The sequence below is a fragment of the Panicum virgatum genome, chromosome 4K (assembly GCF_016808335.1).
Source record: "Panicum virgatum strain AP13 chromosome 4K, P.virgatum_v5, whole genome shotgun sequence".
Lineage (NCBI taxonomy): Eukaryota > Viridiplantae > Streptophyta > Magnoliopsida > Poales > Poaceae > Panicum > Panicum virgatum.
The window spans coordinates 41,177,245-41,247,218 of record NC_053139.1 but is presented as its reverse complement, the minus strand read 5'-3'; the positions used below and the strand labels follow the sequence as shown (position 1 = coordinate 41,247,218).

The 69,974-nt window shown below is 48.9% G+C and overlaps 4 protein-coding genes, 2 long non-coding RNA genes and 1 pseudogene across 6 annotated transcripts; 6 read left to right on the top strand and 1 right to left on the bottom strand.

Moving 5' to 3' along the window:
- The first annotated feature begins 7,045 nt into the window (after positions 1–7,045).
- Positions 7,046–10,725, top strand: LOC120704090. The gene is made up of 2 exons (XR_005687400.1): positions 7,046–9,910; positions 10,021–10,725. It is a non-coding gene; the product is annotated as an uncharacterized LOC120704090 (long non-coding RNA).
- Positions 10,726–13,785: 3,060 nt separating this feature from the next.
- On the top strand, positions 13,786–16,475 carry LOC120704089. The gene is made up of 2 exons (XR_005687399.1): positions 13,786–15,380; positions 15,491–16,475. It is a non-coding gene; the product is annotated as an uncharacterized LOC120704089 (long non-coding RNA).
- Positions 16,476–24,625: 8,150 nt separating this feature from the next.
- Positions 24,626–32,391, top strand: LOC120704088 (lysosomal Pro-X carboxypeptidase-like). Its single transcript, XM_039988343.1, has 10 exons — positions 24,626–26,284; positions 27,812–27,992; positions 29,121–29,254; positions 29,719–29,831; positions 30,718–30,841; positions 31,040–31,201; positions 31,285–31,437; positions 31,547–31,626; positions 31,760–31,809; positions 31,897–32,391. The coding sequence occupies exons 1-10, from the start codon at positions 25,784–25,786 to the stop codon at positions 32,019–32,021; spliced, it is 1,623 nt and encodes a 540-aa protein (XP_039844277.1). The 5' UTR covers positions 24,626–25,783; the 3' UTR covers positions 32,022–32,391.
- Positions 32,392–37,926: 5,535 nt separating this feature from the next.
- Positions 37,927–42,612, top strand: LOC120704087 (lysosomal Pro-X carboxypeptidase-like). The gene is made up of 10 exons (XM_039988342.1): positions 37,927–38,506; positions 38,970–39,150; positions 39,429–39,562; positions 40,526–40,638; positions 41,105–41,228; positions 41,447–41,602; positions 41,676–41,828; positions 41,938–42,017; positions 42,100–42,149; positions 42,240–42,612. Exons 1-10 carry the CDS (start codon positions 38,006–38,008, stop codon positions 42,374–42,376), a joined length of 1,629 nt encoding a protein of 542 aa, XP_039844276.1. The 5' UTR covers positions 37,927–38,005; the 3' UTR covers positions 42,377–42,612.
- A 5,124-nt stretch (positions 42,613–47,736) lies between these two features.
- Positions 47,737–54,811, top strand: LOC120702244 (annotated as a pseudogene).
- A 6,007-nt stretch (positions 54,812–60,818) lies between these two features.
- LOC120704086 (50S ribosomal protein L35, chloroplastic-like) lies at positions 60,819–62,970 on the bottom strand. The gene is made up of 3 exons (XM_039988340.1): positions 62,659–62,970; positions 62,350–62,466; positions 60,819–61,153 (listed from the first exon to the last, which is right to left on the bottom strand). Exons 1-3 carry the CDS (start codon positions 62,893–62,895, stop codon positions 61,076–61,078), a joined length of 432 nt encoding a protein of 143 aa, XP_039844274.1. The 5' UTR covers positions 62,896–62,970; the 3' UTR covers positions 60,819–61,075.
- A 629-nt stretch (positions 62,971–63,599) lies between these two features.
- LOC120702243 (homogentisate geranylgeranyltransferase-like) lies at positions 63,600–69,283 on the top strand. Its single transcript, XM_039985965.1, has 12 exons — positions 63,600–63,705; positions 67,330–67,445; positions 67,576–67,659; positions 67,763–67,837; positions 67,918–68,001; positions 68,099–68,188; positions 68,279–68,380; positions 68,461–68,556; positions 68,696–68,767; positions 68,847–68,942; positions 69,028–69,132; positions 69,245–69,283. The coding sequence occupies exons 1-12, from the start codon at positions 63,600–63,602 to the stop codon at positions 69,281–69,283; spliced, it is 1,065 nt and encodes a 354-aa protein (XP_039841899.1).
- The last annotated feature ends 691 nt before the right edge of the window (positions 69,284–69,974 follow it).

Genomic DNA, 69,974 nt, shown 5'->3' with positions numbered 1-69,974 from the left:
AGTCCGCGACTGGCCGCGGCCACGATCTGCACGCGCCTTCCGCAGCTTCCTCGGCCTGGCGGGCTACTACCACAAGTTCGTCTGCGACTACGGCTCCATCGCGGCGCCGCTCACCGCCCTGCTCCGCAAGGAGGGTTTCCTCTAGACAGAGGACGCCACGGCGGCTTTCGAGGCCCTCAAGACCGCCATCACGTCGGCACTGGTGCTGCGCCTCTCGACTTCACGCAGGAGTTCACCGTCGTGTGCGACGCGTCCACCTACGGGTTCAGCGCTGTGCTCCTGCAGGACAAGCAGCCCGTGGCCTTCTTCAGCCACCCGGTTGCGCCTCGCCACCGAGCCCTCGCCGCCTATGAGCGGGATCTGATTGGGCTTTTCCAGGCGATTCGGCACTGGAGGCCGTACCTCTGGGGCCGCCGGTTTCTGGTGCGTACTGACCACTAAAGCTTGAAATTTCTCTTGGATCAGCGCTTGGCCACCATCCCGCAGCACCACTGGGTCGGCAAAATGCAGGGGTTCGACTTCGCCGTGGAGTATAAGTCGGGCGCCACGAACGTCGGCGCCGATGCCTTATCCCGCCGCGACACGGAGGAAGGCGTGCTGCTCGCCATCTCGGGCCCCCGATTTGACTTCATCGACCGACTGCGGCGAGCACAGGACTCAGACCCGGCCCTGGTTGCCATCAGGGATGAGGTCACCGCCGGGCAACGCGTGGCGCCCTGGTCCACCGTCGACGGCATGATCGCCTACAACTCCCGCTTCTACATCGCGCCGTCATCGCCGCTGTTGGCCGAGCTCGTGGCCGCTGTCCATGAGGACGGCCATGAAGGAGTGCAGCGCACATTGCACCGCTTTCGTTGGGATTTCCATGCGCCCAACCTGCGACGCACCGTCCAGGACTACATCCACGCCTGTGCGACGTGCCAGCGCTACAAGTCCGAGCATCTTCATCCAGCCGGACTCCTGTTGCCGCTGCCAGTTCCGTCGACTGTCTGGGATGATCTCGGCCTGGATTTCGTGGAGGCATTGCCGCGCGTTGGGGGCAAATCTGTCATCCTGACGGTGGTCGATTGTTTCAGTAAGTAATGCCACTTCATCCCGCTCGCTCATCCATACTCGATGGAGTCGGGAGTCGCTCGCGCAGGCGTTCTTCACTGACATTGTTTGACTCCACGGCGTGCCCCAGTCGCTGATCTCTAACTGCGATCCCATCTTCACCTCGGCGTTCTGGCGCGAACTGATGCGGCTCATGGGCTCCAAGCTACATATGACCACGGCATTCCACCCCCAGTCCGATGGGGCAGACCGAGGCGGCCAATCGGGTCATCGTGATGTACCTCCGCTGCCTCACCGGCGATCGTCCCCGACAATGGTTTGCGGTGGCTTCCGTGAGCGGAATTCGTCTACAACACCGCCTACCAGTCCTCGCTCAAGGACACTCCGTTCAGGATCGTGTATGGGCGCGACCCCCCGTCCATCCGATCCTACGAACCAGGCGAAACCAGAGTGGCGGCTGTCGCGCAGAACATGGCGGAACAGATGAACTCCTGGCGGACGTACGCTACCGCTTGGAGCAGGCGCAGGCGGTCCAGAAGCGGCACTACGACAAGAACCACCGCGCGGTCTCCTACGACGTCGGCGATTGGGCGTGGCTTCGCCTCCTCCATCGTACCCCGACGTCCCTGCCGATGGTCATGAAGGGGAAGCTCAAGCCCCGCTACTACGGGCCCTACCGCGTCGCCGAGATCATCAACGACTGTCGCCGTTCGGCTGGCCCTGCCTCAGCGCACACGACTACATGACGTGTTCCACGTCGGCCTCCTCAAGATGTTCGTGGGTACACCTCCGGAGGATTCGCCGCCACTGCCGGATGTCCACCATGGCGCGGCGGTTCCTGAGCCAGAACGCGCGGTGCGCGCACGCCTCGCGCGGGGCGTTCGACAAATCCTCGTTTAGTGGAAGGGGGCACCAGCGTCGGTGGCTACGTGGGAAGACATCGACAGCTTCACCGAGCGTTACCCGGCTTTCCAGCTCGAGGACGAGCTGCTCGTCGAGGGGGGGGGGGGGGAGATGTCATGTGGGGCCGGCACTACGCCCGCCGGGAACGCCGCGGCTGTCGCGCCGTGATCTGCTGGCGGCGCCATCAGTTCCTAAATTCTAGCGTGTGATCTCCAGGTTGTTGGAGAAGATACTATAACTAGTGGATGTAATCCGGGATTGAGATTAAGCAAATACTATCAGTTCCCTAACCTCCCTCTCTCTCCTCAATCTCCCTTCACCATTGGTTCGTCGGGAAACAACTCCGGCGACTCTATCCGCCCGGGCTACGAACTCCGTAGCCGTGGACTCCCTGTCTTGGGCCCTAACGCCCTTGACAGTAGCTGTGAGATTTTCTAGACATGTCCATATTGATGTACATGCCTTCAGAACTGATTCTGCAGCTTGACTTTTCACATTATTCTTTTCATTCTCAATGTAGTAGGTGAAGAATTCAATCAGCTGCATTTGCATAATATTTTTTCAGACAGGTGTTTGTCATCACCTCTTAAGTTAACATTCCAATGTTACGCTAGGCGCTAGGCGGTTTCTAGGCGGTGACCCACCGCCTATTGCCTAGGCGAGCTTAGGCGTTTCCCGCTAGGCGGTTTCATATACATACATATACCTTTATCATATACATCATATACCTCTAAAAGAAAAGAAAAACAGAGAACTACTAAACCCTGAGTTGGAAAATAGGCCCATCAAAGCAGCCCAACAGCCACCTTATCTCCTCCCCTCTCCTTCCGTTCTCCTTCCCGACGCCCCCTGCCTATCCTCTGTTCCCAACGCCGCCCCTGCCTCCCCCTCGCCTCTGCTTCCACCCTTCCTCCTCTTCCTCCGCGCTTGCCCCTGCCTCCTCCTCCGCCGCCGCCACCGCCCGTCCCCTGCTTTCTCCTCCCTCGCCAGCACCGCGCGGAAGGGAGCGGTTGGCGGGAGCAGCAGCCCTGCGCGGAGGGAGACCGGCGGCCCAAAGAATCCAGGGAGGGAGGAGGTAGTGAGCAGAGGAGAGAGGAGCAGGGGAGGGCAGATCAGCGACTGCGAGGGGCGGAGGGGAGCGGCCCCAGACATGAGCAGTAGCCCCGCGCGGGGGAGACCGGCAGCCCTGTGCGGAGGGAGACCGGCGGAGGTGCTCCGCCCGCCTACCCCCTAGGCGAGGCGGTACCCCGCCGCCTAGCGCATAAGCGCGCCTGGGCAAGCGCGGAATAGCGCCTTGTGGAACACTGTAACATTCACAGTTAAATTAGTTCCAAGGTCATCGTCACTTGAGCCGTTAGATGGTGATTGCTGCAATTTAGCTTTCATTGCCCTGTACTTCTCTCCACGAGTTTAGATTGTTTCAAACGGGTGTCTCATCTTTTTCAAATAACATATATGTGTAAGTTAAAGCATTGAATACTGCACGCTTTTGCGAAGCTACTTCAACTCTGGACCTCACACTTTCCATACTTAAACTCTGGGCCTTTAGCATTATGGTCAGTATCAAACTCAATCATTGTTGCTAAGGCATCATATTTGATTATTAGTATCTTACATGTATGTATTGCTTGGTACATTTTCATCAATCTTACATGTGGCTCCAATATCTTTTGTTTCTTTACTAGTTATTATTAGTTTATTACAATTCCCAGTTCTATTCTCATTTAATTTATCATATTGTCATCTTGTTCCCTTTTTTGTTCAAAATATAAAAGTTGGCTTAGATGTCTTCTAATGTTTACTAGTTACAATGCCTAGGAACATTCTCATTCATTTTGCTGCTCTACTTGTGATGGCTTGACATGTTTTTTTCCTTTTGCAGACCAGCGCAAGGCAATGACTAAGGCCATGGATGCAACTCAACCAGGGTGGCACTATTTCTCATTATTTGCTAGCCATTTAATTGTGCCAATATGTGGTGGATCCTCATAAACTGTAATATGCGGTGCCTCGTTATGGAACTGTATTATGTCAGGCTATTGCATCGGCTGTTGACCTGATCATTGTACCAGTGGAAGACTTTTAACTGATATCACAGTACTATGTTTATTTGTCAGGCTGTTGCATCGACTTGTTGACTTGTACCAACGCAAGACTATAACTAGTTTTTACCTAGGTGCTACTGAAATGAACTGCAGTGTCATGCCTAGTGTGCCTGTTACTTTCCTTCTGCAAATTTTTATGTATGCTGATCAGCATAAGGTAAACAAACGGTTTTATATTATAGTTTTCATTTTACTGTACAAACTCTGATAGGTACAAATCAAGGAATTTCAATAATCAGATGCTGCCTTACCCTTTTCAGGTTAGAATATTTGGTTCTGACCTCTTCTCCTTTATCGGTCTTTCAGATTTAACGAGTTGCTGATAATGGTAGATGCTTGCCAAGCTGCTATTCTGTTTTCACATGTTTGTTTCACTGGTACAAATACTTCTTGCAATATACATTTGGGCCATGGCAACTTATTTCGCATTACTATAAGTTTTATACTATATCTCCGTAGTCATATCTGGCATATTTTATATATGCAGCTTCATTCACCTGGTGTTTTGGCGATTGGTAGCAGCATGAAGTTGATAACTCCTATCATCAGCATCTTGACTGAGAGAGAGAGAGAGAGAGAGAGAGAGAGAGAGAGAGAGAGAGAGAGAGAGAGAGAGACCACTACCGAAGGGCAGAGGGACAGCGAGCGGCAGGCGACGACGAACTGAAAGTGACAGCGACGGCGCTCGATCGGCGAACTGAAAGTGCGGTCCAAAGAACAGACGGCGGTGAGCTGCAAGTGGGGCCGAACAACAGAGCGCCGCAAAAGAAAGTGGAACTGCAAGTGGACCCCGAGCTAACATCCTGCCTGGGTAGTGAGGCAAAAACTGGGGGGACGGTCAACAACGCCAATCGAGCCAGGCACTCCGAGCACGAATGTTAAAGTGAGATGTGCGGTCCTAGATAAGATGTGCGCGCCCTTACGGGCGTGGTGTTGACCCAGAGCTAACATCCTGCCTGGGTAGTGAGGCAAAAACTGGTGGGACGGTCAACAACGCCAATCGAGCCAGGCACTCCGAGCACGAATGTTAAAGCAAGATGTGCGGTCCTAGATAAGATGTGCGCGCCCTTACTTACGGGCGTGGTGTTGATTTTTCGGGTGCGTCGTTCTATTGTTCTTTGTTTGTTTCTTCCATTTGATGTGAGCTGATCTACTTGTCTTTGCTGTCATTTTGTGGTGACAAGGATGCATAGTTGCACCCCAAAAAAAAAGGAAGTGTGAGGAAAAGAGAAGTCAAGAATAAAGAAAATAGTATACTGTATCAAGGGTGGTGAGCATCTGCCCCTTGTATGCACGCCTTTGAGCAGTGAATTGAAGTTATCAACACTAACCTCTGCTAGCAGACTCTTGATCAACTCAAGATGTCGTTTTAATTTGAAGAAACATTGGTGTAGCTTGAATGATCAAGATTCAAGCAGTCCGCGACTGGCCGCGGCCACGATCTGCACGCGCCTTCCGCAGCTTCCTCGGCCTGGCGGGCTACTACCACAAGTTCGTCTGCGACTACGGCTCCATCGCGGCGCCGCTCACCGCCCTGCTCCGCAAGGAGGGTTTCCTCTAGACAGAGGACGCCACGGCGGCTTTCGAGGCCCTCAAGACCGCCATCACGTCGGCACTGGTGCTGCGCCTCTCGACTTCACGCAGGAGTTCACCGTCGTGTGCGACGCGTCCACCTACGGGTTCAGCGCTGTGCTCCTGCAGGACAAGCAGCCCGTGGCCTTCTTCAGCCACCCGGTTGCGCCTCGCCACCGAGCCCTCGCCGCCTATGAGCGGGATCTGATTGGGCTTTTCCAGGCGATTCGGCACTGGAGGCCGTACCTCTGGGGCCGCCGGTTTCTGGTGCGTACTGACCACTAAAGCTTGAAATTTCTCTTGGATCAGCGCTTGGCCACCATCCCGCAGCACCACTGGGTTGGCAAAATGCAGGGGTTCGACTTCGCCGTGGAGTATAAGTCGGGCGCCACGAACGTCGGCGCCGATGCCTTATCCCTGCCGCGACACGGAGGAAGGCGTGCTGCTCGCCATCTCGGGCCCCCGATATGACTTCATCGACCGACTGCGGCGAGCACAGGACTCAGACCCGGCCCTGGTTGCCATCAGGGATGAGGTCACCGCCGGGCAACGCATGGCGCCCTGGTCCACCGTCGACGGCATGATCGCCTACAACTCCCGCTTCTACATCGCGCCGTCATCGCCGTTGTTGGCCGAGCTCGTGGCCGCTGTCCATGAGGACGGCCATGAAGGAGTGCAGCGCACATTGCACCGCTTTCGTTGGGATTTCCATGCGCCCAACCTACGACGCACCGTCCAGGACTACATCCACGCCTGTGCGACGTGCCAGCGCTACAAGTCCGAGCATCTTCATCCAGCCGGACTCCTGTTGCCGCTGCCAGTTCCGTCGACTGTCTGGGATGATCTCGGCCTGGATTTCGTGGAGGCATTGCCGCGCGTTGGGGGCAAATCTGTCATCCTGACGGTGGTCGATTGTTTCAGTAAGTAATGCCACTTCATCCCGCTCGCTCATCCATACTCGATGGAGTCGGGAGTCGCTCACGCAGGCGTTCTTCACTGACATTGTTTGACTCCACGGCGTGCCCCAGTCGCTGATCTCTAACTGCGATCCCATCTTCACCTCGGCGTTCTGGCGCGAACTGATGCGGCTCATGGGCTCCAAGCTACATATGACCACGGCATTCCACCCCCAGTCCGATGGGGCAGACCGAGGCGGCCAATCGGGTCATCGTGATGTACCTCCGCTGCCTCACCGGCGATCGTCCCCGACAATGGTTTGCGGTGGCTTCCGTGAGCGGAATTCGTCTACAACACCGCCTACCAGTCCTCGCTCAAGGACACTCCGTTCAGGATCGTGTATGGGCGCGACCCCCCGTCCATCCGATCCTACGAACCAGGCGAAACCAGAGTGGCGGCTGTCACGCAGAACTTGGCGGAACAGATGAACTCCTGGCGGACGTACGCTACCGCTTGGAGCAGGCGTAGGCGGTCCAGAAGCGGCACTACGACAAGAACCACCGCGCGGTCTCCTACGACGTCGGCGATTGGGCGTGGCTTCGCCTCCTCCATCGTACCCCGACGTCCCTGCCGATGGTCATGAAGGGGAAGCTCAAGCCCCGCTACTACGGGCCCTACCGCGTCGCCGAGATCATCAACGACGTCGCCGTTCGGCTGGCCCTGCCTCAGCGCACACGACTACATGACGTGTTCCACGTCGGCCTCCTCAAGATGTTCGTGGGTACACCTCCGGAGGATTCGCCGCCACTGCCGGATGTCCACCATGGCGCGGCGGTTCCTGAGCCAGAACGCGCGGTGCGCGCACGCCTCGCGCGGGGCGTTCGACAAATCCTCGTTTAGTGGAAGGGGGCACCAGCGTCAGTGGCTACGTGGGAAGACATCGACAGCTTCACCGAGCGTTACCCGGCTTTCCAGCTCGAGGACGAGCTGCTCGTCGAGGGGGGGGGGAGATGTCATGTGGGGCCGGCACTACGCCCGCCGGGAACGCCGCGGCTGGCGCGCCGTGATCTGCTGGCGGCGCCATCAGTTCCTAAATTCTAGCGTGTGATCTCCAGGTTGTTGGAGAAGATACTATAACTAGTGGATGTAATCCGGGATTGAGATTAAGCAAATACTATCAGTTCCCTAACCTCCCTCTCTCTCCTCAATCTCCCTTCACCATTGGTTCGTCGGGAAACAACTCCGGCGACTCTATCCGCCCGGGCTACGAACTCCGTAGCCGTGGACTCCCTGTCTTGGGCCCTAACGCCCTTGACAGTAGCTGTGAGATTTTCTAGACATGTCCATATTGATGTACATGCCTTCAGAACTGATTCTGCAGCTTGACTTTTCACATTATTCTTTTCATTCTCAATGTAGTAGGTGAAGAATTCAATCAGCTGCATTTGCATAATATTTTTTCAGACAGGTGTTTGTCATCACCTCTTAAGTTAACATTCCAATGTTACGCTAGGCGCTAGGCGGTTTCTAGGCGGTGACCCACCGCCTATTGCCTAGGCGAGCTTAGGCGTTTCCCGCTAGGCGGTTTCATATACATACATATACCTTTATCATATACATCATATACCTCTAAAAGAAAAGAAAAACAGAGAACTACTAAACCCTGAGTTGGAAAATAGGCCCATCAAAGCAGCCCAACAGCCACCTTATCTCCTCCCCTCTCCTTCCGTTCTCCTTCCCGACGCCCCCTGCCTATCCTCTGTTCCCAACGCCGCCCCTGCCTCCCCCTCGCCTCTGCTTCCACCCTTCCTCCTCTTCCTCCGCGCTTGCCCCTGCCTCCTCCTCCGCCGCCGCCACCGCCCGTCCCCTGCTTTCTCCTCCCTCGCCAGCACCGCGCGGAAGGGAGCAGTTGGCGGGAGCAGCAGCCCTGCGCGGAGGGAGACCGGCGGCCCAAAGAATCCAGGGAGGGAGGAGGTAGTGAGCAGAGGAGAGAGGAGCAGGGGAGGGCAGATCAGCGACTGCGAGGGGCGGAGGGGAGCGGCCCCGACATGAGCAGTAGCCCCGCGCGGGGGAGACCGGCAGCCCTGTGCGGAGGGAGACCGGCGGAGGTGCTCCGCCCGCCTACCCCCTAGGCGAGGCGGTACCCCGCCGCCTAGCGCATAAGCGCGCCTGGGCAAGCGCGGAATAGCGCCTTGTGGAACACTGTAACATTCACAGTTAAATTAGTTCCAAGGTCATCGTCACTTGAGCCGTTAGATGGTGATTGCTGCAATTTAGCTTTCATTGCCCTGTACTTCTCTCCACGAGTTTAGATTGTTTCAAACGGGTGTCTCATCTTTTTCAAATAACATATATGTGTAAGTTAAAGCATTGAATACTGCACGCTTTTGCGAAGCTACTTCAACTCTGGACCTCACACTTTCCATACTTAAACTCTGGGCCTTTAGCATTATGGTCAGTATCAAACTCAATCATTGTTGCTAAGGCATCATATTTGATTATTAGTATCTTACATGTATGTATTGCTTGGTACATTTTCATCAATCTTACATGTGGCTCCAATATCTTTTGTTTCTTTACTAGTTATTATTAGTTTATTACAATTCCCAGTTCTATTCTCATTTAATTTATCATATTGTCATCTTGTTCCCTTTTTTGTTCAAAATATAAAAGTTGGCTTAGATGTCTTCTAATGTTTACTAGTTACAATGCCTAGGAACATTCTCATTCATTTTGCTGCTCTACTTGTGATGGCTTGACATGTTTTTTTCCTTTTGCAGACCAGCGCAAGGCAATGACTAAGGCCATGGATGCAACTCAACCAGGGTGGCACTATTTCTCATTATTTGCTAGCCATTTAATTGTGCCAATATGTGGTGGATCCTCATAAACTGTAATATGCGGTGCCTCGTTATGGAACTGTATTATGTCAGGCTATTGCATCGGCTGTTGACCTGATCATTGTACCAGTGGAAGACTTTTAACTGATATCACAGTACTATGTTTATTTGTCAGGCTGTTGCATCGACTTGTTGACTTGTACCAACGCAAGACTATAACTAGTTTTTACCTAGGTGCTACTGAAATGAACTGCAGTGTCATGCCTAGTGTGCCTGTTACTTTCCTTCTGCAAATTTTTATGTATGCTGATCAGCATAAGGTAAACAAACGGTTTTATATTATAGTTTTCATTTTACTGTACAAACTCTGATAGGTACAAATCAAGGAATTTCAATAATCAGATGCTGCCTTACCCTTTTCAGGTTAGAATATTTGGTTCTGACCTCTTCTCCTTTATCGGTCTTTCAGATTTAACGAGTTGCTGATAATGGTAGATGCTTGCCAAGCTGCTATTCTGTTTTCACATGTTTGTTTCACTGGTACAAATACTTCTTGCAATATACATTTGGGCCATGGCAACTTATTTCGCATTACTATAAGTTTTATACTATATCTCCGTAGTCATATCTGGCATATTTTATATATGCAGCTTCATTCACCTGGTGTTTTGGCGATTGGTAGCAGCATGAAGTTGATAACTCCTATCATCAGCATCTTGACTGAGAGAGAGAGAGAGAGAGAGAGAGAGAGAGAGAGAGAGAGAGAGAGAGAGACCACTACCGAAGGGCAGAGGGACAGCGAGCGGCAGGCGACGACGAACTGAAAGTGACAGCGACGGCGCTCGATCGGCGAACTGAAAGTGCGGTCCAAAGAACAGACGGCGGTGAGCTGCAAGTGGGGCCGAACAACAGAGCGCCGCAAAAGAAAGTGGAACTGCAAGTGGACCCCGAGCTAACATCCTGCCTGGGTAGTGAGGCAAAAACTGGGGGGACGGTCAACAACGCCAATCGAGCCAGGCACTCCGAGCACGAATGTTAAAGTGAGATGTGCGGTCCTAGATAAGATGTGCGCGCCCTTACGGGCGTGGTGTTGACCCAGAGCTAACATCCTGCCTGGGTAGTGAGGCAAAAACTGGTGGGACGGTCAACAACGCCAATCGAGCCAGGCACTCCGAGCACGAATGTTAAAGCAAGATGTGCGGTCCTAGATAAGATGTGCGCGCCCTTACTTACGGGCGTGGTGTTGATTTTTCGGGTGCGTCGCTCTATTGTTCTTTGTTTGTTTCTTCCATTTGATGTGAGCTGATCTACTTGTCTTTGCTGTCATTTTGTGGTGACAAGGATGCATAGTTGCACCCCAAAAAAAAAGGAAGTGTGAGGAAAAGAGAAGTCAAGAATAAAGAAAATAGTATACTGTATCAAGGGTGGTGAGCATCTGCCCCTTGTATGCACGCCTTTGAGCAGTGAATTGAAGTTATCAACACTAACCTCTGCTAGCAGACTCTTGATCAACTCAAGATGTCGTTTTAATTTGAAGAAACGTTGGTGTAGCTTGAATGATCAAGATTCAAGCAGTCCGCGACTGGCCGCGGCCACGATCTGCACGCGCCTTCCGCAGCTTCCTCGGCCTGGCGGGCTACTACCACAAGTTCGTCTGCGACTACGGCTCCATCGCGGCGCCGCTCACCGCCCTGCTCCGCAAGGAGGGTTTCCTCTAGACAGAGGACGCCACGGCGGCTTTCGAGGCCCTCAAGACCGCCATCACGTCGGCACTGGTGCTGCGCCTCTCGACTTCACGCAGGAGTTCACCGTCGTGTGCGACGCGTCCACCTACGGGTTCAGCGCTGTGCTCCTGCAGGACAAGCAGCCCGTGGCCTTCTTCAGCCACCCGGTTGCGCCTCGCCACCGAGCCCTCGCCGCCTATGAGCGGGATCTGATTGGGCTTTTCCAGGCGATTCGGCACTGGAGGCCGTACCTCTGGGGCCGCCGGTTTCTGGTGCGTACTGACCACTAAAGCTTGAAATTTCTCTTGGATCAGCGCTTGGCCACCATCCCGCAGCACCACTGGGTCGGCAAAATGCAGGGGTTCGACTTCGCCGTGGAGTATAAGTCGGGCGCCACGAACGTCGGCGCCGATGCCTTATCCCGCCGCGACACGGAGGAAGGCGTGCTGCTCGCCATCTCGGGCCCCCGATTTGACTTCATCGACCGACTGCGGCGAGCACAGGACTCAGACCCGGCCCTGGTTGCCATCAGGGATGAGGTCACCGCCGGGCAACGCGTGGCGCCCTGGTCCACCGTCGACGGCATGATCGCCTACAACTCCCGCTTCTACATCGCGCCGTCATCGCCGCTGTTGGCCGAGCTCGTGGCCGCTGTCCATGAGGACGGCCATGAAGGAGTGCAGCGCACATTGCACCGCTTTCGTTGGGATTTCCATGCGCCCAACCTGCGACGCACCGTCCAGGACTACATCCACGCCTGTGCGACGTGCCAGCGCTACAAGTCCGAGCATCTTCATCCAGCCGGACTCCTGTTGCCGCTGCCAGTTCCGTCGACTGTCTGGGATGATCTCGGCCTGGATTTCGTGGAGACATTGCCGCGCGTTGGGGGCAAATCTGTCATCCTGACGGTGGTCGATTGTTTCAGTAAGTAATGCCACTTCATCCCGCTCGCTCATCCATACTCGATGGAGTCGGGAGTCGCTCACGCAGGCGTTCTTCACTGACATTGTTTGACTCCACGGCGTGCCCCAGTCGCTGATCTCTAACTGCGATCCCATCTTCACCTCGGCGTTCTGGCGCGAACTGATGCGGCTCATGGGCTCCAAGCTACATATGACCACGGCATTCCACCCCCAGTCCGATGGGGCAGACCGAGGCGGCCAATCGGGTCATCGTGATGTACCTCCGCTGCCTCACCGGCGATCGTCCCCGACAATGGTTTGCGGTGGCTTCCGTGAGCGGAATTCGTCTACAACACCGCCTACCAGTCCTCGCTCAAGGACACTCCGTTCAGGATCGTGTATGGGCGCGACCCCCCGTCCATCCGATCCTACGAACCAGGCGAAACCAGAGTGGCGGCTGTCGCGCAGAACATGGCGGAACAGATGAACTCCTGGCGGACGTACGCTACCGCTTGGAGCAGGCGCAGGCGGTCCAGAAGCGGCACTACGACAAGAACCACCGCGCGGTCTCCTACGACGTCGGCGATTGGGCGTGGCTTCGCCTCCTCCATCGTACCCCGACGTCCCTGCCGATGGTCATGAAGGGGAAGCTCAAGCCCCGCTACTACGGGCCCTACCGCGTCGCCGAGATCATCAACGACGTCGCCGTTCGGCTGGCCCTGCCTCAGCGCACACGACTACATGACGTGTTCCACGTCGGCCTCCTCAAGATGTTCGTGGGTACACCGCCGGAGGATTCGCCGCCACTGCCGGATGTCCACCATGGCGCGGCGGTTCCTGAGCCAGAACGCGCGGTGCGCGCACGCCTCGCGCGGCGCGTTCGACAAATCCTCGTTTAGTGGAAGGGGGCACCAGCGTCGGTGGCTACGTGGGAAGACATCGACAGCTTCACCGAGCGTTACCCGGCTTTCCAGCTCGAGGACGAGCTGCTCGTCGAGGGGGGGGGGGGGGAGATGTCATGTGGGGCCGGCACTACGCCCGCCGGGAACGCCGCGGCTGGCGCGCCGTGATCTGCTGGCGGCGCCATCAGTTCCTAAATTCTAGCGTGTGATCTCCAGGTTGTTGGAGAAGATACTATAACTAGTGGATGTAATCCGGGATTGAGATTAAGCAAATACTATCAGTTCCCTAACCTCCCTCTCTCTCCTCAATCTCCCTTCACCATTGGTTCGTCGGGAAACAACTCCGGCGACTCTATCCGCCCGGGCTACGAACTCCGTAGCCGTGGACTCCCTGTCTTGGGCCCTAACGCCCTTGACAGTAGCTGTGAGATTTTCTAGACATGTCCATATTGATGTACATGCCTTCAGAACTGATTCTGCAGCTTGACTTTTCACATTATTCTTTTCATTCTCAATGTAGTAGGTGAAGAATTCAATCAGCTGCATTTGCATAATATTTTTTCAGACAGGTGTTTGTCATCACCTCTTAAGTTAACATTCCAATGTTACGCTAGGCGCTAGGCGGTTTCTAGGCGGTGACCCACCGCCTATTGCCTAGGCGAGCTTAGGCGTTTCCCGCTAGGCGGTTTCATATACATACATATACCTTTATCATATACATCATATACCTCTAAAAGAAAAGAAAAACAGAGAACTACTAAACCCTGAGTTGGAAAATAGGCCCATCAAAGCAGCCCAACAGCCACCTTATCTCCTCCCCTCTCCTTCCGTTCTCCTTCCCGACGCCCCCTGCCTATCCTCTGTTCCCAACGCCGCCCCTGCCCTCCCCCTCGCCTCTGCTTCCACCCTTCCTCCTCTTCCTCCGCGCTTGCCCCTGCCTCCTCCTCCGCCGCCGCCACCGCCCGTCCCCTGCTTTCTCCTCCCTCGCCAGCACCGCGCGGAAGGGAGCGGTTGGCGGGAGCAGCAGCCCTGCGCGGAGGGAGACCGGCGGCCCAAAGAATCCAGGGAGGGAGGAGGTAGTGAGCAGAGGAGAGAGGAGCAGGGGAGGGCAGATCAGCGACTGCGAGGGGCGGAGGGGAGCGGCCCCAGCATGAGCAGTAGCCCCGCGCGGGGGAGACCGGCAGCCCTGTGCGGAGGGAGACCGGCGGAGGTGCTCCGCCCGCCTACCCCCTAGGCGAGGCGGTACCCCGCCGCCTAGCGCATAAGCGCGCCTGGGCAAGCGCGGAATAGCGCCTTGTGGAACACTGTAACAGTCACAGTTAAATTAGTTCCAAGGTCATCGTCACTTGAGCCGTTAGATGGTGATTGCTGCAATTTAGCTTTCATTGCCCTGTACTTCTCTCCACGAGTTTAGATTGTTTCAAACGGGTGTCTCATCTTTTTCAAATAACATATATGTGTAAGTTAAAGCATTGAATACTGCACGCTTTTGCGAAGCTACTTCAACTCTGGACCTCACACTTTCCATACTTAAACTCTGGGCCTTTAGCATTATGGTCAGTATCAAACTCAATCATTGTTGCTAAGGCATCATATTTGATTATTAGTATCTTACATGTATGTATTGCTTGGTACATTTTCATCAATCTTACATGTGGCTCCAATATCTTTTGTTTCTTTACTAGTTATTATTAGTTTATTACAATTCCCAGTTCTATTCTCATTTAATTTATCATATTGTCATCTTGTTCCCTTTTTTGTTCAAAATATAAAAGTTGGCTTAGATGTCTTCTAATGTTTACTAGTTACAATGCCTAGGAACATTCTCATTCATTTTGCTGCTCTACTTGTGATGGCTTGACATGTTTTTTTCCTTTTGCAGACCAGCGCAAGGCAATGACTAAGGCCATGGATGCAACTCAACCAGGGTGGCACTATTTCTCATTATTTGCTAGCCATTTAATTGTGCCAATATGTGGTGGATCCTCATAAACTGTAATATGCGGTGCCTCGTTATGGAACTGTATTATGTCAGGCTATTGCATCGGCTGTTGACCTGATCATTGTACCAGTGGAAGACTTTTAACTGATATCACAGTACTATGTTTATTTGTCAGGCTGTTGCATCGACTTGTTGACTTGTACCAACGCAAGACTATAACTAGTTTTTACCTAGGTGCTACTGAAATGAACTGCAGTGTCATGCCTAGTGTGCCTGTTACTTTCCTTCTGCAAATTTTTATGTATGCTGATCAGCATAAGGTAAACAAACGGTTTTATATTATAGTTTTCATTTTACTGTACAAACTCTGATAGGTACAAATCAAGGAATTTCAATAATCAGATGCTGCCTTACCCTTTTCAGGTTAGAATATTTGGTTCTGACCTCTTCTCCTTTATCGGTCTTTCAGATTTAACGAGTTGCTGATAATGGTAGATGCTTGCCAAGCTGCTATTCTGTTTTCACATGTTTGTTTCACTGGTACAAATACTTCTTGCAATATACATTTGGGCCATGGCAACTTATTTCACATTACTATAAGTTTTATACTATATCTCCGTAGTCATATCTGGCATATTTTATATATGCAGCTTCATTCACCTGGTGTTTTGGCGATTGGTAGCAGCATGAAGTTGATAACTCCTATCATCAGCATCTTGACTGAGAGAGAGAGAGAGACCACTACCGAAGGGCAGAGGGACAGCGAGCGGCAGGCGACGACGAACTGAAAGTGCGGTCCAAAGAACAGACGGCGGTGAGCTGCAAGTGGGGCCGAACAACAGAGCGCCGCAAAAGAAAGTGGAACTGCAAGTGGACCCCGAGCTAACATCCTGCCTGGGTAGTGAGGCAAAAACTGGGGGGACGGTCAACAACTCCAATCGAGCCAGGCACTCCGAGCACAAATGTTAAAGCGAGATGTGCGGTCCTAGATAAGATGTGCGCGCCCTTACGGGCGTGGTGTTGACCCAGAGCTAACATCCTGCCTGGGTAGTGAGGCAAAAACTGGTGGGACGGTCAACAACGCCAATCGAGCCAGGCACTCCGAGCACGAATGTTAAAGCAAGATGTGCGGTCCTAGATAAGATGTGCGCGCCCTTACGGGCGTGGTGTTGATTTTTCGGGTGCGTCGCTCTATTGTTCTTTGTTTGTTTCTTCCATTTGATGTGAGCTGATCTACTTGTCTTTGCTGTCATTTTGTGGTGACAAGGATGCATAGTTGCACCCAAAAAAAAGGAAATGTGAGGAAAAGAGAAGTCAAGAATAAAGAAAATAGTATACTGTATCAAGGGTGGTGAGCATCTGCCCCTTGGATGCACGCATTTGAGCAGTGAATTGAAGTTATCAACACTAACCTCTGCTAGCAGACTCTTGATCAACTCAAGATGTCGTTTTAATTTGAAGAAACGTTGGTGTAGCTTGAATGATCAAGATTCATGCATAATCTTGTAACCTAGTTGATACATTAGTGGCAACTGCTGAATAATGTAGATCAGGGAGTTATTTGTTTTGAAACCGCATCAGGCAGCCTTTTTGGTAATGAAGCCCTTAATGTGATTCTGGTTGTTAGGCAACCTATTTCCACGGGAACCGCTAGTTTACGGTCAACTGTACGGAGGAGTTCCGTACGGTCGATTTTTCCGACTGTTCGTTTTTTTTCTTATTTTAGTAAGTTTTTTTGTCGTTTTCTGATTTCAAGAAAATTTTTCAAGAAAAAAATTTTGAGAAAAAAAAGACAGAAAAATTTGACGAGAAAATTTTTTTAGAAAAAAATTTAAGATGGAAAATCAAAGAAAAAAATTGGAGAGCAGAAATTTTTTTGAAAAAAAAGGAAACAGGAACCTTCAAGAGAAAAAAATCGAAAAAAAATTGTACGAACAAATTAAAAAAATTCAATAGAAAATTTTTTCCATAAAAAATGTTTTGAATAAAAAAATAAAAAAGGAAAAAAAGAAAAAAGAAAAGAAAAACAAAACCCTACCGGATCGGCGGCGGACCTCCCCGCCGCGCCTTCCCGCCGCCTGGCCACCGCCGCCGCCGCCGCGAGCGGAGCTCCCCCGCCGCCGGGGAGCGCGCGGACGCGTCGCGAGCGGAGCACCCCGCCGCCGCGCCGAGAGCGGAGCCCCGCTGCCGCCGCGCCACGAGCGGATCCGCCGCCACCGCAAGCGGAGGTCCCCTGCCTCTGCCATGCCACGCTGTGAGAGCTCCCCCGCCTCCGCACATGGAGATCCCCGCCGCCGCCACACCGCACTGTGCGTGGAGCTCCCTCGCAGCCGCTGCGCTGCGAGCGAAGCTCCGCGCTGATGCCGCCGCCGGGAATGGATCCGAGGGTGCAAGAGGAAAAAGAGGAGGGGGAAGGAACCGAGACTGGATCTGAGCGGGGACGGCAGAAGATGAAAGGTAAAGGTAAGAGAAAAGGAGCGTGGGGGCTGCGGGAGCCAGAGAGGGTGGGTGTCGACCGTAAGTTTTGTAACTTACGGTTAGCCGTGGATTCAGCATTAAGTATTTCCACACTGTTTGCACTATGTTGCGTATATGTTTTCAGCTTTTCCTAGTACAACAACGGTATGTGCCTCATTTTCCACACGGAAGTTTCCTAGTCCATTCTATGTGTTGGTCGAACGATTTACATGTGGCACTGCAAAATCATGTAGAATGATGACATAAAATTTATAGTACTAGATATGTCATTACTTATTCTTCTTTTGTGCCAAACTGCCCTAGCGACTTCCCTTTGAGTCATCCTTAATTCCTTGGCTTGTATTGCACACAAACCAATCGGTTCAGAGTTAGAAAATATCACGGCCCCGTAGGATCGGTCTTGGGGTGACCTGACCAGAATATTCTGATTACGGCTGAATTGGTCTTTTGGATTCTGGCCACACACAAAGTTTTCGAGAACCACACACAAGCTTCAACAGGTTGATAGGGGCAAGCAATATTTTTCTACTCTTTTACAGCAATCTCAGTTGGCCAGTAACGCCCGTTCAAAGAGATGCTTTGTCCAGTAACCGGTTTCTGTTTATCATTTAGCTGAACGGTGAGTGTCGAACTTAAGCATCACCACAGTAATCTACAAATTGTGTAGAGATCTCTTTCTGCACTACCATAAGTATATACCTTTACTAAAGCCGGCTCAGAGGACATCCATACTGTAACATCTCAGGTGTTAATCACTGATAATTAGGATTAAGCACAGCCATTAATTACAAACCCATACGACCAAACTTCACAAAACTAAAGTTTTTGGTCTCAGCTAAGCCGGACTGGTCTGACCGGTCGGGGCAACCGGTCTGACCGGTTGAGCTGGGTTCAACTGGTTGGGCCCACAACATTTAAATCACTCACACTCTTTTCCTCATCAGTTCACCCACCTCCCTCAGCTCCCTCACGCTCCCACCCCGAGCTCTCCCTCTCTCCAAGCCCAAATCCACCAATCCACCCTTTCCGCTTGATTCCAAGTCCAAGGAAGGATCAAATCGGCGTGGTGGATCACCCTTCCCACGATTTCCTCCCTGGGGTGGCCGGGATTCAAGTTCTTGTGCACAAAGGAGCTCACTCAAGGTATGACGCTTGTGTCGGCCGATCTCTTTCCCTATGAGGTTTTAGGAGATTTTCTCTGGTCAAAAACGTACAAATGTATCCCTAAACTAGTACCTAGAAGGGATTTAGAATTTGTGGGCGATTTTTGCTGCGCCAAGGATTCCAGGTTTTGATCTGGGCAGGACCGGCCTGACCGGTCGGAGGGACCGGTCTGACCGATAGTGGTCCGAACAGTCCGGCCATTGGTTCGGATACTCCGGGTTTGTGGTGGTTTAGACATTCCGGGTTTAGGTCCGGATTCTCCGGACTTGGGAGTCCGGATACTCCGATAATACATCCAGATACTCCGGATTTTGGTCTCGAGTTGCACACAAGCCAGACCGGTTTGACCGGCGTGTCTGTGTCTGCCTTCCCCTCCCTGGCCGCGGCCTTGGCCTATGTGTATCTGTGTTCTAGCGGGCGTGCTCTCCCTTTTATATGTCCAAGGGGAGCACGTACACTGAGCGGAGCCCCGACATGTGGACCCGGCGATGTATTATAAACTACACTTCGACATTCAATGCCTAAGATCCGGAGATCTTGTCGTTCGGCTTCCGTGTGTAGCTTCTGACCAGGGATAGTCTCGAGCTGTCCTGTCAGAGTACCAGGCTAAGCAGCTACACGGCATTCATTCACAGGAGGTGGTGCATGCAGGCTTAGGGTACGGAACCAGGCTAAGCGGCTACACGGCTCCGGACCTCCCCGGAGAATGAGTGCGGTTCCCTGAACCTGCAGGTTCCCAGGGGTCCGAACCCCTCTCTTCAATGAGGGGTCTCGAGCTAAGTCACTAGCTAGCCAACTCAATTAGGACCACAATCACCGCACAAGAGTAAGAAGCCACATGGGGGTTAGCGCAAATAGAATGCGTAGATTGAAATTGGAATGTAACATACTTAGAGGCGAACTGAGAATTAACTTTTCCTTTATAACTAGATGTACATGAGATGTGCGATGTAAGCCAGAACATGAGTTTATGAGGCCGGAGCTGTCCGGACCTCCGGGTCCCCAGTCTTAGGTACTACGGTACTCGCCCTAGGGAGGTAGAGCATGCAGGCTTAGGGTACGGAACCAGGCTAAGTGGCTACACGGCTCCGGACCTCCCCGGAGGGTGAGTACGCTTCCCTGAACCTGGTTCGAAGAGGTCCGAACCCCTCCATGGGGGATGCTCACCGGACTGGACCACACGGAAGTTCTACCTAGTTACAAAGGAAAAGGCTTTATTCCCTGCTGGGCCTCTAAGGGTAGGACTTACAGAGATGTAGAGTCGGGGGTGCGACCGGAGTCGGCTTAACATCGGAGAGAGCCACCAGAGTCGGCTTAGTGCGACCGGAGTGGGCTTTCCGCCGGAGCGGGCTTGGTGCGACCGGAGTCGGCTTTCCGCCGGAGCGGGCTTGGTGCGACCGGAGTCGGCTTCTCGCCGGAGCGGGCTTCCTCACATGAGTGAGGTATGCTGCGAGCTGGGATTTGTTGAAGCTGTGCTCCCCCAGACCTGCTTGATGACGAGCTGGGAGAGCATGACCCGCTGTCGCCGTCCTGCTGATGCGGGCGCTTGCCGCGCGAGTTCTGGCCTCCGGGCGCTCGCCACCTGGAAGATGGTGATGCCGAGCCGATGATCAAGCGAAAGCCAAGCAGCCCCCTACCTGGCGCGCCAAATGTCGTGGTGTGCAAACCCACAGCCGGGTGGCGTAGAGCACCCGCCTAAACCCAGAGGGTGAGTACTCAGGGGTTAGCTAGGATTAGCCCAATCTCGGTGGAAGAACGCGATGAACACAGCAGGTTTAGAGTGGTTCGGGCCGCCGGAGCGTAATACCCTACGTTCACTATGTGTTGTATTGCTTGCGCTCTCAAGAGGTTGAGAGCAGGGTTGTTCGGAGTGGAACCGAGCTTGTGTTGTGAGAGTCTTGGCGTGTTTGTGTCTGCCTTCCCCTCCCAGGCCTCGGCCTCGGCCTGTGTGTATCTGTGTTCTAGCGGGCGTGCTCTCCCTTTTATATGTCCAAGGGGAGCACGTACACTGAGCGGGGCCCCAACATGTGGACCCGGAGATGTATTATAAACTACACTTTGGCCTTCAATGCCTCAGATCCGGAGATTTTGTCGTCGGCTTCCGTGCGTAGCTTCTGACCAGGGATGGCCTTGAGCTGTCCTGTCAGAGTAGAGTCTAACCTCTGCAGCCACGCGTCGAGGTCATGATGAAGCGCCGAACTACTGACTCAGTCCACTGTTGCAGCGTGCACTGTTGCTCCAATCAGTAGCTGGTCATCATGACTCGTTTCCCATGCGCGCGGCGCTAAGTCTTTAATGCTTGCCTTGGTAACTGATGAGCCGCCTCGGTAACTGGCGATCCACAGTGTGGACTGACAAAAGCTGCCCCGTGCCCAGCGACAGCAGAGCCCGCCTCAACCATTCGCACTTAATGCGGGTGGGTGAGGGAGCTTCCAGTAGAAGGCTTGCGCCCGCGCCCGCGTTCGCGTGACACGTGGCGGCTCCGGACCCCTCCCGAGCAACTAGCTGAGCCGAGAGCTCACGGGGGTCCGGATAGGCACGTGGAGGTCCCGGACCCATATGCGGGAGTCCGGATGGCACGTGGAGGTCCGGGACCCACCTGCGGGGGTCCGGGTCCGCGGTCACAGGTGCTGAGCATTTCCACCTCTGGGACACGTGGTGACACCGGACCCGTCCCCGAGCGGGAAGCGGGTCTAGGACCGTTGGTCCGGTGAGATGGATTCGGACCCCAGGGGTCCGGCTGCTCAGCTCCTTAGGGCGTAGTTACAGATAACTATGCGAGTCTTGGCACAGTAGGAGTGGGTACCCCAGTTGCAGGGTACCGACAGAGGCCCCCGGGCTCGCCTCGGGAGAGGCAACGAACCCGTAGGTGGGGCCACTACTGTGAGCAACTTGGCTGCTTCTGGCACCTAGCGGTGCGCGCCGCAAGGGTCTTATCCTGCGTCGTCCATCCTTTGGGTCACCTGCTGCATCATCACGTTTGGACCTGCACATGACTCAAGGTAGATGCTTAGTAGCGTGCCCACGGGTCCCAAATCCTGTTGGCTGTAATCCTTCGAGATAGACAGCTAGGTTCAGTGAACGGAGGTCAAGGGCCGGCCTTTAGGTTAAGAGAAAGTCCGGACCTCCAGGTTCCCAATCCTAGGTACTACGGCATTCATTCACAGGAGGTGATGCATGCAGGCTTAGGGTACGGAACCAGCCTAAGCGGCTACATGGCTCCGGACCTCCCCGGAGAATGAGTGCGCTTCCCTGAACCTGCAGGTTCCCAGGGGTCTGAACCCCTCTCTTTCATGAGGGGTCTCGAGCTAAGTCACTAGCTAGCCAACTCAATTAGGACCACAATCACCGCACAAGTGTAAGAAGCCACATGGGGGTTAGCGCAAACAGAATGCGTAGATTGAAATTGGAATGTAACATCCTTAGAGGCGAACTGAGAATAAACTTTTTCTTTATAACTAGATGTACATGAGATGTGCGATGGAAGCCAGAACACGGGTTTATGAGGCCGGAGCTGTCCGGACCTCCGGGCCCCCAGTCTTAGGTACTACGGTACTCGCCCTAGGGAGGTAGAGCATGCAGGCTTAGGGTACGGAACCAGGTTAAGCGGCTACACGGCTCCGGACCTCCCCGGAGGGTGAGTACGCTTCCCTGAACCTGGTTCGCAGAGGTCCGAACCCCTCCACGGGGGATGCTCACCGGACTGGACCACAGGGAAGTTCTATCTAGTTACAAAGGAAAATGTTTTATTCCCTGCTGGGCCTCTAAGGGTAGGACTTACAGAGATGTAGAGTCGGGGGTGCGACCGGAGTCGGCTTAACATTGGAGAGAGCCACCAGAGTCGGCTTAGTGCGACCGTAGTGACCTTTCCGCCGGAGCGGGCTTGGTGATACCAGAGTCGGCTTTCCGCCGGAGCGGGCTCGGTGCGACCGGAGTCGGCTTCCCGCCGGAGCGGGCTTCCTCACATGAGTGAGGTATGCTGCAAGCTGGGATTTGTTGAAGCTGTGCTCCCCCCAGACCTGCTTGATGACGAGCTGGGAGAGCATGACCCGCTGTCGCCGTCCTGCTGACACGGGCGCTTACCGCGCGAGTTCTGGCCCCCGGGCGCTCGCCACCTGGAAGATGGTGATGCCGAGCCGATGATCAAGCGAAAGCCAAGCAGCCCCCTACCTGGCGCGCCAAATATCGTGGTGTGCAAACCCACAGCCGGGTGGCGTAGAGCACCCGCCTAAACCTAGAGGGTGAGTACTCGGGGGTTAGCTAGGATTAGCCCAATCTCGGTGGAAGAACGCGATGAACACAGCAGGTTTAGAGTGGTTCGGGCCGCCGGAGCGTAATACCCTACGTCCACTGTGTGTTGTATTGCTTGCGCTCTGAAGAGGTTGAGATCAGGGTTGTTCGGAGTGAAACCGAGCTTGTGTTGTGAGAGTCTTGGCGTGTCTGTGTCTGCCTTCCCCTCCCTGGCCTCAGCCTTGGCCTGTGTGTATCTGTGTTCTAGCGGGCGTGCTCTCCCTTTTATATGTCCAAGGAGAGCACGTACACTGAACGGGGCCCCGAGATGAGGACCCGCGATGTATTATAAACTACACTTTGGCCTTCAATGCCTCAGATCCGGAGATATTGTCGTTGACTTCCGTGCGTAGCTTCTGACCAGGGATGGTCTTGAGCTGTCCTGTCAGAGTAGAGTCTTGCCTCTGCAGCCACACGTCGAGGTCATGATGAAACGCCGAACTACTGACTCAGTCACTGTAGTAGCGTGCACTGTTGCTGCAGTCAGTAGCTGGTCATCATGACTCATCGCCCATGCGCGCGACGCTGAGTCTTTAATGCTTGCCTTGGTAACTGATGAGCCGCCTCGGTAACTGGCGATCCACAGTGTGGACTGACAAAAGTTGCCCCGTGCCCAGCGGCAGCAAAGCCCGCCTCAACCACTCACACTTAATGCGGGTGGGTGAGGGAGCTTCCAGCGGAAGGCTTGCGCCCGCGCCCGCGTCTGCGTGACACGTGGCGGCTCCTGACCCCTCCCGAGCAGCTAGCTGAGCCGAGAGCTCACGGGGGTCCGGATAGGCACGTGGAGGTCCCGGACCCATCTGCGGGATTCCGGATGGCACGTGGAGGTCCCGGACCCACCTGTGGGGGTCCGGGTCCGCGGCCACAGGTGCTGAGCATTTCCACCTCTGGGACACGTGGTGACACCGGACCCGTCCCCGAGCGGGAAGCGGGTCTGGGACCGTTGGTCCGGTGAGATTGAGTCGGACCCCAGGGGTCCGGCTGCTCAGCTCCTTAGGGCGTAGTTACGGATAACTATGCAAGTCTTGGCACAGTAGGAGTGGGTACCCCAGTTGCAGAGTACCGACAGAGGCCCCCGGGCCCGCCTCGGGAGAGGCAAAGAACCCGCAGGTGGGGCCACTACTGTGAGCAACTTGGCTGCTTCTGGCGCCTAGCGGTGCGAGCCGCAAGGGTTTTGTCCTGCGTCGTCCATCCTTTGGGTCACCTGCTACATCATCACGTTTGGACCTGCACATGACTCAAGGTAGATGCTTAGTAGCGTGCCCACGGGTCCCAAATCCTGTTGGCTGTAATCCTTTGAGATTGACAGCTAGGTTCAGTGAACGGAGCTAAAGGGGCCGGCCTTTAGGTTAAGAGAAAGTCCAGACCTCCAGGTTCCCAGTCCTAGGTACTACGGCACTCATTCACAGGAGGTGATGCGTGCATGCTTATGGTACGGAACCAGCCTAAGCAGCTACACGGCTCCGGACGTACCCGGAGAATGAGTGTGCTTCCCTGAACCTTCAGGTTCCCAGGGGTCCGAACCCCTCTCTTCCATGAGGCGAACTAAGGATAAACTTTTCCTTTATAACTAGATGTACATGAGATGTGCGATGTAAGCCAGAACACGGGTTTATGAGGCCGGAGCTGTCCGGACCTCCGGGCCCCCAGTCTTAGATACTACGGTACTCGCCCTATGGAGGTAGAGCATGTAGGCTTAGGGTACGGAACCAGGCTAAGCGGCTACACGGCTCCGGACCAACCCGGAGGGTGAGTACGCTTCCCTGAACCTAGTTCGCAGAGGTCCGAACTCCTCCACGGGGGAGGCTCACCGGACTGGACCACACGGAAGTACTACCTAGTTACAAATGAAAAGGTTTTATTCTCTGCTGGGCCTCTAAGGGTAGAACTTACAGAGATGTAGAGTCGGGGGTGCGACCGGAGTCGGCGTAACATCGGAGAGAGGTGAACCGCGCACGCTGGCTCCAACAGTGACAGGCACTTTCTTGCACCCCAACCCAACCCAATCGCTTGGTCCATGCCACTCCGGGGAGGAATCTAATGGTCGTCGTCATCGTCGCCCCTTTCGCTTTCCGTCGTGGACTTCTGGTTCTCTAGAGCCAGGACTGCTCGAGATAGGAATGGTCAGCGATGTGATGCAAGGCCGCAAGGGCCGGTTCCGCGGCGCCATACACCTTGCGTCGCCGATCACCGTGGTTTCAGATGACTTTCTGTTTTCTGAACCTTTTATTTAGTGGTGATTTTATTTGGTTCAGGCTTCTAGGATACATACGCATGCGCGCTGTGCTCATCAACCGAGCTAGCTTCCAAAACTAATTTTTTGGGACTTCATTTTTTAGATATTGTTGGAGATACTCTAACTTATCTCAACTGATACTACTCCCTCGGTTCCAGAAAAGAATACAACTCTCGCTTTTCGAGGAATCAAACAATTTCAAATTTGTCCAACTTTATATGAAAATTGCTAAAATTTATATCTCCAAATAGATTTTAGTATAAAAAATATTACATAATTAATCTAATGATACTTATATTTTGTAACATAAATGTTAATACTATTTTGTATAAATTTAATCAAACTTAAAATTATTTAACTCATCGAGAGCTAGAGTTGCATTCTTTCTAGACGGAGGCAGTACATCGTGTAAAAATTCACTAAAATCCAGAGCCGTTTCGGATTCGGATAGATGGGAATGGATGAATCTCATAGTAGCATTTTGCTAACTTACGGCGCATAGGATTCGCACCTATGGAACCATTTCTAACAACGCGGCGTAAGCAAGAACAAGGACGCGACACGGTCGAAGCTGATAGTTGACAAACCATTTCTCGTGCCAATTCGGGCATGACCATCGCGAAGAAAACTGCCACCAAATTTTCCGAACTTTGCTCGTGTCACCAGGCCAAACGAGGCAAACCGTCAGCAAATTGACGGCGCCTCACCTCACCCCCTCCCCGTCCGCGCGCCAGAGACCGTGTGTGCGAGAGAGCAGAGCAGAGCGCGGGCACCAATGGCGACAGCTGCCTCGTCAGCCCCTCCCCTGCTCGCCTTCTTGCCGCTCCTGCTGCTCAGACTCCTCGCGGCCTTCTCACCGGCCACAGCCACAGCAGCGCGCCCCTCCAACCCCAAGAAGGCGCCGTTCCCGACCGTCGCTCCTCTGCACCTGCAGGCTCTCCGGCAGCAGCGGGCTCGCGCCGGCTCGTCAGCTGCCAAGCACGTCGCCGCCGATGGCGCCAGCGCCAGCGACGGCACGGCGGCGAAGCCGTTCACGGCGCACTACTTCCCGCAGGAGCTGGACCACTTCACCTTCACGCCCAACGCGTCCATGCTCTTCTACCAGAAGTACCTCGTCAACGACACCTTCTGGCGGAGGCCCGGCGGCGGCAAAGGCGCCGCCGGGCCGCTGTTCGTGTACACCGGCAACGAGGGCGACATCGAGTGGTTCGCCACCAACACCGGGTTCATGTTCGACATCGCGCCCAAGTTCGGTGCCCTCCTCGTCTTCATCGAGGTACAAAAGATTTTACTAACAATAATAATCCTGGCAAGATTATTACTCGCTCACAGCCAAACAGAGTCGGAAGTCTTCGTTGTCAACTTGTCATTGATAAGGCACTCCTGAATCCTAACACTCAGCCAAATATTATGGACAAAAAATATTCTTATCCTGACGCTACATTATTGCTTTGTCAGCGAACAAGGAACTCAAGGAAAATAGCGCCCCCCCCCCCCAACCCCACCCAACACACAAACAACGCAGCATCACGCAAAAAAAAAAAAAAACGCAGCATCACGCAAATATTAGGTCTCCTGAGCTCTTGGGACCCATAATCTGGCTTTTCCTAACAGTTCGAGAGTGGTGGATAATAGTCCCTCAATTCCAAAATCGAATATATTAAATAAAACTTTACACCCTTTGACCTGTCCCGAAACTCTGATTTTTAACCTTCAACTACAAAACTGGATAACAAAGACCATCCAACTGTCAAGCAGATAAATTTAGCCCATTAGATGGTTTCAAAGGTGGTTTCATATTTTTTTAAGAAAATAAAAAATCCAATTATATTTAAAAAGTCAACTATTTTAAATCAAAAAATATGAACTGGTACCTAATTCTCTAAAAATGTAACATATCTATTGATGTAGTATTTGAATCTTATTTATACAAAAATTTTAATCATAATTACAAGAAAATAAATACTAGGAACATTAAAAAAAATTATGAATAACTGATAAATAAAGTTCCAATAGATAGATTACACTTTTAGAAATATGTCGGCACCTATTTTGTAGTTTTTTGTTTTAAAATGAATTATTTATAAATTCTTTAGTTTAAACTATTTTTTTATTTTTTATAATAAAAACTACCATTGAAGCCACTCAGGGCCAAATTTGTCGGTTTTTACCATTGGATGACCCACGGTATCCCATTTTCTATATGAAAGTTGAAAATCATACTTTTAAGACAGTTTGAGGGTGCAAAATGGAATTTTTCCTAATTTGAATTCAGAACAGATCCTAAGAGTATTCTACATTGTGGCAGATGTGATTCCATTCATTGATATTTTCTCCACCAATGACCGAGGGTGTTTAGGTGCCATATGATCATTTCTCAAGAGCTACGCAGTGTTTAGAAATGCAAGGCCCCATCAAGCATTTGCTAACAATCCTCAGTAAATTGTCTAGACACTATATAAAAAATCATTTCCCAAATGTTGTAGTTATTCAAGTGGCTATGGTAATGACATGTTAAGTAGAGAAAAACTATACATAGATTTTTAAAATGAAGAAATTTGACATTAACATCCACTTATGAGCTTGGCCACAATTACCATCATCCCCACCTAATTTATCTCAGTGTCATATATTGTTCAAGTTCTAAATTTCTCTAGGCGTAAAAATGGCTAGATAAAACACCTAAGGTGCTAGGCGTAGTGGGGGTGCTTCTCTGTGTAGCACCTATATGTTGCCTTTTGAAACAATTGTTTTATAAATAAAAGTTGATGGTCATATCTGTTTTGCCATTAATGATAATTAGCATCGCTTCTATGGGGAGTCAACACCGTTCGGGAACGACTCGGATAATTCCGCGAAGACACTGGGCTACTTGGCATCAACGCAGGCCCTCGCTGACTATGCCATCCTCATCACCAGCCTAAAGCGGAACCTATCGGCCGAGGATGCCCCCGTTGTGGTCTTCGGTGGCTCCTATGGTGGCAGTAAGTCATTCCTAAACCATGCATGATTGTAAACTTGATTACCAAGCATGTGTCAACTTATTCTGAAAGATCACCACACCGACAAGTTATTTTTCTATTTGAGCGCATAGTGAATTATGTATGCTAAGTTAGAGTAATAGTCCATCATCCTAAGCTCTTGAACATGCTATATTATAGGCTATTTATACTGCACATTTAGTTACTACAATTCCAACCTTAGTATTTGAGATGTTAAACCTCTTCTACCTAGGAACAATAAATGTAATTGAATATTTTTCAAAAAGAGTGCAAATAGTTAAACTATAAAGGATATGTCAGAATATAATACACTTATTTAAATTAGCAACTTACATAACTTCTTTATCATGAGTTTTTTTTTACAATTTAACACTGATATTTGTTTGTCATTGGTATATGACTTAGTAAGGAATGCTAAACTATGAAAATTGACATGGTTAGCACTCGTTACCTTAATTTATACATGGTTTTCATGCTATCACCAATCACGATGGCATGCATCATGCATATATACTTTTAAGTTTATATCATAATGGTAGAGATGAGCAATTTTAATGCAAGTTTACTAGATTAATTTAGATTATTTTGAGAAGGACATAGACTGACAATTTACACAATTGTTTTGGGGGTGGGGGCACTTCAATTATTTTCTGTAATGACAAAAGTTGATAATTCGGAAGCAAATTAAATCCGTTAGTGTTGGTGCAAACAATGTGATTTTACAAAATCAATGATGGGATGTTTGGCATTTTGTGGGAATTTTTATAATTTCTAACCTTTTCAATTGCCTCATGTAAGGATTAATGTGTAAGCTCTAACATGCCTTCAATTAGTACTCACTTCGTTTTTACAAGATGTATTTCATTTGTTCAAACAAGGCTTTAACTAGTAATTACTTCATGAATAGTTCATTTATGTTGTATAAAATTATAATAATAAGAATGACTTTTAAAAATAAAACTCACCAATTGACATCAATTTTATTAGCTAATAATGTATCTTAACGAAACAAAATAAATCTTGTAACTTAAAATGAGGTAGGAATAATAAGATTGTGAGCTAATTAAAATCGCACTTCATTTATGGTTGTCCTTGAATGCTTGTTTGCAGTGCTGGCTTCTTGGTTCAGGCTCAAGTACCCCCATATCGCCATTGGGGCCTTGGCATCCTCTGCGCCAATCCTGCAGTTTGACAACATAACACCGTGGAGCAGCTTCTACGATGCAATCTCACAGGACTATAAGGTACCAATCTTTTTTAAACATATTATAGATGCCGATCCTTACATGCACGCATGCAAACTCACCTCTACGAATGCACCTATGAGCATCTCCAAATGACTAGATCGATGAATATTGATATTTACTATAAGGTACTAATAATAACTTAATCATTATTTTTTATGGGATTAGGTGGTTGCAGATCTGTTCTTCTGTTTGCCTTAAAAATTTATTGATGTTTAGAGCACTGTTTTCTTTTCCCGGGAGAAACACCCTGAGTGTCTTTTTTTCAAAAAAAAAAAGAATTTACTAGCCATATCTGGCGTTCCACTTGTAAATAAGAAAAAATCCCAAACAAATGGCTCTCCTGCTGATGACTTCTTTGTCTGATTGATAATGGTCATAATGCTAGGTTAGTCTATGTCTCAAGCAAAATAGTGACATCTTCTGTACGTTAGATGATAACTGATTTCCAATTAATTTTGCAGTCTGAGAGCTTGAATTGCTTTGCTGTGATCAAGGCAACCTGGGATGTGCTGGATGAGAGGGGATCAAGTGACAAAGGGCTACTTGAGCTCAGCAAATTGTTCAGAGCTTGCAAGTAAGTTCAATTTAACACAAACTTGGCTCGGTCTTGTCAGGGAATCAAAGTAGAATTACTAGCCTTAATCTTGCCTGCTGCAAGTAGCACTTGAGGGTTGGATTCTGCTATGTGAAATGCAAATAAATAAAGCGTTAGTCATGCAAAAAAATAAAAAAGAAAAGAAAGGAGATGCAAGTGTTTTTGTCCTTTGCACTCTTGCAAGGAACATTTTTTTTATGGAGCAATGAAGGGTGCGCCCACCTTAGTTAGGTATATAATTTAGATACAGACTTAGGGTTATCTTATATTATTTTCATAAGTAGCAAAGGCAGGGAAAAAAATATCGGCGAAATTTCACCGAAATTTCCGATATTTCGCTTTTATCGGTGAGTAGCGAAAAGGAAAAAAATACCGGTATGGTATTATTTTTTATTTTTTTTTGCGCAAATTTAATTAAAATTTTAAAATAAAAAATGCCGATAAATACGAAATTTCGCATTTATCGGCAGGTGCCGAAATTTTTTTGTTTACTGGTAAAAAAACCCTGAGCAAATGTGAGTAAATTTTTAGAAAACAAAATAGATCCTGCAGTTATTACCATAATTGATTATTAGAGTATCGAATATTTCTGATTTTTGCAAGGATTTTTGGGACCATCTTCTATTTTTGTAGCGCACCTTGTGAGGATTAACATTAGTACTTCAAAATGAGAAGCCTCTGATTAATAATAACAAGATAATACAACTAATGCATGGGTGTTAAGATAATACACCCCATTAGCCAATACAGCATAAGCGTATCTCAGTGAAATAAGATTATCGAACCATTTAACACTTTCAATGTATTTTAACACAGCTGGAAATTTAAATTTTTCGTGACATTGTTTTTTCCACTCAATTTTCAGGACTGTGAAGTACGCTGATTCAATTGGAGGCTGGCTGGAGACAGCGTTCACCTACACTGCCATGGTGGACTATCCAACACCGGCCAATTTCCTGGAGAACCTGCCTGCCTACCCCGTCAAGGAGGTTGTCCATTTTAGCCATATTCCGCAATAACTTCTCCCGTTTCAACAAAATTGCTTAACTGAACCTGCATGAACAAGATAACCACACTTCTGTTCTACAGAGCATGTTATTTTGAAAGCTGCCGACAAATTTTCTATCCGACTTGTGTTGATAGAGAAGAGCTACTGAACATGTCATTTCTCATGAAAACTTGCCCAGATGTGCAAGATCATTGATGGATTCCCCGCGAATGCAGACATCCTGGAAAAGGTGTTCGCAGCCGCGAGCTTGTACTACAACTACACAGGAGACCAGACTTGCAACCAGATTGAGTATGAAGACAACTCCGATACTTCAGTTCTCGGCGGCTGGGGGTGGCAGGTAAAACCAGAAAGACTAGTAGTACCATGTTAGTGTGAACGCTGGGCATCTGAGATTGTGCCATACTCGATCGTCCCGTGTAGGCTTGCACAGAGATGATCATGCCGATGTCGATCTCCAACGAGAGCATGTTCCCGCCAGACACATTCAGCTACGATGACACGTCTGATGCCTGTTTTCAGTTGAATGGGGTTCGGCCGAGGCCGCATTGGATCACAACTGAGTATGGTGGACATGTAAGTGTTGTTTTCAGAGTTTCGATGTACATACATAAGCCTTCAGTGGAAACAATTACTGGTATGTGCAAATTGCTCATGTGGTGCTGCGTTGCACAACTTCATGCAGAAGATAGATAAGGTGCTCAAGCGGTTTGGGAGCAACATCATCTTCTCCAACGGAATGCGAGACCCATGGAGTCGAGGCGGGTAGGTCGATCCGACCATTTCTTCTCATGTCTCATAATTCATCAGGATATTTTCAGTCCTTCAGAAGTTCAAATAACATGTGTGCTGGAGTACACGCTAATGGTTTCTTTTTTCATTACTCTGTTGAAAATAGGGTGCTCAAGAATATCTCATCCAGCATTGTGGCCCTTGTCACAAAGAAAGGTGATCCATAAACTGCAGTTTTTCTTTAATCACAGTAGCATTTTTTTTGCAGTACACTTATGTGCTGTTATTTGTCTCGGTGATCAGGGGCTCATCATTTGGACCTCAGATCTGCAACCAAGGATGATCCAGATTGGGTTGTAGAACAAAGGAGACAAGAGGTTGAGATCATACAGGGATGGATAGATCAGTATCATCAGGACATGGCATAATTATCCTACTGATACTACTGATTTTCTTTCTCTCTTTCTTTGTGTCTTGAGTGGGTTTGTAAAAACTCTCTTTCTTTTTGCTCTTTCAATTAATATATATATATATATATATATATATATATATATATATATATATATATATATATATATATATATATATAACCAGTAGGGGATGCTCATCCCCTCCTGTTGCATCAAAAAAACAATGGTGAATTGTTGTAAATCACTAATAAGTCTGCCCTTTCAGTTTTTTTTATAATACGTCCTTTTAGTTTTAGTTCACGCTTCAGATACACTATTTTGACTTGCATGTAGCTCTATTTGCTCGTATGAAACGCCAACTAAACTGATTGGAGGAAGTTCTACCTAAGTAAATCTGTTCAGAAGTCAGTTACCTTGCAGCAATCAACTTTGTAAAACCCATGATGATGGCGTATATGATTAGAAAACAAAGTCTGTAACGTTGTACAGATGGCAAGTAATGGAGTCTTTTATTCTGGTATTTCTCTTTTACACTGATGGTCTAAATCTGCAGGTGTCATTAGGTCACTGTAGATGGCTTTGCCTGATGTTGCCGCGGGAGCAACAAAATGAAGGTCGCAGGGAGACAGTGTTTCGTGGGGATGGGCGGATGGCCATGTTCATTCTGGATTTCCGGATAGGTTGCATCAACAGGGGCGCCACTCACTCATTTGATCCGCTACTAGTGTCTCCCTGTTGGCCTGCAGTACGCCAGCCACTGCCTCACATGATGATCCCCTCTGACTCCCTCACGGTCACGGCTAGGTTTGATGGCATCAGCTCGACTAGTAGGAAGATGTTCCGCGGCGAGCTCTCTAGTGCTCGGTGCGCGCGCGCATCTCTTCTGCTGAACCGACGCTGCCCGAGATCGCGGCCATGATCCGGTAATCTTCAGCCGTGGGCGGCCACAGGCAGGACTTGCTGAGGATGCTTCAGCTGTTCCTCCTGCCTGCTGTGCCTGACATGCTCTTTTTTTTTTGCCTGTCAGCTTGGCACTGCTTTAATTATTCTCTCGCTACACTTTATTTGGCCTGTTGTCTCTTCCTGACAGGCAAAGATGAGCAAGGCACAGTGTCGCCGCGCGCTGCGGTCCTGTGGCGCTGTACTGCTCTCGTTCGTTTCACGAGAAGGCCAGCCAGGCCGGCCTCTTGTGGATGTTGGCTGCGTGTTTCGTTCACAGGAATCTTGCGAATGTCTCTTTTGAGCTGGCTGGGAGCCTGGTACTGCTCCTGTTACTTCAGTTGATGTCTCTCTCTGTCCCTCTAGATAGGGGATAACACACATGAAATATTTATAGGCCAGAAAAAGGCAGAAATGAAGGAGAGTACTGTAATGGATATTGGCATTGTTTCAATGTTTGGAAGCCTCTCTTATCGACGGCATTTCTTGGGCTATCCGGTTAGCAGCAGTGGTGTGAGATGATTATCCCCTAGACTGATAGACTCTGGATGCAGCTGCTGGCGCGTCAACTGTCAGTGGCCAGAGCTGTGGCGCAACGTGGTGGTAACCACCTCTGAGCTCTGGCTGACCGGCCGGTTGCAGCCTTGCAGGCTCACAGCACAGTGGAGAGTGGACACAGGAGCAGTGACAGTGCCGGTGCATCTCTTGTGTCTGGAGACGCATCCCCCGGCGTGGCACGGGGCTGTTGTAGCGAGCGTATCCGACTGCCGCAGCCATTGAAAAAAATTCCTCGTTTCTAACGGCAGCTTGGCCTGTCTTCCTGTCTTCACCATGAGCCGTGCTTGGTAATGGTTTCGATCTTGTCTATTTCTCGCACGAGTGTGCTACCGGCGACCCTGTCACTGTCAGAAACTGAAAATAGACAGAGTACTTAAATGCTTAATATAATAATATGTTGAAGTTTTTTTAGGGCATACGCACGATTTTTTTTTGCATGCATGGAGTACTAAATGAAGTCTATTTGCAAAACTTCTTTAGAGATGGGTGTAACTTTTCGCGACAAATCTAATGACGGTAATTAATCGACGGTTGGCTACAGCGATGCTACAGAAACTATCCTCAAATCACGCAGTCAAATGTCTCATTATATTCTTCAAGGTTCCTAGCGCAAGGGTACAGAAACTATACTCAAATCACGCGGTCAAATGTCTCATTATATTCTTCAAGGTTCCTAGCGCAAGGGTTCTGTAGTTAGCTTTGTAAACTTTGTAAACTGTTATTATTTAGTACTCCTAATTATTAGTCAAAGTTGCTACAATTTGGAGCGTAACCCAATCAGGCCCAATATCTTTGAAGTTGAGCCGTTCGAGTGTTGCTGTTCTGAACTTTGTCCCTTTTGCAGGTCTAGGTCAAATGTTTGTATCATTGAGCCCATTGGTGGGCCAACGCAATGGAGCCATGGGGGTCAGATTCCATGATGGGCTTGAAAAATAGCCCCACTGAACCTGCTTGATCCGCGCGCTCTAATAATTCATGCTTCACTTTTATTTTTGCCGAAGTTTGATAATTTGAAAATTCATCATGAGAAGCCGGAAAACATTTTCGCCGAAAAGTCAACTATACTAGATACTGGTTGGGTTCATTAGCCGGCGCAAGCAATTAGCCCAACCAGTCCGGCCGCCGGCAGTTCCATGTGCCAGTTGTCGTGGTGTGGCAAACCACAGCCGGGTGGTGGAATGCACCTGTCTAAACCTAGAGGGTGAGTACTCGGAGGTTAGCTAGGACTAGTTCGATCTCCTGGAAGAACACGATGAACACAGCCGGTTTAGAGTGGTTCGGGCCGCCGGAGCGTAATACCCTACGTCCACTGTGTGCTGTATTGCTTGAGTCTGGGTGAGCTTGTGCTCCAGAGTGCTTGAGAGCCCTCCGTGTACAGCGAGCGCCTCCCTTTTATATCTCAAGGGAGGCGTGTACATGGCCATTGGGTCCCCGACAGGTAGGCCCAACGATGTAGTATAAAATCACGTACTGTTCATACATTATGGCGTTACAGGCGGAGAAGATCTCATTCCTGGATTTCCCTTGTTTGTCCGTAGGAATCTTCCGACCGGCGTGCTTTGCCCTGTCTTGTCGAAACGGCGTCAGGGTGTAGCATGCGGCGTCGCCTGTAACGTAGCTGAACGGGCCGTGTAGCTTGCAGCGCAGGTGGCATGATGGAAAAAGTGACGTGCCGTCGTATTCATTTAATGCGGCAGACGGGTTCTACGCGGATGCGGCGCAGGCGGCTGCACTGTGTACCTCGGTAATATGCGGTCTACAGTGAGACATGGCAAAGGCTGCCTCGCGTGCCGCGGCGGCAGAGCACGCCTCAACCACCCGCATTGAATGCGGTGGGCGGGCGAGTCTTCCAGCGGAAGACCCGCGCGCCGCGCCTGCGGGACACGTGGCGGCTCCGGACCCCCCGGCGGTATGTTGGTTTTACGTGCGCGGGAGGTCCGGATGGGCGCGAGGGGTCCGGGCCCTCGGTTGTTAGCTCGGAGCTTCCCTCCTCAGGGACACATGGCGTCACCGGACCCCTCCCAGAGTGGGGAGCGGGTCCGGGGCCGTTGGCCTGGTGAGGAAAGAGCCTGACCTGTGGGGCCCGGCTGCTCCGCCCCTTATGGCGTAGTTACGGATGGCTACGTGAGTTCTGCCTTACTGCAGTAAGAGTGGATATCCCTGCTACATGATACCGACACCGTCATGCACACTTAAAATCGCACGCGACCACACACATCCGTTTTGGCCATCACCGGATGCAAATCTCCCAACCACTTTGATCTGACGTGTGCCGCTCCGGTGTGTGTTCATCTGATCGGAGACAGCGTCCGCAACCACGCGAGGATTCCCCGGCGCTCCCCCTGATTTAGATAGGACCCGGCCGGAGGAAGACGAAGCCCCCCGATGTCCCATCTCCCGAAACGCCTCCTGCTCTTCGGGGACCTTCCCCCTCCGCCGCAGGTGAACCGCGCACGCTAGCTCCAACAGGGACAGGCACTTTCTTGCACCCCAACCCAACCCAATCGCTTGGTCCATGCCACTCCGGGGAGGAATCTAATGGTCGTCGTCATCGTCGTCCCTTTCGCTTTCCGTCGTGGACTTCTGGTTCTCTAGAGCCAGGACTGCTCGAGATAGGAATGGTCGGTGATGTGATGCAAGGCCGCAAGGGCCGGTTCCGCGGCGCCATACACCTTGCGTCGCCGATCACCGTGGTTTCAGATGACTTTCTGTTTTCTGAACCTTTTATTTAGTGGTGATTTTATTTGGTTCAGGCTTCTAGGATACATACGCATGCGCGCTGTGCTCATCAACCGAGCAGCTACGGCTCCGTTTGGTAGTGCTGCAGCTCCTCTGTCAAATTCTTTTCTATCTCCAAGAGTGCCTTAAATACATTCCAAAAACTTCCATTTCCCAAATAATAGAGAAAATCTGACTCCAACAGTAGTCCATCTCCTTGCCCAATTTTACCGCACGCCCAAAAACGAAGGCTTTAATACAATTTATCTGGATAAGGAAAAAGTCTAAATTACTCTCCTCAACTATAGCCAAAGTCTGAATAACCCCCTAAACTATAACTTGGTTCAATTTACCCCTAAACTATGCCAGTTAGTTCATTTCACCCCTTAATACAATTTATCTTTTTTATTTCTCACTACACAAATTGAATTTTAATTTCAAATTTTGCAAGGTAGTAGTGTACATCACAGTGCATATTGAAAAATTTTATATAATTTTTCATCATTGTTTTTCATATAATATTGAACTCCAATAATTAATTTATTATTAAATATCCTAACCTATCAAAATTATGATAAAAAATCATGATGTATTTTTTTAACATTTGTTATGATGTGTACTATCATCCTGTAAAATTTTAACTTAAAACTTCATCTACGTATAGAGAAATGAAAAAGACAAATTGTATTAGGGGGTGATTTGAACTAACTGGCATAGTTTATGGGGTAAATTGAACTAAGTTATAGTTTAGGGGGTTATACAGACTTTGGCAATAGTTGAGGGGAGTAATTTAGACTTTTTCCTAAATACATCCCAAAAACTTCCATTTCCCAAATAATAGAGAAAATCTGACTCCAACAGTAGTCCATCTCCTTGCCCAATTTTACCGCACGCCCAAAAACGAAGGCTTTCGGAGCCATTTTCCCGCCGGCGGGATGAGCTCACAATCGCGAAAAAAATCTCCCACGTAGTTTGATTGGAAAACTGAAATTAGTTTGTTACGGTAAAAAAGAGGAGGTTAAGTGTGGGCCCTAATGAGGTGTCACAGCTTTTTAGATTAAATTTTGAGGAGCAGTTGGAGGAGGGGGTGATTTTTGCTCCCAAATTTTTTGGCTAGCTTCCAAAACTAGTTTTTTGGGACTTCATTTTTTAGATATTGTTGGAGATACTTTAACTTATCTCAACTGATACTACTCCCTCGGTCCCAGAAAAGAATACAACTCTCGCTTTTCGAGGAATCAAACAATTTCAAATTTGCCTAATTTTATATGAAAATCGCTAAAATTTATATCTCCAAATAGATTTTAGTATAAAAAATATTACATAATTAATCTAATGATACTTATATTTTGTAACATAAATGTTAATATTATTTTGTATAAATTTAATCAAACTTAAAATTATTTAACTCATCGAGAGCGAGAGTTGCATTCTTTCTGGACGGAGGCAGTACATCGTGTAAAAATTCACTAAAATCCAGAGCCGTTTCGGATTCGGATAGATGGGAATGCATGAATCTCATAGTAGCATTTTGCTAACTTACGGCGCATAGGATTCGCACCTATGGAACCATTTCTAACAACGCGGCGTAAGCAAGAACAAGGACGCGACACGGTCGAAGCTGATAGTTGACAAACCATTTCTCGTGCCAATTCGGGGATGACCATCGCGAAGAAAACTGCCACCAAATTTTCCGAACTTTGCTCGTGTCACCAGGCCAAACGAGGCAAACCGTCAGCGCGCCAGAGACCGTGTGTGCGAGAGAGCAGAGCAGAGCGCGGGCACCAATGGCGACAGCTGCCTCGTCAGCCCCTCCCCTGCTCGCCTTCTTGCCGCTCCTGCTGCTCCTACTCCTCGCGGCCTTCTCACCGGCCACAGCCACAGCAGCGCGCCCCTCCAACCCCAAGAAGGCGCCGTTCCCGGCCGTCGCTCCTCTGCACCTGCAGGCTCTCCGGCAGCAGCGGGCTCGCGCCGGCTCGTCAGCTGCCAAGCACGTCGCCGCCGATGGCGCCAGCGCCAGCGACGGCACGGCGGCGAAGCCGTTCACGGCGCACTACTTCCCACAGGAGCTGGACCACTTCACCTTCACGCCCAACGCGTCCATGCTCTTCTACCAGAAGTACCTCGTCAACGACACCTTCTGGCGGAGGCCCGGCGGCGGCAAAGGCGCCGCCGGGCCGCTGTTCGTGTACACCGGCAACGAGGGCGACATCGAGTGGTTCGCCACCAACACCGGGTTCATGTTCGACATCGCGCCCAAGTTCGGCGCCCTCCTCGTCTTCATCGAGGTACAAAGGATTTTAATTACAAACGATACTCAGTACACTGAACGTAGTAAAAATGTAGAATTCAATCACCATCGACCACAGTGCTTAACTAGCAAACATGATCTTTTTTTTTTTGAAATTTAGCAGTATGATCTTAGCATAACTAGCACTGACACTTTGCTTTATAGCTTTTTGAATTGCCAGTCCAATATTTGGATGCTGATAAGATAACACAGTCAAAAGTGCTCATCTACCAGGACTAATCTTTCGCTGTCAACCAATAACACGATTCTCATACTGATACTCAACCAAACCTGACGCACGAAACACGCCCTTTTCCTGACGTTAACATTGCTGTGTCAGATACAAGGAACTGAAGAAAGAAACCGTCAGAAAAAACACCACACTGATCCAGCATCACGCAGGCACTCTGAACAATGCAATTGCCTTTTTGTAATGGTTTTGAGCAATGGTTGATGTGCAGCATCGGTTCTACGGGGAGTCGAAGCCGTTCGGCAACGACTCGTACAAGTCTGCCCAGACGCTGGGCTACCTGACGTCGACGCAGGCGCTCGCCGACTTCGCCGTCCTTATCAGAAGCCTGAAGCACAACCTCTCCGCCGAGGACGCTCCGGTCGTCGTCTTCGGAGGCTCCTACGGCGGCAGTAAGTCAGCCTAGAGACCATTCTTGACAGGGTACAGCCAATCGGCCATCTCTTGCCAGGAATGCACATGATGAACATGTACCTGTCACGATTCCTTGCGACGCGGATCTGGATCTGTCGACTTATCCTCGAAAGATCAGTCATTGCTATTAGTTTACTTTTTCTTACGTGCCGGGCTGTATTGTACTGTTGTGTGTCCGATTAGGACGTGGTGATGAGCTGATTGAACTCAATCACTTTGTTTATGGGTGTGCTTGACTGATGCATTTTGTTTGCAGTGTTGGCTTCATGGTTCAGGCTCAAGTACCCCCACGTCGCCATTGGGGCCCTGGCGTCCTCCGCGCCAATCCTGCAGTTCGACTACATAACACCGTGGAGCAGCTTCTACGATGCCGTCTCGCAAGACTACAAGGTACTAATGATTGATAACAGACAGTATTATTATAGTTTGTTAAAAACAGTATTATTACACTCCTTTGGGCAAATAATTACTTTCATTTGAAGAATGTGCGATAGCTTGATTCTCAAATTTTTAGTGAAGAGGATGCCGGCCTAGGATATGATTGAGAATTAAGTTTTTTTATTGTTGTGGTAGGATATGATTAGTTTCATGTCTATCTAGGTTCCGTGACGAACTTACAATTATCTGAGCAGAAACATTTATCAATTGCCCAGATAGCGTATATGGCAAACCCAACACCTTTTGATCTGTGAGTCCAGGACAGTACTCTGCTAACCGATGGTGTCGGCTCTGAATCAATAGCACTGATCTCAAGCAAGGACACATTGGTTAGCATGTCTTTCGGTGTTTCCTGCAGGTGCTACAGGACCAATAAAGTTCAGCGTTTAAGTTGGTTAGCTGCACTTGACACACCTTACTCCTTTTCCGTCGCCCAGTGCTGATCATGATCGTGCAACTTATTAATTCTGTGATTGAAATGTCACATTGCCACCTGCCAATAATGCAAATATAGATCAGGTCCTCATGAGTCCATGACTGACAGCTGAGTGTTTTATGAGCTTGATTGTGATACTTAACTGCACATCTGAGCTATATAACTTCTGAAGTTAACTTGCAATAGGGAGCTGCAAATCAGGTCCTCGGTCTAGTTAAAAATTGTATTGTGGTTGAGAGAAACATTTTTTTTGTGGAAACACCTGAATGCTTTTCTAAAAAAGGAAAGCATCCCATGACTAACAAGAAAAAAAGCAGACCGAATGGCTCTCATGCTGGTGACATCTTCTTCCGATTATATTGGTGCTTTGTTAGTCACTGTCCCAAGCTATAAAATATGCCATCTTTTTACGAAGTTGAATGATTGTAGCTTGCAACTAATGTTTGCAGTCTGAGAGTTTTTTTTTTTGATACTTTCAGTCTGAGAGTTTGAACTGCTTCAGCGTCCTCAAGGCAACCTGGGATGTGCTGGATGAGAGAGGGGCCAATGACAAAGGGCTCCTGGAGCTCAGCAAACTATTCAAAGCCTGCAAGTAAGTTCGTTCTAAGCTCAAACTCGTCTTGATCATGTCAGGGAATGGAAGCAGAATTACTGCTCTTAAACTCTTGATTATTTCCTGCAAGTAATGATTGAGTAAATGCATGTAACTCCTGATTGTGTTGTGTGGAGTGCAAGTAAATCAAGCATTTAGGCAAGAAATGAGAGAACGTACAGGCATCTCTTGAGACTCCATGAATTCAAGGGATGGAAAATATACACAGGATAATTTTTTTTTTGTAACTTGTAATCGCATCATGCATACATAAGCAAGCATAGGTTTTCTAGTGGCCTAGACCTCGTTGGATAAATAAGACGACAGGTGTGTACAGCTCAACTTGACATGGATGCTCAGCTGATGAGGACAAATGGTGTACCTTCTTTTTAGGCCCTACGCCCCTACCAGTATAGCTTTGTTATGCTACAGCTCAAATTTGTTTCTTTCCTCACTCAATTTTCAGGACTGTGAAGTATGCTTATTCGATCCGAAACTGGCTGTGGACAGCATTCACCTACACCGCCATGGTGGACTATCCAACCCCGGCCAATTTCCTGGAGAATCTACCTGCCTACCCCGTCAAGGAGGTTGTCCATTTTTACCCACATTCTTCAACCAATTCTCCCATTTCAGCCAAATTAATCACAGCAGAAAGTGTCTTAGAATTGCCAATCTGAACAGCAAGAACTATTCTTTAGTTCTTCTGAACATGTTTTTCAGAACCATGCGACAAACTGAACCTTGTATTAACAATAATCCATTTCAGTTCTACTGATCATGTAATTTCTCATGAAAACTTCTGCAGATGTGCAAGATCATCGACGGGTACCCCACAAACACAGACATTCTGGAGAAGGCATTCGCAGCAGCGAGCTTGTACTACAACTACACGGGAAACCTGACTTGCAATCCGATAGAGGACGAAGATGACCCACATGGCCTCGGTGGCTGGCAATGGCAGGTAAAACCTGAAAGATAGTACCATGTTAGTAAAAACACATAGAATCTCAGATTGTTGATATACTCCTGTGTAGGCTTGCACCGAGATGATCATGCCAATGACAGTCTCCAATGAAAGCATGTTCCCACCATCCAGTTTCAGTTACCATGACAGGTCAGAAGAATGCCTTGAGAGCTGGGGGGTTCGGCCGAGGCCGCATTGGGTTACTACTGAATACGGTGGATATGTAAGTGATGCTTCAGAGTTTCAGTGTGCACATATGAATCCTCAGGGGAAACAATCGCTGATATATACCGAGCGCTTCATGTGGTTCTGCATTGCACACTTTGCTGCAGAAAATTGATAAGGTGCTCAAGAGATTTGGGAGCAACATTATCTTCTCCAATGGAATGCGAGATCCGTGGAGTCGAGGCGGGTGGGTCTATCTGACATTTTCTTCGCTGTCTGACAATTACTTGTGATATGAGTCTTCCATATAACATTTGTGTTGCAACCAGGGTGCTCAAGAACATCTCATCCAGCATCATTGCCCTTGTCACAGAGAAAGGTGAGCAAGATGGTGCAAACAATAATTGTAACATTCTAGTAGCATTTTTTTTAATTTCACTTATCAGCAATTACTTGTCATGGTGATCAGGGGCTCATCATTTGGACTTCAGATCGGCAACCAAGGGTGATCCTGACTGGGTTATAGAACAAAGGAGACAAGAAGTTGAGATCATGCAGGGATGGATAGATCAGTATCATCAGGACATGGCTGAAATATACTACTGACTACTGAGAAAGTGCTATTGCAGTTACAGCCAAGGAAAACAAGTATTTGATCCATGGAAAACAATAAAAGAAAAAGGAAAATTTCCTTCTAACACAGGATGATCAACAGAGAAAGTTAAGATAATATAAGGTGAAAAGTCAATAAAATTATGTCACGAAGGAACAGAAACTGTTAAACTCAAATTATCTTACATGAATCATGAATGAATGTTTCCTTCATGATCTGTTTCTATTTCTGGAACTGCATTACTTCTTCTGCTTGCTTCCGATTCTAATATAACAATGAAAAATGGTATTTGCAGGGGAGCTGCTAGAAAGAGCAGAAGGGAACAATTGGCTTGAACTTGACAAGTTACCACTTGATTTTTTAGATAAAGGATTAACCCAGCCTCTATATCCACAAAGTGGATATATAAAGCCAAAGGTTACAAGAGTTCTTATAGACTCTAAACCTCAGGTGACTAAACCTCAGATGAGGGATTTCACAAAACAAGAGAGGAAGCTAGAAAATAAAGTAAGAATGATGGAAGGCTAAGCTTCAATCTTCTTCTTCGTTCCCGTTTCAACCTTGCATCATCTTCGCGCAAACACTAATCCATCTCGTTTGCTTAGAAACTTGATGTCTGGATCATCTGTTGCTCGTCAAATCTCTTCATCCCTCCACACTGACAATGATCGCCCTCCCAAGGACTCTAGAGTGACGCCCAAGCAGGAAAGCAACATCAAAATGTCATTGTCGCCCCGTCGCCCGAACCAACAATTCAGTTCTTCTATTTTCACCTAGAGGGTTGAGGTCCTCACAAAAAAACCCTCAAGAAGGAGAATGATGCACCATGGCACCGTCGTTACTGGCAACGGTCGAATATCAAGCAAGACTTTATTGGCACTTGGCCTTATTGGCACTTGGCAGATTGCAGATACGAAGAATCCACTGCGATGTTGTTACTTGTGAGTTGTGACTCGAAGAGGCCTCAGCTGGACGGCCATCGGTCAGGGTCCCCCGAGCCTCGGTGATCCGTTGCACTCGCATACCCGCACCTGGATCTGAGGCTCGCCGCCGCCGCTCGTTGACGGCCTCGCTAAGAGACATGTGGCGCTACCGACCACCGGCTGACGTCCGTCGGGCGGCTGCCACCGGTGCCGAGGTGAGACCGCGGAGACGGTTAGGGTCACCAGGGCTCACGCCGAGACCCACCGGCGCCGGACCTCTACGACCCTGAGGCAGCGCCACAGGCCGCCGGACCTCCGCTGCGGGGAGCTGCGCCGTGGGTCGCGAGCTGTCGAGCCCCCGTCACGGGAGGTCGTGCTAGGCTGTCGGGCCCCACCACTGGGAGCCGTGCTGCATGCCTCTATGCCCCCACCACCAGCCACCGCCGCTGCTGCCTGTGCAGATGCCGTTGTGCCGCCCAAGAAACCGATCTAGATCTAGAAAGCTAGGAAGAAAGGGTTGGGAAGATGAGCCCACCACCACCTTCATCGCTGCCACACGGGCTTCCAGTGGTGGCGCGACAAGGGAAGAGTGGAGGGCAGGACGAGAGGGAAGGCAGGCAACGTTGCCCGAGTCGCCCCTGGGCGACCCTGGGCACCCATGTTACCACTTGATATTGCATAGGGCTTGCCAGAATAGATAAATCTGCCCCCATCCTGCACTGGGCACAACATCTTCTGGCAGGTTCAAACCCACCTCAAAATCAGTAAGTAACTGTTTGATTTCAGGAGACAAGTTACCAACTGGCTCTGAATCTTGCTGCAGAGGAATTCCCAAGTTTCTCTAGGCGCTAATGTGCTGAACTGATTGAGTGGACAGCACACTATTCGTTCCAAATGCAAATGGAGAGTTCATCCTTCCAAAATAGTTGCTTGAGCTCGAAGTGCCAACAAAGGAAGGAGATGACTTGTGTCTACCAAGTTCCTGGTGATGCTGGGAACTTTCTGGTGCACCCATGTTGCTATTAGCGGACATCTCGCCGCTTAGCCATGCTTGTGGTTCATCCATGAATGGATTTAAATGCTTTAGTGTGCCCTCATTCAACTTTTTCATATAGATATGGTATTAGACATGCATAGCCTAGCGTTTCCATACATACATGATTATGTTGCTTGTACTCCAAGCCACATTGGCTATATACATATGAGGTCACCCCCTATTAGGGTGTGTGGTGTTTACCCTAAACCTATCTCTCTACATGGTATCAATCGTCTAGGATCAATCTAATCTCGGGTCTTCCTTATGCTGCTCATCCGCGTCGAGATTCCCTCGTGGCACGTCAACTGAGTCCTCAGCTAACTCATTTGTGCTGGGCGCTGACCACGTCACCTTGTCTGCTTTCGATCTGGTCACCATGCCCACCCTCGATCTAGGCACTCTACCCACCGTCATCTTGGGCAGGCAGCACCCTGTCCAGCACCCATGATGGTTGCGCCCCCGCTGCACCACCCTCGATCGTCTTACACCCATACACTACGATCTTTGTGAAGTCGCACGTCCCCATCACGTTGGAGATGAAGAACTCAACCTACCCCAAGTGGGCGTCCTTCTTCAAGTCCATGTGCACCAAATTCGGCAGCACCCTTGCCCGCCACAACGCATCATGGGTGGTCTGCAACTTCCCCTAGCGGCACGACATTGACTACGACGAGACGTTCAACCCTGTTGTCAAGCCTGCCACCATCTGGGCAGTCCTCAGCATCACGGCTTCTCGCGCTTGGCTGATCCATCAGTTGGACGTGAAGAACACTTTTCTTCACAGCCATCTCGAGGAGACCGTCTATTGCCAGCAGCCGCCAGGCTTCGTCGATGTTGCTGCTCTTGACCATGTTTGTCTATTGCAGAGATCTCTATATGGTATGAAGCAGCCCCCCGAGCATGGTACCAGCATTTCTCCACCTATCTTCGATAGCATGGGTTCATCACCTTTACTTTCGACACATCTATCTATGTGTACAAAGAGGACACAAGTGTTGCCTACCTTCTACTCTACGTCAAGGACATCATCCTCACGGCATCATCCTTGACTCTTCTTCAGTGCATCACCGAGCGTCTCCACTTTGAGTTCGCCATGACAGATCTTGGGAACTTGCACCACTTCCTCAGCATCTCCGTTACCAGCTCCTCGGATGGCATGTTCCTGTCTTAGCGCCAGTACGTCATGGATCTCCTTCGATGCACCGGCATGGCTGAGTGTCACCCCACGACTACACCCATTGACACTCAGGCAAAGCTCTTAGCGAGGGTGTGGCGTGAGGAAGAGAGCGAGCTGTAGGCTAGACTCCAACAGTTGTGTGGTCGCCGGGCACCTGCACGAGGTCACCGGATCGTTGTGTGTGGTCGCCGGATCGTTGCGTGTGGTCGCCGGGCGGTTCGTGGTGGTCGCAGCAGCTGGTGATCGCCGGGCTTTCTGACACTCTCATCGTCGCAGACCGACAGGCACCCACCCGGTGCCGCGCACCTGTGCCGCCACCCTCGGCTTCATCAATAATCACCACGAGCCCACGACACATGCGCCGTGCGTCAGACGCTGGGCTCCGATCCGGCGGCGCGCTCGCCCGCCGCGCGAGGGGCAGCCGTGGTTGCTGCGACCCCCGCGCGGGCACGCCTGGTGCAGCTCCGAGCGGCACAGCGCGTGACGGAGGCGGAAGGGTGCGCGGTGCGCGCGCCGGCGACGCGGCCTCAACCTTGAGAGACAGCCATCGCCATCTGCGTGCGGCAGGACCAGGCCCTGTGAAAGTGCGGCGGACAGGCCCTGTGAAAGTGCGGCGGCACTAGTACGCCGATGGGGGTTAGCCTTCCGGGCGGCGAGACGGCCGCACATTCTAGCCAACTCCCCCGCGTCCCGCCGGAGGGAGAAAGCGCGGCGGCCGTGGCGCCGGGGCTTCGCTCCCCTGGTCGGGGTGGACGGTATTCCATTTACCGTCCAGAGTCGAGACCATCCTGGCCGTTGAATCTAAAATAGACGGCTGTTAGACTGGAGCTATCCAAGTGCGAAATGGGTGGGCCGAGATGCGGCCCAATTATCTCAGCCCACTAGTAACCCAGGCCGGAAGGAACATCGGCGACAGCGAGAGAGGACGGGCGGCCGGCCGGCCGCCGCTCGACGGCGGCGACTGGCGATGACGGAAGGGATGGTCCTGCGCTCGAGGAGGTCTTCTGCTCCGCGACCGGCGGCTAGATACGGTGTCTCTGAAGCTTCCGCGGTTGTGCAGGTCTGCCGTGGTCCCAGTCCCGGCACACAGTCCGCTTCCGTCGCCGTCTCCCAGCTCGATCCGCGGCAGGTGGCCGGTGGACTGGGATCGGGGTGGACGGTATTTCATTCATTTACCGTCCACCCCCAGGGTGCTTGCCAGCCGTCCAATATGAATCTCGCGGTCGAAAGCAGGGGGAACAAGCTCGGAGGCCGGTTGTGCCGCGCCGGCGCCGTGCGCCGATGTCGCCGACGGGATGCCTCCGTGCCGACGAACAAGCCATCCGCCGCCGTCGCAGGACTTCGCCTGCCCGCCGTCCCAGTGATCTGCCTCTGCCTCTGCCTGCCTGCCGCGTGAACAACACACCCTGCGCTGCTCCACCTCCGCGTTCCGATCCAGCTGTGCGCGCGACGTGCGCCCGTCAATCCGGCATCCGCCATCTGCCAACTCCATGAATCATGACTTCCCTCGACTTCACCGTTCATCCACCGCGTGATGTGGTTACTGGCTTGCTGCGGCGGCATCGTCATTAGCATCATGTGCAGTTCGCAATCGTATATGGGTTTGATCGAGGGCTTATTTTAAGTTTCTCAAACGTGTTCTGAAGAGCAGAAGCTGGTCGGCAGCTATAAGCACATGCAAAGACCGAGAATGTGTGTTGCCAGACAGAAAAAAAATGAGATGAAAAGCGAGATGCGCTAAGTTCACAGGGAACTAGAGTATTTCGCGGATCTGAATTTGCACAGATACATCTCGTCCAAGCTAGCCGCACTGTTGAATTTTGATTTCCGGTTTTGCGCGGAGCGGGCGACTGGGCGGCGATCGCTCGGCGACGCCGGCGATCTGACATCCTTCCCGTCGCTACTCCGGGACGTCGCTGGGCGATCTGATCTTGCGGAGGGACGGCGGGCAGGTGAGTCTGTTTTTAGTTGCAGGCGGAAGGTCGGTGGCGGCATCGGCGATCAGACGTCGATCTCACTGCCGAGCCGGCAATGGCGGTCTGAGGCCATTGGAGATACCTCCGGCCCGCGCGGCGGCCGGCGTGATCTGCCGCGACATTAGGCACCGGACGTGGGCAAATACTGTTCACCGCCCGGCACACATCTGATGCCGGGACAACGGCGCTGCTACTCCGGCAACTCGGGGCTCGTCGTCGACTGCACTCCCACCTCCGCTCGATGCCTGCCGGCTGCGACATATCCAAGTCGTTAAAGGCGGCTCTTTCACGATGCACAGCGAAGGAGCCGCCGAGCCTCGATCCCGATGCTGAGGAGCTTCGGCTGCTCCGGGCGCGCCAGGAAGTCAGGTTCTTCAACGCCGGAGCAGGAAAATTTTGGGTGGCCTCCGAGTCCGAGGTCGAGGAAGATCTAGGCGACGCCGACATGCTGGCTAGTCGGGACACCACCGCCACCGTCGCCATTGCAGAGGTGACGGGGGCTCCTCCCAGCCGGCCGGATTTCAACACGACGTCGGAATTCAACACGAAGTCGGTGCACAAAGCGCATAGCAGGCGCCAACCGATGCTGTACTGATCTTCACCGAACATGACCCTACCACCTTGGAGGAAGATGTGGAAAGGCCCGCTGCCGCCGCCACGCCAATCGTCCAAACGTACGGTCGGGGACGTTCTCCTGCCGGCGTTGCGGGCCACCGGAACTCGGCAAGAGGGTGCCCGCGATCTTTCCGTGGGGATCCAAAATCCAACCGGTGCAAAGCGGTCAGATGTGGGACCGGGAAGCCAGCGCAACAAACAGTCCGGATTTTCGCCCGCGGACTCCTTTGCCAAACCAAATCGCCGCCTGGTCTCCCCGATCGTCGTTCACCATCCGATCTCCTACACCGCAGCTCTCACCCCGCCGAATCCCTACACCGCAACACCCACCACACCGATCTCCTACGCCGCGGCGGTCATGGCCGGCGGACATGGTGGACGCCGCGGAGCGCCGGCGGGACAACGGGCACACCGTGGGGGGGGGGCATCCAGGGCGCCACCCACACGGGCAAGGGGCGGCGGGAAGGGAGGATGCACCGGCCGCCGAGGTCCACGCTCCCTTGCCCAACCGTGGCGGCGGCCGCGGTTCCGAGCGAGGGGGGGTCCCCGTGGCAGAGCAGGCGCCGCCACAGGGCAACCTCCAAAGGCGGCCCCGGCTGGGCGCTAGTTTGGCCGCCCAAATGATGGCGCCAGGCCGAGCGGGGACGCCAATAGGCAGATGGCAATGGAGCCACCCCCACAGACTGCGGAAGGCGCTGATCAGGGCAAGTAGAAGCGGAAGCGCAAGGCGGAACCGCCGGTGAAATTGGAATGCACAATTTGTTTGGAAGATCATTATACCAACAGGTGCCCTCTTCTCAGAGAACCAAAACCGACAGTCGCTTACTGTGCTGCTGCTGAAGATGGTATGGGCTTCTTTATGATTCAGCAAGCTAGACCGAATCAGATCGTCACGTTGGAAGATTCAGATTTCTCTGCTTTAGTCACTGTTGAAAAGGGGAACGTCTCAGCTGAGCTGCTGCAGTCAGAGTTGGCAAGAATCCTCCCTGTACAGTGGACCTGGTCAGCACGGGTGAATGGAGACAAATCTTTTATTGTTCCTTTCCCCTGCAAGGAAGAATTGGATAGGATGGTTGCTATTCGCAACATTACCACCAAAAACTAGGAGGGAACACTTCGTTTCGAGGAGCTAGAGGCAGATGTCCAACCCATCAGGGTGCTTGATCAGGTCTGGGTGACGGTGACCAACGTTCCTCAGATTCTCAAGTCTTATTTGCCGCTTTGGGCAGTGGGCTCATGCATAGGAGCGACCCAGAAGGTGGATATGGTTCATCTTCGGAAGACGGGTGAAGTCCGCATTTTAGTGGCGGCTTTCGATGTCAAGGCGATCGCAAAGCAAGTGGATATCTGTGTGAACAGGAGCATTTACCGAGTATACTTCACGGCAGATGCAGAGGTGACCGATGACTCTTTCAACCCGGATGAGGATGACTTGTTAGAAGATGATTCCAACAAGGGTCTGGATGGCAATGGTGATCATCATATGGACGATGCCACGGATGACAATAACAAGAACCAGCAGTCATCTGACGCCAGGAACCAGTCATCGGGGAAACAACTTGGTGGTGCAGCACCCCCACCCCAACATCATGCCACTTTGGTTGAGGATGCGCTGACATTGGCCTGCAACTCACTACTGGATGAAATCTGTTGCAAAGTCATTATGGAAAAGGACGATGGAGCGGTTGACGCCCGCTATTCGCCGCCATCGGCGGAAGAAGTAGCGAGCTTTGAGGCCCTAATTCATGGGTCTGGAATGCAGGACAACACATCACATTTTTTCCAAATGTCACAGTGCAGGATCCCGTGGTGGCTGCAACTGAGGTGGGCACAGAGAGTACGCCGGCGGTGACTTTGACAAGCACCCAGGAGGCACCCCGGGGTGTGGCCTCGGGGGACGGTGACGCCTCGCTGGCATCACCGCTGGGTGCCCACTCAGCGGGTGACTCGACACCGCCAACAACGTCACCGCCGGCAGGGATATTCGCCCACTCGGGTGGTGCGGCGTGTGACTCGCCGATGGTATCTCCACCGGCGGGGGACTCCTGTCGGCCGATGCGGCGGCCGGCACCCCGCGGCCGTCACCGCGACCTGGGGCATGCGCTGGCTCGGGCGGAGCAATGCTGTGCCCTGCTGGGGTGGAGATGCTGCCACCCAGCGACGGGAACCAGCCGACGTTGGAGCCGGAGAGTTCACCGGCACCGAGGAGCGCTGACTCTGGCGGAGGCGCTGCCGCGGTGGGTGGGCAACTCGCCTCGCCGGTGGATACCAGTGCGGGCGAGCTGGAGCAGCCGACCGAGCTCGGGGAGGATGTGGCGCTGACCGGCATCGTGAACGACCAGGCTGGGGCGGCCCTTGCAGCACACCCCGGGCTGCCGTTGCATGGTCCTGTGCAGCCCGTGCATGGACCTGTGCAGCCCGAACAGGAACTGGGCGATCGGCAAATGGTGGCCGGGCTGGCGCCTCCCTGGGAGCCGACCGAGGCACCATTGGGAACCAAAGAGGCACTGACCGCCGAGGTCCCTGTGGCGAATCAGCAAGCCAAGGGTCGGAACTTGGTGGAGGAGCCCACAGTGCGCAGGAGCGCCAGAAACAAGGCCATGACAGATGAACATACCTTGAAGAAGACTAAGAGAATGGCGGCAAAAAAGAACCTCAAATCTACAGGTTCGTCTTTTACTAGCTTTTCAGATAATCGCATTACTTCGAACCTTAATAATATAGGCATCAACCTAGGTTGTACTGCCTCGGCTATTAAATCCTCTACTATTGCTATCAAAAATCTAGAAATTGATAGATTAGCGCTTCAGGCTAGCAAAAAATTAGATAAATCAAAATCTAAATTTAGTCATGCCGAGAGTGATGAGGAGAAGATAGACTAGAAGCAGTTCTCAGCCATGTGAGTGGTAATCTAAATGAGAACATGCAGGATACGGAGGTGGATCACATTATCGATCTATCTCCTGTCCGTAGAAAGAAAAAGTCTACTGCTGCCAAAAATCCCAAAAACAGCAGACTCCCGAAAAAGCCAAAAACTCCTTCGAAAATTAAACTCAAATGAAAGGAGTATTCTGGAATAGCAGAGGTCTTGGAGACTTGGCTAAACACATATTTTTGGCGGACTTAGTAAAAGAGGAGCAAATAAATTTTATTGCTCTCTCTGAAACCAGGAGGGATGAGTTTTCTGATCATATATTAAAAAAGTTGTGTGCTGGCCGGGAATGCATCTGGCACAGTATGGCACCTCATGGTAGATTAGGAGGCATCCTCCTTAGGGTGGATTTGGAGGTTTTTGATATTGGAGCCATCGCAGAGGGAGATTTCTATGTGAAATTTACCCTACGATCCAAACACGATGACTTCAAATTTGTGTTGTATGCGGTGTACGGCCCAGCACAACAGCAAAACAAACAAGCTTTTTTTGGTTGAAATGGTTAACACGTGCTCAAAAGAATCGCTCCCTTATCTAATTGGGGGGATTTCAACATTATGAGAGGGCCGGAGGATAAAAGCTCCGGAGAGTTTGATTTCAAGTGTCCTAACTTGTATAACGCTGTTATTGAATCTCTTGATCTCAAAGAGATTGTCATGTCTGGTCGCCAATTCACATGGGCGGGTCCGGGTGACGATCCGACCTTTGAGAAGCTTGATAGAGTTCTCGTTAGTACTGAGTGGGAAATCATATATCCCCTCTCAACGGTAGAACCAAGAGATAGAAATATTTCGGACCATACTCCTCTTATCCTGAATACGAGGGCATCTACCCACCACACCGATCAATGTCCTTTAAATTTGAGAGGGGATGGTTGATTAGGGACGGGTTCTACGATATGGTTGCCAATATATGGCAATCTGAGAACTCAGGGTGTTCGCCTCTCGAGCGGTGGCAGAATAAAATACGAAGACTCAGACAACATCTCAGAGGATGGGCCAAACACACCGCTGGAACTTATAGAAAAGAGAAGAAAAGACTTCTCGCTATTCTTGAGAAACTGGATAAGAAAGCGGAGGCGATTCCTCTCTCCGCTCAGGAGTTGGATCTGAAACACTACCTAAAAGAGAGTCTAGTGTCTCTCTTAAGAGAAGAAGAGATAAAATGGTATGAAAGGGCAAAGGTCAAAACGCTACTAGAAGGAGACAATAATACTAGGTTCTTCCATCTAGTAGCTAATGGTAAACACAGAAAACAACATATCTTCAAACTTGAGAATGATTAAGGAAGGGTTATCCGAGTTGACCAACTTAAGAGCCATATCACCCATTATTATACGAATCTCTTTGGACCTCCGGATGAATCGGAAATTTCACTACGGGAGGATCAAATCGGGGATATTCCCCAAGTCTCCCTAGAGGAAAATCAGGCCCTCACTAGTCAATTCGATGAGGCCGAAGTGCGAAATACGGTGTTTCAGATGGAGCATAATAAGGCTCCGGGACCTGACAGTTTCCCCGCAGAATTTTATCAGGTATTCTGGAATGTGATCAAGGATGACATGATGGCTCTCTTTTCGGACTTCCACCGGGAGGATCTAAACCTCTTCAGCCTAAATTTTGGGATCATCACCCTTATCCTGAAAGTGGCTGACGCTACTAGGATTCAACAATATAGACCCATTTGTGTCCTTAATGTCAGCTTTAAAATCTTCACTAAAGTTGCCACAAACAGGTTGAACCATGTAGCTAAGATGGTGGTTAGCCCCACACAAATAGCTTTTATGCCTGGCAGGAATATCATGGAAGGAGTAGTCATCCTACACGAAAGTATCCATGAACTACATACAAAAAATCGAGATGGGATCATTCTTAAGATCGATTTCGAAAAGGCGTATGATAAGGTCAAATGGCCATTCCTGCAGCAAACCCTACGCATGAAAGGGTTCTCCTCCAAGTGGTGTAGGTGGATTGAATGTATGGTGACAGGAGGAAGTGTGGGAATCAAGGTTAACGATGATGTCGGCCCATACTTCCAAACTAAGAGGGGACTCCGTCAAGGGGACCCTGTGTCACCTATCTTATTTAACATCATGGCTGATATGCTGACTCTCCTGATCAAGAGAGCAAAATCCGATGATCAAATAAGAGGTGTCATTCCTCATTTTGTAGAGGATGGTTTATCAATACTGCAATATGCGGATGACACTACCATCTTTATTGACCATGACCTGGAACAAGCAAAAAATCTCAAACTTTTGCTATGTGCTTTCGAGCAATTATCAGGTCTCAAGATCAACTTCCACAAGAGCAAAATATTCTGTTTTGGTGCCGCCAAAGATATGAAAGATACCTACATTAATCTCTTTGGCTGTAATGTTGGTGAATATCCCTTCAGATATCTAGGGATCCCTATGCACCACAAGCAACTCCTAAATTCTGAATGGAGAAAAATAGAGGAACGCTTCGAGAAAAAGCTCTCTTGTTGGAAAGCGAAATATCTGTCCTATGGAGGGTGGCTAGTCCTCTTAGACTCAGTACTTAGTAGCCTATCCATGTTCATGATGTCCTTCTTTGAAACTCCCAAAGGGGTTCTCAAAAAACTTGACAAATTTAGATCAAGGTTTTTCTGGCAAGGATCATCGGATAAACATAAATACCGACTTGTCAAGTGGGACATCTTGTGTCGTCCTAAGGACCAAGGAGGACTTGGAATCGTAAATCTGCAATTGCAGAATAAGTGTTTATTGGCTAAGTGTCTTGTAAACCTGCTGAATACCGATGGCATGTGGCAAAAGCTGCTAACTAATAAATATCTACATCCCAAGTCACTAACCTAGGTATAGGCAAGATCCTATGACTCTCATTTTTGGAGAGGCCTCATGAAGATTAAAGATGAGGTGTTCGGCCTTGGCTCTTTTGTGGTAAAGGATGGGTCCAAGACCAGATTCTGGGAAGATGCATGGATAGGAGACAGACCTTTCAAAGTTAAATATCCATCAATCTACAATATAGTGAGGGATCCACACGCAACAGTGGCTAAAGTTATGGCCACGTCGCCTCTCCAGGTATCCTTCAGGAGAGCGTTGGTGGATAATAAACTGCTTGAATGGCAAAACCTTGTAGCGCAAATCGCCCATGTCAACTTGGTGGGTGAGCCTGATAATTTCAACTGGAATATGACCACATCCAGGTCATATACAGTTCGATCTCTCTATCTACATCTGATAGATAGAAACCCACCATTTCGACATAAGAGCATCTGGAAACTAAAGACATAAGTATCTGGAAAAGGGAGTGGTTTTAACAAAAGATAATCTCGCTAAAAAGAACTGGACGGGTAGCCAAAAATGTTGTGGCTGTAATATTAATGAGTTTATAGATCATCTTTTCTTAGATTGCTCGTACGCGAGAATGGTTTGGAGGATAATTTCTTACGCTACAGGTTTGACTCCACCTAATTCGATTAGGCATATGTTTGGCTCATGGCTTTCTAATCAATCTAAAAAGATTATGAATTTGATTTGGGTGGGAGTGGCTGCTGTTTGCTGGGCAATCTGGAGATGCCGGAATGATATAATTTTTCACAAAGTCAAATACCATTCGATTTTGCAGGTTATTTCCAGGGGGACGTACTGGTTACATTTCTGGGCGCAGCTGCAGTGTGAGGAGAAGCCAAGACAGCACTTTCCTTGATGAGCAGAAACATAGAGACTATCGCTTTGGAGTTCATTAAGGGAGGATGGAACACTTTTTATTGTTTGCTGTAATTTTATCTTTGAGAACGGCTTCGCTCTCATCTATTTTTCCCATTTATGCGAACCCTGTAATAATTGGTTGTGTACGTTCTTGGGCGTAGAGGCCGGATGCTTTTCATCCATTATCTAAAAAAAATCTCATCCAAGCTACTTTGTCTATTCATCTCAACGCACCTGAACATTATGCATTCATATCTAGAAGACATACATGCCCATGGAAAAGGGGAAACTAGCAAGAATCTAAAGGTAAAACAGACTTAACGTTTCTTGATTGAGAAACGAGAAGATCCCTCAATGTTTCCTGCCCTTGATCAACAACTACGCGTGCCTGAGGTCATCCTGGCATGTTCCAGACCAATCTGAACATCAAGACGTAGACGCCGCGGATCCAACAGAACTCGTTCCTCTTCATCGAAAGATGGAGAAGCTGTCAGTCCATCCCACCACGGTTCTCGGCCCTTCAAGTTTCGACCTCTTCTCCACCACCGGCTGCGGCCGCCGGTCTCCGATGACACCGTATGGATTCGGCTTCACCGTCGGCGCTATGACCTCGCCATCCACGCACCGGGTCGCAGTCCGGCAGGCGGCGAGGTTTCCCGGCGCACAGACGACGCGCTGCGCCAGCGGCACTGGCTTGTAAGGAGGAGGGCGGAACAGCACGGGGCACGCGAAGGTGTCGACCAGGACAAGGACGCGCGCGCATATCTCCTTCCGGGCCCTGACCACGGCGCCGCGGTCGAACGGATGCGCCACCAGCGGGAGCACCTCGTCCGCCAGCGCGCGCTCCACGCACCCGGCCCCGCGCAGCGCGCGCGACGGCCGCCTCCGGAGGGCGATGTCCGCGGCGACCTTCCCGGCGACCCGGGCGCCGCCGGGGCCGACGACCGGGAAGTGCCTGCGGATGACGACTCTCACGTCGGCTGTCAGCGCCGGGGGCGGTCCTCGAGCGCTTCGGCCCGACAACGACGCCGGCTGCAAACGGCTGGAGAGACGAACCGCCGGAACGCCGCCGGGAAGACGGTGATCCATCTTGCCTCGCGAGCTCTCTTGCTGATGCTTTGCTTGAACGGATCGAGTCGGCGGATGATCGATCAACTGGGGTAGCGGAGGAGGTGGATGGGGAGCCGGTGGGTGGCGATTCAGGCTTATAGGTGTGCGCGGGAAAATCCTTGTTCGACTCGGAAACGAAGTCCGACTACCCATCCAATTTCAAGAAAGAGTAGCATCGCCCATATGATCCGACACAACGCTTCAAATACTTCACAAGAATTGTGTGCCATATGATTATCCAACACATATATGAAAACTGGCCCTAAATTTTGTATATGATGCAAGCTAAAAGGGAACCTTAATTGACTAGGTGATTCTGTATGAAAAAAAAATTAGCCACCCAAATCCGAGTAGTCAATGATGCACGCCAGGTTGGGCAGCGCTGGTACACCCTCGTCTCCCGCCAAACTTAATTCCACCAAGTTAAAACCTACAGATGATAGAAGAGAGAACCAAAATTAGATAGACATGCTGACATGCTGCATGCGTTCCACTGAAGATGGTGCGCTCCTAGCTAGCCTACTAGGCTACTACAGATAACATAATTTTGCACTTGCGACAAGCAAGAAGCATGGATTGGTCAGCACCTGCGTAGATGCAGAACATCTCTCACATGTTCCCATAGAAAGGTAGCTGACCGTCACAAAAGGAGTTGAGTTAGATAAACCTTATTTATGTATTCATCAATTTCACATGTAAATCCTGCTGTGAGATAAGCAGATAGGAGAGCAATGAGAAAGGTCTTACATGATTAACCCAGTCTGCAAAAAAGACACACTCACACCATCAATCTCCCCATCCTGCACCTCGCTTGTTCTCTTAGGGAGTACATTGCTGTTACTCGATCACCAACAGATTGCTGATCAACGGTGCCACGTCCAGGGAGGTTTCCAATTGCAGCCCCACCACTCGTCATCTGGGTCGGTGTCACAGAATTTCCTATCTGAAGGTTAGCCAATGCAGGTCCAACACTTGAAGAACTACCTAGAGCAGAACTACCAATCGGCATCACAGAGCTTCCTAAGTTGAATGGTGCCCCTGCGCGCGTCGCGCCGTCCTCTGCGCGATGGGGGCGGGTCGCGCGAGCCAGCTCACTGGTGTGGCAGGGGTACTCGGCGCGGAGGACAGCATGGCACGAGGGTGGGTCACCTTCGCGTCTCAACCGGGGCGGATAAATTAAAGGGGAAAGGAAGGGGATAACGCATGGGACCCACATGTCATTGTGTGTGGAGAGGAGAGTTGAAGGAGCCCTTGGGATTTAGAAAATGGAAAATGGAGAGTCTGTTTGTTGGTTTACTCAACCATTTAGCATATTTTTATTTTTTTATCTAGTTTTTTACCTCTTCATTTAACTAGGATTTTTACCTACTCTTTTGGAGTTGCTCTAAGATAGGGATAGGCAAAGGAAAGCCACAAATGAGGACGGTGCGTTCAGTACTCCAGAACGAGCCTTTGTCATTTGCTTTGTCTGAGGTTTGCCAGAACATGAAAATGCTTGGCTACATATATCTAGATTAGAAAGTTTTGCAATCTCTATATAAAAGTTTAATAATGGAATTTATAGATTTCTTTCCAAATATTTTTTTTTTGAAAAAAGTACTCCTGTGAAATGATTTACTTGTCGCCAGTTAGAGAATATACTGGAAATGATTTAGTAACTAGGAAAGCACGAACTCCATGCTCTCGATATGCTCAACTAATACCACTCGAGTGTGATGGAAGGTACGTCATGTGCATTGTACTGTATCAGTTCAGACAAATTTATGGAATGTACATCAGATGCATTGTACTATATTAGTTCAGCAATGTTAGAATTAATTCTGATCATTTTTGTTGAACTACGGAAGCATCATCATAGAAATCACAGTTGAGAGATGAAATGTGGCCGTCAATGCTATCCTCGTCAGTGTCAACAGATGATAGAACGGGCACCATCCAAGCATTGTATGTGATGAACATTTGCAGGCTTCTCAGTTTTCCCACTGCAACATTTTATATGATGACTTGCCATTTAAAAAGAGACACTTTGGCACCATCCAAGTATCATTGTTTTATAAAAAAACAAAATGGCTGGCATTAAAAATGACTGAAACAGTAGACTAACGAGGGTCATTCTTTTAAGTGGCAAATGCTCCTCTACATGACATGCTAATGGAGGTAGGCTTCCTAAAGCAAGGAAATTGCCTTGAGCATAGTGATCACTGATCAAAGATAAACATTTCAACTACAGCATAAGGCAAACTGAATGAAATGATCAGCTAAAATGTTGAAATCAAACCAAACCAAGACATTGCAGATATGAAGAGTAATGCATACTTATGAGAAGCTTTTAGAAGATTAGAGAGTATGCATGAACCATGGTTATCATGGTTCATGGTAAAAATGTGAAATACTCTAAAAACTAATATTTGTATGGTTAGATAAGCATGAGAAAAATTCTAGAGTTAGATATTTTGTAAGAAGTGTGTAGAAGATGAACACATGGCAAAACTATATGAGCCATGGAGTCCTATAAATAGAGGTGCTCTCCTCCCCTTGCCATGTAGGAGATGACAATGTTGCCATGTAGTTTGGTGATGTCATACATGGTAGGATAGCCACATAAAGAGTGTAAGTGTCTTCTCGTGTTGTAAGATGGGAATTGCACCGATGGAAGAACCATCAATCAACTCCAACTCAACCATCGTGTCCTCCTTGAATTTTTCATTCCATGAGTAACCGGACATGTGAACATGAAATATGAACACCAAATATTATTCGCCCATTAATCTGCCTAGTTATGAAGTTGATAGAAATTCTTGCCCTTTAAAGTGATAGATTTTGAACATCGTATAGTATGATGTAAATTCCTTAAACGACACAACACGCCTATAACACAGTAATATATTAATATTAATATAGGTGTTAAAGAACTCTAATTAAAAAATTGAATAAAAAATAGATTTACATATTAACGTGACATGAGAGAGTAAACATAAAATAATAAATTTGATACAAAAACATATACACTTGTCCGCATAATATCGGGATATTTAACCCGCATATCTTCCTCTGTGGCCAAGAGATACAATTGTCCGTCTCTCTGTACAGTCCAGCCACAAACCAAAATAAATCGCAGAGAACAGACAAGTGCATAAAGGAGAGATTTAAACTTTAGTATCCAAAATGATGGAAACAGATAGCAATTTAAACTCGAACAAGCTAATTCGAATCCAAAATAATTTCTAGGTTAGGAGAGATTTGACGCACCTTGTAGACAACATGGAGGTTGAAGTTTGGAAGCAAGAAAAATAATTCCTTTTCTAAGGCTCGCTTACGCAAGCGATCTAACCTGTGGAAACACAAGACAAAAAGTATTCAAAGGTTTAGATATATAATTACAGTATATGAAAGTTTTCTAAGACAGACCCATATTTAGTGAATGGAGGTCTATCCAAGACAAAATCTTTGAACAGACTCAACAAATGAATGAGTTAAGCTTTAATAGCACACATGCCACTTAACCAATAGATTTAAAAATTAAATGGAAAGGAAGAATGGTAGAGTGCATTTCTAGGACCATAATAAACACTAGACAAGCCCTACATATAGTAGGGCCATTTAACAGACCACATATAGTATGAATTATATTCTTATACATTTCAACTCATTTGACTACAAACTATAACACCAAGGTTATATATAGCCAACAAATAGCACACGCACTCAAGAATTGACAGAAGCCCACCTCCTCCGGGTGGGCCTTATAATGGGCACCCTACTCTATCGAGGATAGGGTGGTCCGGTTCATGAACTCGTGATAACTCCCCGACATCTACCTGTTCCCATCGGCATGTTGGCTGCGGCAACATGCTGCATATAACTTGTTCCTGTTGGATTCCTGCGCGGCGAGGCACGCCATTATCATAGTGGTGTTACATGTATAATGCAAGGTTTATCTGCATTTGCGCAAATAATGGAAATATGACACGTCATTATCAGCTTGAAATCATACAGGTACACGATTTTATGAACTTCGGCAATGGAGATGAAGAAGCATGTTAAATTTAATTTACCATCAAAGGAAATGTTGTTGGGATTACTACAGTAGTGTGTTCGATAAAGTCTACTTTAAGACCAAACATTTTTAGATAAAGGAATATTTCAATATTCCGGCTTCAACATCACAGTGTGAAATATCTAGCCACAGTGGATACTCCAATACCAATCATGAAATTAAATTATTGTGAGTGTGAGAATATGTAGCACATTTATATCTTGCTACTACTCCAAAGTGGATGTTTATGATTCAGTCTTATTTTCACTGAGCAGAAAATCTGCCTATATAGAATTAATAGAACGAGCTGTCCTCCTCCAGCATGGAGCTCAATTTCTCTATAATGAACAGGGCCCCTCCCTTCTCTCTTATTTTCCTCCAAAAGTAATTGATGAAAACATTACTAGATATTGAAATGTACCAATCTTATTCTTGAATATGCTATTTATCAAAGCTTAATTAATAAATATCAAAACAAGAGTGAGGTCACATAGCTAGAGAAACAATGAGCAAAGCTGTATTTGGAAAACCATGAAAAGTTAAAATTAGTTATTACTCTCTTCGTCCTATTCTACTTGATGTAAAATTGTCTACACCTCATATTTCTCTTTAAGAGTTAAGACCACACTACATTTTAACACAAAGTAATTAAATTTCTACAATAATGGAAATATAAGGATCTTCAACCATCAATAATAAACTCACAAAGTTGCCTATCCATTAGAAATTTAGAGATTCTATGTTCAAAACATTGGCATCCACCAAAATGTGATGGGGTATTATTTACAAATTTGACGCTGCTTTTTTATCTTTGCAATTGTTTCACTGACAGTTCTAGTGCCATTTTTCAAATTGGTTCGACTTAATTATCAAACTGGTAACGGAAAAGGTGCCCACATTTTGGCAGCCAATACAAATGAAACCACCTTCAGCTTGAAATTGAAAACAGGACACTATTTAGATCCACACCAGCTTACTAAGATATGGCTCAAGTGCCACGTGCCAGTCTTTTCAAAAATTTGCAACCAAAAACAACTACAGCTAGCAGTGCACTCTGGCGGTAAGAAGAGTAGTTTATGCTTTGTTGAAATGAATTACGGCCTCCATATTCGAAAGGAAATACAGCTGAAGATACACAAAATTACAGGTTGGTGAATGAAACAGAATGGCTTTTGAAGACCAAGAAGAACTCAGTCTGCTTTCCTATTCACTTTGAGGTAGGGCAGTGCGCCTGTCACATTGTCATAGTCACTCTTGTTTACTTGGACCTGCAAGAAATATAGCAGTGTTGTCTTAGATGACATGTAAAATGATGTTGCAGAAAAAAATGTCGAGTTAGGATGGCTAGTGAAATTGCCACAGTTTCAAGAATACAACAATATGACTGGCAACTGTATGGCAAGAGGTTAATGATATTCTCTGGCCTCAAAAGAAGAAACTTTGGCTAGCACCATGGGCGCTAAATTGCCCAACATCGACTCCCAAGTATGTGCGGAGCGGCACAGTATACTGTTAAGATCAGGGGGTGAAGGATTGGGAAAACTGGACTCACAATCTCAAAAACAAAAATGCACCTCCCTAATGTGTCACATTTCACTTAATAAAAGCACACATTAACTAAAGTGCAGACTAGTGAAAAATTGTGGATCCAAAGGAATGACACCGCCAAATTCTACAGCAGCAAAGTCCTAAGATCCTTAAATCCTTGATGCATTTGCAAATTATTAATAGAACACCAAAATGGAAGAACCTGATGCCCTGAATAATTTGCATCAGGGCAGTACACCCCAAGTATATTGGAGCAAAATTAGAAATTTCATGTCTGCTTATACCCGATTACCCATAACCTCTTGAACCTCCACCTGTCTTTCGAATATTATACAAAGTCTAGTAGAGTTAATTTCTTGATTTATCAAATTTTAATTTCATTTTATGATCCAGTAATATACAAAATACCTCCTCCCCCCACCCCCGCAACACATACACCAATGACCAATCTGCCATCCCTAGATACCCCTCTCAAAATATGGCATGTTTATTGCTCAACAGTCCGAAAATAAAAGTGGTAATTTATCACGTGTACAGGTAAAAACCGCTCCTTTTCACAAAACCAATGTGACCGAGGAAGCTTGATATGCCATCAATTTGCCAACATACCAAGATTACATCTGAGGATCCACGAACAGATTCATCCTCCTAAGGAGACACCGAGCATGAGCTAACTCCATGTTAGCAAATGAAGCACCCCAAATTATGAGAGCACATGACCACAATAAAAGTTGTCGAGCAATTACAGTGCGAGAGCATATTGTGCCAGTGACATCGACAGCCCAAATTAGCATCCAATTCAACGACACGGGTCAGCCGTAATTTGTATCCGCTAATTCGCAGCTAAACCGCATATACGACTTGAGCACCTGAACAAAAATTTGGTCTGCGCTAGAGAGGAGGAACAGAAGCATACCATCTTGGAAAGCCTCTTCTTGCGCTTGGTGTTCTTCTTGCCGAGCAGGTGCTGCTTCCCGGCGCACCGCCGCACGATCTTGCCCCTCCCCGTCACCCGGAACCGCTTCACCGACGCCTTCGCGACACACACACACACACACACACACACACACACACACACACACACACACACACACACACACACACACACACACACAAGAGAGAGAGACACAGCAGACGGACCCGGTTCAGCGAAAATTCCCAGAGGACCCGGAGGCTCGTCACGGGGTCCGAGAAGAAGGAGCTAGAAAGGAATCAAGGCGGGCACCTTGTGGGTCTTCATCTTGTACCCCTTCTTCCCCGCCGCGACGACCGCGAGCGAGGTGGAGGAGGTGGCCGGCTTGCGCGGGAGCGGCGACGCGACGGAGGCGGCGACGGCGGCCAGCGGCGCGCCGAAGAAGGACTTGGGCGGGAAGGCGAGGCTGGCGGCGGGGAGCCTCCTGGCCCCGGCGCCCGCGGAGACGGCGAGGGGCGCGGGGCGCGCGAGGGAGAGGGACAGCGCCATGGCTTGTCTCGCTGCCGCTTCGTGGTCTGCGGATTTTGGATAGGCTGCGGGCGGATGGCGAGGATGGATAAGCAGCGAGCCGTTGGGTGCAGCGGGCCGTTCATTTAGGCCTCACGCAGGTAGAGAGAGGATTGTGGGCTTTGTTTGGCCCAATAGCATTCACAAACTTTACCATGGCACATCACAAGCTCCACTCTCCCGGTGTTCCTCGCCACCGACGACCGGAATCCATGGCCTGGAGCCGATCCCCCTACCGGCGAAGAGATAGAACTTTAATCGCCGTCTTGAGTAGCACATCAACGACATGCTTTCTTGGCACTGAACGCCCCGGCTTCCAAAGATGGCCGATGACCATCACATCGCCAGCCTTTGAGAAATCTGACGCCCCAGTGGCTGCCAGCTCTTCTTCCCTTTGCTACAGTTGAGAAGGGCAATTCGCGTCCCGGCGTCGATTCCGCTGGCTCCCCCTCGCCTCCGGCGGCTGCTCCGGCGCTGGAGGTGGAGGGGAGCGGTGGAATCGATGGCCGGTGTACATACCCACCTTTATTAGATTAGGTTTCTATGAGTTAGGGTTTGGTTCCTCCGAATCGGGGTCGCGGGTTCGGAGTTCATGTCCGTACCTCTCTTCTGCGGCGGCGGCGGCGGCTTCAGTTTGGTCTCCGGTGACCGTGACCTCCGACGAGGATCTGCAGCCTGCGGTCAAGATGGGGTACGTCTTCTACCAGTTCCTCGTCTTCGATTCCGGTGTCGTGCGGCGGCGGTCCTGGGAGGAGGAAGCTGGTGTTTTTGTCCCTCCAGAGCGGCTTGGATGTTGGCGTTGCTATCGGCGTGGGCGGTGAAGTCTGCTTTGTGAGGCTAGTTTATTCCTACCACGGATCTGGTTGGAGTTCTTCGCTGCTGGCTGCTTCTGGGTTGCATGCAATCCTTGAGGCGCCAGATCTCCGTTTTCTCGGCGAGAGATTGCTTGTTTGGGCTTTTAGCGATTATAGTGTGCATCAATGCTTTCGGTGTACCATTTGTTGCCAAGGTTGGTTTCTTGAAAAGCTTTGTGACTTCTTCGGAAGTGCCTTCGTCGAGTTGGAGCTTGGCTTCAGGGCTCAAGTTCAACGGCGGTTCTTTCTAGGGATGCGGTGTTGGGCGGCGGCTCCGGCGACCAGCAGTGAAGGTGTCAAGGCGGCTGGGTTTGTGCTACAAGGATCTGGATGTAATTTCTATTTTATGTGGAGTGTTCTTGTAAGCAATGACTGTAATCTTCTATATCAATGAAATATAACCCGGTTTTCAAAAAAAAAACAAGTGCTAATCAGGGAGCCTATGGCCAGATCATCAAGGAGATCAGAGAAGATGCAGCGGCATTCTAGGAGATGGAGTTCGTTCATGAAAAAAGAGAAGCAAAACAAGATGCCCATGTGCTGGCGAGAAGCTCGCTATCTAGCTCTATCGGCCGGCAAATTTGGTTTTTTGATTCGCTGGATGGCGTTTGTAACTCCTATTCGATGACTTAATACAAGTGTCGAGTCTAAAAAAAAGTGCTAACCGGTTATACCAGCCTAGCAGATGAATCTTGAAGAGTAACAAATGCAATTGACAGATATTTTTCTTATGAACTGAAATGTTCAAAGGTGGAGTTCTGCTCACAAGCACTAATTTCAACATGCAACGATCATAATTTCAGCACCGGGGAGTGATGTGACACGACGCATTGGAAGTAACCTGCAACCTACTACATCCATCCGTCCCAAAAAGAATACAATGCTTGCTTTCGGAGGAGTCAATCGATTTTAAGTTGATCAAATTTATAAAAAAATTCACCAACATTTATATCTCCGGATAGATTTAGTATAAAAAATATATTATGTGATTAATCTAACGATACTTATTTTGTAACATAAATATTAATACTATTTTGTATAAATTTGATCAAACTTAAAATTGTTTGACACCTTTTTTAGAAGGAAAATGTATTGATCTTAGCGCATTACACTGGCCCTTTCACAAACAGAACCCTAAAGAAAAGGAAAATTATAAAGAAGTCCAAAGCTCTTGTTCATCTTCCTCGAAGCCTTCAGAGATCCGTTCGTCACCGCCGCCGAAGCCGCTTCCCAATCGTCGTCAGGCACCAGAGCCAATCTCCACAAGGTGGAGGCCGCAGAGGAGGGCTTACTTCTAGGCGAATCAGCCGAGTACACTGCCTTCCAGGCGCATCGGCCAACTCCCATACCCACGACGCATCCTTCGATTCCACCACCGGCAACCCGAGCAAAGCCCAGATTTTCACCAAAGATCATCTTCCTCAAGATTAACAGGGTCAACAACATCATCACCTAAAGAAGACGACGATGTGCCGGCCCTCGACTCCTGGACAGGTCTCCTCAGCCTCTCTGTTGACGTCGGAGTAGATCGCCATCGGAGAACGGAAGAGGCTGGGAGAAATTATTCCGCTGCGCCGCCGTCCCTTCCGCATCGCCGGCGTCGCCAGGAAAAGCAAGCCGCAGAGGAGCCACACTCCTCCGGCAAAACCTAACTCCACTGCCGAACATCGACGGCGAGCAAACCCTAAATCTAGGTGGACTCGACTAAGACTCTACGAAGACAGACGATCTATTGAAGAGACGGACCCCGCTCCTCGTCACCACCGGCAGCGAGGCCGGAGGCGAGGGAACGGGACCGCAAACGGCGGTGGCGGTGCCCCTCGGCTCTTTTCTTTCGCGAGAGGAAAGAAGGAAAAGCAAAATTGTTTGACACCTTGAGAAGTGAGAATTGCATTCCATCGTTCCATCTAAAGCGTCAGTGTACCTTTGGGAAATTTTTTTACATTGCGGCAAATCACGTCTTTGTAGCGTCAGTGTACCTTTGGGAAATTTTTTTACATTGCGGCAAATCACGTCTTTGTATCGCCGCCGCCTCGGTAAACCTTAGCTGCCGACACTTGGCACGCCCTGGTTGCGCTGCATGCGCTGCGAAGTGCGAACACGAGGCGAGCGTGCGCCCAGATTCGCGACGCGCCGCCACCAGCCGGCTCTTGGCTCGAGGCTTCGTCGTCGTCCCACTCCCAGTCGGCCAGTCGGTCCCACAGTAGTGCCCTTCATCAATAGCCTGCCTGTCTGCCAACCCAACGCGTCGGCACTTCCGTGTTCCGCTTCCGCCGCCGCCGCCGCCGCCGTATTGGCTGGAGAAGGGCGAGCGGGTGGGCGGGCGAGTCCTCCGTTCCTCTCCTGCGGCGGCGCTTCTACTGCCGAGGAACGGCGGCGGCGATCGATGCAGGTGGCGACCGTGCGGCCGCCGGCGGCGCATCGTCACGCGCTGCGGCTGTCCACAGGCAACGAGCTGTCGTTTCGACGACTCTTTTGTTTCCTTTTCTTCTTTTTCTTTTCACTTCGATGCGTCTCGTGTCCTGTTGGTCTCGGCTTGATCTGATAAAATCTCAGCGCGTACGACGTTCTGTGGATTGAGAGTTGAGATTGATGCGTGGTGATGGGTAATTCCGTGCTGTGATGCAGATCCTAGGAACTGGCCGACCGTGATGGCTCGATTCGGATTGGGAGCAAGAAAATTCTCATGGACAGGTACAGTATGTTCAGTTCTTCGGGGGATTGACAATGAACCAAACTACGGCTTAATAAAAGTTCCTTTTACTTGGGGTCACTTGATTTCTTCAGGTATCAGAGTGAGAGTTACCGAAGGGACCCCCGGGCTCTGGCTTTCCGGTCCCATTTCTATTCTGCTGGAGTTAATTTTCATTCCCAGTCCCCTTGAGAAATTTTGCGAAGAACATAACATCCTAAATAAAATCCTAAATTTAAGTAATACTCGTAAATTTACCATGTGATTTGAGTAAAACTAATAAATTTGATAGTTGAAAAGATGGTAAGATAACACTGTATTAAATGAGTTATATATCATAGGGCAATGGGGAAAATAATAGGAATTGATATATGATATGAGATGCAGATAGACATGTAACTTTGCTCCACTATTCTTTCTTGTTTTCAAATTTGGTCCACTATTCTGATTTAACTATTTATATATCTATTTGGCATCCCTAATCAACGATCCAACATGCACCAACAGACACTGCAAGTTTTTTAACAAAACTGACATTAAATTGGTCCCTCGCACAAGCCGCTAAATATTTTGCTCAGAAATTTTCCACAAGTATAACATGCTAAACATTTATCTTTTGTTCTACAAACTGCAGGTCCATCATGTGTGGAAGCTTCAGCAGGCCACAGGCAACGTCAAGTGATATGCCTTAATATGTGGTTTGTTAGCATCTTGTGGATATTATTGTTCTGATTCCAAACGGCAGTGTTACTGTACGTATTCATGTTCATATATGTTAAATACTAAATGTCACTATACATGATGCTAGTCCTAGACCTACAGAGAAACAATGCAGACATTCTTCAGTCTTCAAACTCAGATGCAATGCAGCTACTCATCCTCAACATAATTTCAATATCGATCAGTTTGAGGAAATTGGCATAGAAGTCACGAAGAAACTGAGAGCTTTCTACTGGTTTTGTCGGCCCCACACAATCATTGGCACTGTGAGAGCATCTCTTATTTTTGTTCGATGAAAAAAGAGCACCTCTTATTTGAATCAGATGCTGCTATTCTGTACATGCATTATATACTCCACAATTTCACTCTTCCTCTTATATGTGGACCATGTACCAGATACTAGGCATTACTTCAGTGTCCCTCCTACCAATGAAGAGCCTAGACGATTTAAGCGTGACAGTTCTATTGGGATTTCTTGAGGTATCATACGATCATGAGTGCTATACTCACAGCACATATATGCCTTCTCTTTTTGAGTTATACATACCGTTTTCACTTGACACTTCTGACTGCTCGTACACAGGCTTTAGCCTCCGCTGTATGCATGAATATTTATGTAGTAGGGCTCAATCAGCTGTTTGACATTGAAATTGACAAGGTAATTTTTCATGAGTCTACATCATATTGTTCAACATATATATGATCCAGAAAAACTTATATATGCTTGTTTTTTTGAAGGTCAATAAGCCAACTCTCCCATTGGCTTCTGGAGAGTTTTCAGTGACAACTGGAGTATCATTAGTTGGGGCATTCTTGGTCATGGTATGCTATTAGCTCAACACAGAAATTGAATAAACCATCTATTATAATCTGCCTAAAATATGCATATATACATTTTTCACTTTTTTCCATTTGTCAGAGCATTAGCATTGGAATAAGATCCAAATCTGCTCCATTGATGTGTGCCTTGCTTGTCAGCTTCCTTCTTGGAAGTGCCTACTCTATAGATGTAAGTAATTCATACTTACGTAAGGTGTAGTTTCATAATATATGCACATTTCAATTCTTTCAGTTTGATTTCTTTTTTGCTACTTTTCAGCTTCCATTGCTCAGGTGGAAGCGACATCCCTTTCTCGCTGCATCCTGCATACTTGTTGTGAGGGCTATATTGGTTCAATTAGCATTCTTTACACACATGCAGGTACTAGCATTATTGACGTATATGCCCACTGAACTGCAAATAAATGCTTCCTTGTTCATTTGGTTTTATGCCTGATGCAGCAACATGTTCTGAAGAGGCCCTTCGCGCCAACAAGGTCGGTGGTGTTTGCAACATTGTTTATGTGTTGTTTCTCTGCAGTAATAGCTCTATTCAAGGTAAATATCCATTATGACCTGTGATATCACCCCCTCAAAAAAAAAGACCTGTGATATCCAGGAACTAAGATATGTTGTATGGTTATATAATACCAAAATTCAGTGATGAATTCTGCTCCCTTTATTTATGAACGTCTAGGATATCCCTGATGTTGATGGAGATAGAGATTTCGGCATTCAATCTTTGAGTGTACGGTTAGGTCAACAGAAAGTAAGAATATGCCTATTCAACTTAAAAAAGCTAAGGTCTACAAACTGTGCAAAATTATTTTTTGTTTATCATACTTCAGGTGTATAGGCTCTGCATTAATATGCTCATGACAGCATATACAGCTGCAATTTTGGTAGGAGCATCATCTCCAAATCTGTATCAAAAGATTACCACTGTAAGTGACATCCTAGGCTTTTTGTAATACAAAAGTATAAGGTTTGTCTTTCTGTTTGACTTCATCGGTCTACAAAATTGTTCAGGTGTTTGGCCATGGCTTGCTCGCTTTTGTGCTTTGGCACAGAGCACGACAATTTGACATCGCAAATAAGACATGCATCACACCATTTTACATGTTCATTTGGAAGGTGCATAAGTTTTATTTTTACAATATGCTATATATAAATTTAATGAAAAAAAATAAGTGGCACTATGTTGAGATGTTTGTGTCTAATGCTCTGCTTTTTTATTGATTTGCAGTTATTCTACGCCGAGTATTTAGTCATACCATTTATGTAGTAAGAACTAAGAACCATGCCAGGGAAACTACCATCTGGTATACATATGTAAAATTCATTTTGCTAGGCTTATTATTAATGATACTTTATGCGATGCTTATGCATCATCTGTTCTGTAAGTGTACATGTACCAAGTGGAGGCATTTCACTCTGTGGAGTGGGATTATTGTGGACATAAGACTAATCCATGAATCTTGGCTGCCTGACCATATGAGTATGCCTTAGTGGTAAAGTTGTGTGCTCGTACAACCATCGTATGTTAAATGGGACATTCTATGGAGTGATATTATTTTTTTGTTACTTTATTCTCAATGTGGGCGGCCTTCTTTTATATAGTTAACCAAAAAAATTTCGGAAACAATAGTTTCTACTGATTATTCTTCTACATCTTGAATAATCATCGCTCAACAGGATATTAACAAAGGACAAAAATGCTTTCCATATAACATTGTTTGTAAAAATTAATATCTATTAGCAACTAATTGTATTAACTATCCTTGATTCCTTGCTTTTTTTACGTGGTAAATTCCTTGCTTAACCTCATAGCAAATTCAAAAAACCATTACCCTAGAATAGTCTCTTGCCTTCTTTCTCAACTCTAGATTGACCAATTTCTCTCTCCTTAATTTATTTTTTATTTTTGAAAAATAGGACCATTAGGAGTGCTGCTGGTTATATTAAACAGCGAGGTA

What these genes read in the sequence shown, in the direction of transcription:
- LOC120704088 (XM_039988343.1), top strand. Translation starts at nt 25,784, where the DNA reads ATGGCGACAGCTGCCTCGTCAGCCCCTCCCCTGCTCGCCTTCTTGCCG. An exon ending in CTGCCTACCCCGTCAAGGAG is followed by an intron (nt 30,842 to 31,039) that starts GTTGTCCATTTT and finishes AAACTTGCCCAG; the next exon opens with ATGTGCAAGATCATTGATGG. An exon ending in GACCCATGGAGTCGAGGCGG is followed by an intron (nt 31,627 to 31,759) that starts GTAGGTCGATCC and finishes TGTTGAAAATAG; the next exon opens with GGTGCTCAAGAATATCTCAT.
- LOC120704087 (XM_039988342.1), top strand. Translation starts at nt 38,006, where the DNA reads ATGGCGACAGCTGCCTCGTCAGCCCCTCCCCTGCTCGCCTTCTTGCCG. An exon ending in CTGCCTACCCCGTCAAGGAG is followed by an intron (nt 41,229 to 41,446) that starts GTTGTCCATTTT and finishes AAACTTCTGCAG; the next exon opens with ATGTGCAAGATCATCGACGG. An exon ending in TCGGTGGCTGGCAATGGCAG is followed by an intron (nt 41,603 to 41,675) that starts GTAAAACCTGAA and finishes ACTCCTGTGTAG; the next exon opens with GCTTGCACCGAGATGATCAT.
- LOC120704086 (XM_039988340.1), bottom strand. Translation starts at nt 62,895, where the DNA reads ATGGCGCTGTCCCTCTCCCTCGCGCGCCCCGCGCCCCTCGCCGTCTCC. An exon ending in ACAAGATGAAGACCCACAAG is followed by an intron (nt 62,467 to 62,658) that starts GTGCCCGCCTTG and finishes TGTGTCGCGAAG; the next exon opens with GCGTCGGTGAAGCGGTTCCG. An exon ending in AGAAGAGGCTTTCCAAGATG is followed by an intron (nt 61,154 to 62,349) that starts GTATGCTTCTGT and finishes TATTTCTTGCAG; the next exon opens with GTCCAAGTAAACAAGAGTGA.
- LOC120702243 (XM_039985965.1), top strand. Translation starts at nt 63,600, where the DNA reads ATGGGGTACGTCTTCTACCAGTTCCTCGTCTTCGATTCCGGTGTCGTG. An exon ending in TTGGGGCATTCTTGGTCATG is followed by an intron (nt 68,002 to 68,098) that starts GTATGCTATTAG and finishes TCCATTTGTCAG; the next exon opens with AGCATTAGCATTGGAATAAG. An exon ending in CATTCTTTACACACATGCAG is followed by an intron (nt 68,381 to 68,460) that starts GTACTAGCATTA and finishes TGCCTGATGCAG; the next exon opens with CAACATGTTCTGAAGAGGCC.